The 72,089-nt window shown below is 39.0% G+C and overlaps 3 protein-coding genes across 3 annotated transcripts in view; 1 reads left to right on the forward strand and 2 right to left on the reverse strand.

The window, feature by feature from the left end:
* Nucleotides 1-9,488: 9,488 nt before the first annotated feature.
* LOC136850502 (TNF receptor-associated factor 6-like) lies at nucleotides 9,489-46,164 on the reverse strand. The gene is made up of 7 exons (XM_067124071.1): nucleotides 46,011-46,164; nucleotides 35,201-35,335; nucleotides 29,899-30,038; nucleotides 28,539-28,722; nucleotides 13,853-13,987; nucleotides 13,245-13,451; nucleotides 9,489-10,813 (listed from the first exon to the last, which is right to left on the reverse strand). Exons 2-7 carry the CDS (start codon nucleotides 35,240-35,242, stop codon nucleotides 9,827-9,829), a joined length of 1,695 nt encoding a protein of 564 aa, XP_066980172.1. The 5' UTR covers nucleotides 35,243-35,335; nucleotides 46,011-46,164; the 3' UTR covers nucleotides 9,489-9,826.
* Nucleotides 46,165-52,353: 6,189 nt separating this feature from the next.
* Nucleotides 52,354-66,686, forward strand: DCTN5-p25 (Dynactin 5, p25 subunit). The gene is made up of 4 exons (XM_067124073.1): nucleotides 52,354-52,514; nucleotides 57,466-57,653; nucleotides 61,370-61,481; nucleotides 64,738-66,686. The coding sequence occupies exons 1-4, from the start codon at nucleotides 52,467-52,469 to the stop codon at nucleotides 64,987-64,989; spliced, it is 600 nt and encodes a 199-aa protein (XP_066980174.1). The 5' UTR covers nucleotides 52,354-52,466; the 3' UTR covers nucleotides 64,990-66,686.
* Nucleotides 65,569-72,089, reverse strand: part of LOC136850503 (uncharacterized) — a 44,669-nt gene continuing 38,148 nt past the window's right edge. The window contains exons 10-12 of the mRNA XM_067124072.1: nucleotides 70,697-70,935; nucleotides 70,406-70,517; nucleotides 65,569-65,818 (exon numbers count right to left, since the gene is read on the reverse strand). Coding sequence (XP_066980173.1) covers nucleotides 65,629-65,818; nucleotides 70,406-70,517; nucleotides 70,697-70,935 — 541 coding nt within the window. The 3' untranslated portion in view covers nucleotides 65,569-65,628. The remainder of the gene's footprint in view (nucleotides 65,819-70,405; nucleotides 70,518-70,696; nucleotides 70,936-72,089) is intronic.

Genomic DNA, 72,089 nt, shown 5'->3' on the forward strand with positions numbered 1-72,089 from the left:
GCTAAGCAAGCTTCATTTACGAATTATCCGAGATACCATCGTTAATTTATATTATAATTTTGAGACGTCATACTGAGCAGTAATGAGAGTGAAGGAATTACCTCAATGCCTCTCAATATTGGAGGAACGCCTTCAGTATGGTCAAGTAAACAATGACCCTGTCATTCCTCTGACCTGCGAGCTGTCGCAAAGATAGGCCTAATCCTTTTGAGCATAGTACTCTAATGTTGCATTTTCTACTAACAAAAAAGCCATGAGTGTCGTCACATTTCTCATAGCTGCAAGAATGTACACAGTCACTTTACTTCATCTCAATTTACAACAACACCTTGCCCATTTTCTATTTCAGATGGACAGTAGAGTTTAGGCAGGGCCTATGGGCAATAAACATTCAATGGTTTTCATATCACCATAAAAAGTTTCCTCCCTGTTAGCATCGATGGAGAAACCAGCAGCATCTAAGGAACAGGTAAATGAAAAGCAACGCTGAAAGGTGCACTGTCACCGGTGTTCTGACCTAACTGAGACCTTAAGTAACAGTGATGTTGATATGGTACTATTCTTTCGTAGACAAATCACTGCTGTGTTGTATCGTATGATTTCTTGCATGTGGCAGTTAGTTAATCAACTTTCTTACATACACAAAGATTTGAGGTGCTGTTATATGCGACTACTGTATTGCTCATCAATGCCAGCAAAAACTGGGCTGAGGGATTACAGTCACAACTGATATTTCGACAATCACCTCCTCCATTTCGTACTCAGAAAAAGTACGTTACCACGATCAGTGACCACTTCATATCTAACTGGGCACTTTCTAAAAAGCCACCAGAAGGTACTTTAGGTGTTACACAATGCTGCACATCAGGAATCCAAACTCTCTCTGCACGATAAAAAATGTATCAATGAAAAATCCTCCACACAAATTAGCTTACATCAACAGAAGGTAACTTTCCGTTGTATGAGTTGAAACAGAATCATATTCTTTTTATGCTAAAAACAGACAGTACTGGGCAAAGCCTCCGTCTGCTTCTGGGGTCACCTATTCCATATGTCAACCCTTGACTCTTGAACTTTGGCTGCACTTCAGATATGTACCAACCAGAAAGGATGTGATGAGGGTGAACTTATAATATATACGTTATTTTTTCATTCGAACTAGCCTCACTAAGATGCCTTGAAGTATAGCACCCAAGCACACCTGGACAAGAACTTCCAGTTACTGTTCTGGAAGGCTATTGTTCACAGACTGGAGCAAACTCAAAGGTTTGAGTGACCGGGCACCATAAGGGTTTAGGTTAAGTTAGGTTAAACACAGCCATCACACGCTGAACAGATAACAGCACAAAAAGCACCAAATAAATGATGGTAGGGGATGTTGACTTCTCCTAACTACCCATGACACATGATGCAATAGAGTACACAAGTGAACAACACTTGAATAGCATATACAGTAGACTGTAGCTTACTCTCAAGGCCAAGAAACATAACCTTTGTAAAGACTAAAAGTGGCAAAGGTTACAAAACACTTGATACAACAGGTCTAAACTTTAAATGCAAACAATTACTCTCTTCTATTGGTCACTTTGGGATTTCTGAATAAGACAGCACGAACAGTCTGCATCACCTAAGACACAGATATAACTAAAATTACTCCTCCAACTTTGCAAGGGTTAGGAGTCCCTTCCTTTTTTTCTTTATTTGAAAATCATCCATAATTTAAGGACCCCAAAAGACTGGGACATTCAACCAGCCTATACAGGCCAGCTTAGGCTGGTGGACTACTACCAACTAGTGGTTTAGGTGCTGGTAACCGGAACTTAGAACAACTTGGGTGCAGTAACAATTGTTATCATTACCTAATACTGGAGATGGAACACAATAACGCCTATCCAAAGAAGCGTTTCCTCTCTTCAACACTAACGAAATACATCTGCATATTCTCTAAGCGCACAACCTAAAATGAATGGGGTGCTTTCTAGACCTTCTTAGCTTCAACTTCAATTAAAATTCTGAAAATAACAAGATAACCCACAAATCAGTAGAGGGACATAACTTACACTTCCTTCTTGGCAAACTTGGCGGCAAATTGGGCGTACCGTGGACGGTGAAACTTTACAATAGTTGCGCGGCCTGCTTCCAGCCAGTCGTCGACCTGGACAGGTTTCTCATGTATAAATAGGGTAGAACTAAGTTATAGATACACGGCGGGTATTTAGCGAGAAATGGCAGTTTCTTATAGTATTTTGGATGCTTATTAACAATTTAACGTTAATTTTTGGCGGTCAGCTGTAATTAACTTACAATTTACCTTTGAACTCTACCTTACGGTAATGGGGACCCCGATGGGAATCCGGGGTTTCCATATGCGATCTTCACGAGACAGACCACCGGTACGTCTGTTTCGAACGGTTCATATCCCGTCCGGCAAGTGCAATAACTTGTTAACGTATGGGTAACTCCCCCCACACCCCCGGGCCAGTACTAAACACGGCGAAGGGACATTCCATTTGGCCGACATCAAACAAATGCACTGCCAGTGTCAGAAGCTCTAAAAGTGTTGATAAAACCAGTTTCCAAGGTACTGCACTTGCCGGAGGGGATATGAACCGTTCGAAACAGACGTAGCCGTGCTCTGTCTTGCGAAGATCGCGTTAGGAAACCCCTTGTTGGATGGACTTCAGGGGACAATTACAGGTTAATTACAGCCGACCGCCAAAAAATAACGCTGAATTGTAAATGAGCAACCAAAATACTATAAGAAACTGCCATTTCTCACTAAATACCCGCGGTGTCTCTCTATTACCTAGAAATACCATAAACAGACCTCTCTTATACTGCCAGGGTCCTAACCAGATCTTACCTACCTAACCTAACTTCGGGCAACGGGCCCCGACCTGGCCCGACCCCCAAAAAGGCGGTAACCTGCCCAGGTCGACGACTGGCGGGAATCAGGCCGCGCAACTATTGTAAAGTTTTACCCCGGTGCAGTTACCGAACTGGAGGGGCTAGGTTCGTCCCAGCCCCCTGGGGCAGGTCAGGCTACCCAGGTAGGCTACGACAGCTCGGCCGAGAGGGATTTGGGATACCCCACTGGGCCTGCCGAAAAAGTCTGGCCCAGCTAAAGAACACAGGGGCCTAGGCTACTAGCCTAAAATGACGCTGAACAACTGGGCCAGGGGGGTTTATGGGGGTCCGAAAAACTAGGGTGGGAGGGGCGGTCTACAACAGGCTGCCCACGTGAGACTGGGTATTTTTAAGACAATTTTAGGACAAACCTAATAAATTGTTTTAAAATTACGCCTTTTTTATGCTTTAAAAACTGATTTAAATCAACGTAATTATTAAAACTAGAAGAATTATTACCGTTATTGTTACTTCTCGGCTAAACACGACAACAAGGAGACTTTAGTAGCAGTTGTAGTAGTAGTAGTAGTAGTAGTAGTAGTAACGGAGAGGTTATCCTATGGAACGGCTCCTTTGCATATACATATATATGTTGCAGAGAGAGAATGTTATAAATGGGAAAAAGCACGTTAAACGAAGAAGAAGAACGAATGTTATATTCGTAAGGAACTCACGAGAGAGAGAGAGAGAGAGAGAGAGAGAGAGAGAGAGAGAGAGAGAGAGAATAATCAACTGGGAAGGGGCAAAAAGGACTGTACATTCTAATAATGCACTGGAAAGGAATATCATTGAATCTACCTTTATAAAAGAAAGTTACAACCATAATATGAATATCAGTCAAGGGATGTGTAAACTTGATCTTTTAATATCAAAAGAAATTTGTAAATTGTTTAAACTTTAAGGTGGGCAGTAGAGATGTGTGAAAATAGGATTATCATATTTGTAAACACGGTACGAGGGTAGTGGTGTTAATGAGCTTCCAAACTCCGCCCCTGTGACACCTGTCAGGCGTGGATCTGAGGTGGCGTATGGTTTGTTTATCAGCATTGTCCCCTGAGAGTATAATATGTGATTTTTAGCCAAATGAGTTTTGAAGGCCAGTCCTACCTCGACACCGGCCTGAGTGGGGGTATGTAGTCTCTAACGGTTGTGTATGTTCGTCAGTACTGTTCTTGTAGTATATATATTTGTGACTTCCCATACTCTGCATCAGTCCTTCGTCAATGGCTTGGAAATAAAGTCGAAACCGGTCAGGACCTACACCCCGTTTCTTATTTTTCACCTGTGGTAATGTGTGATAAATGAATATGAATCACGTACAAAAGTGATAATAATCATATGTATATATATACACATATATATATGCACACACACACACACACACACACACACACACACACATATATATATATATATATATATATATATATATATATATATATATATATATATATATATATATATATATATATATATATAAACCCAATTATTTAATATGAACATCAGTAGACATTCAGTAACGAAGTCAATACCAACCTACTTTTCTGTTTCTACAAAATGAGCAATTCATTTACCTTCACCTTTAAGAAAATGAGATCTGCTTAATGTATTCTATTCTTAATGGCTGTGTTACCAACACTACATGCGGTAATAGTTAACTGGGGTTTTCTCGTCCATGTGCGTGTGTGTGTGTGTGTGTGTGTGATCATATCGTGAATATAATTAGCAATTCAGACGATGATGAATATAATTTGTTCTGACACACACACACTGTAGGCTACTGCGTTTATACTGTGAATATAAGTGAGTATCCTCTAAAATCCTTACGATCTTACCCTTTGTCCATAATGGCTACTCAGTATTATTATTATTATTATTATTATTATTATTATTATTATTATTATTATTATTATTATTATTATTATTATTATTATTATTATTATTATTATTATTATTATTATTATTATTATTATTATTATTATTATTATTCAGAAGGTGAACCCTACTCATATGGAACAAGCCCACAAAAGAGACCACCGACTTTAAATTCAAGCTTCCAAAGAACATGGTGTTCATTAAGCATACAGACCACAATATATTTTTATTCCGGAAGTATACACAATGTTTCATTCACGATCAGGAATGGGAATCGAGCAAGAATATAGAGAAGAGTTAGGGATTTGGGTAATATGATAGTTACCCATACGATATACGGTTTCGAAACAAATCCGTTTTCTTTGTCCAGAAGTTATAGAGAAAATATTATGTTTATTTTGCATGATCAATCATAAAATGGAATATAGCTTCAGTTCTTTAACACAATTATAATATTTTTTGCACTTAACACGTCTCACCTGTAAATATTTTCTTTTTATGTAAAATACCAACTGAAAAAAAAATTTGCAATACTTCGACTGGAAGGAAATCTATTACGAAAATCGACTATTGGGAAAAAATGACAATATATAAATTATTTTTTGTAATAGATCAAGTGGCATTTCTTATTCATTTTAACGATTCTTGCATTATGTTTTAATTTTTTGAAGTGATCTTTATGATGTTGCATAGTTGTGTTCGTACCTGGTATATAAGCTGGATAGATCAGGTTGGCGTCCAATTATGTAGCCTTTCGTCATATATATATATATTGTTACGAACTTTTTGTCGAGTATAGTATTCGTGTGAATACTACTCCCATTGAACATTAAAAGCTGCTGTCATGCTCACTGCTCAAGAAACGGTTGCGAACTTGCGAGAACACCTTTCCGATGTACCACCAATATCTAGGCTTGCCAACCCTCCCGGAATTTTAGAAAAATATTTAAAATATATTATGTATTAAGTAAAATGGAAATACCCTTTTTTTAAAAACTGTTAGCAGTGGGCTAAAGAGAAAGTGTAATACACACACACACACACACACACACACACATATATATATATATATATATATATATATATATATATATATATATATATATATATATATATATATATATATATATATATATATATATATATATATATATATATATATATATATACATACATACATACATATATGTGTGGGTGCACAACCTCCTGGATCTGTAGATCAGGTAGTTGGCAAGCCTACTGCTATCTGTCATTATATTACATAGTAATGCTGCATCATTTTGTACAAAGTGATAGTCCCCCACCATGGCAAGGAAGAACACAGAGCTTGATAAATGGATGACCAGAAGATAAGGGAGCAACTCTGCAAGAATATTCAACGAATTATAAATTAACAGAAATGATAGAATCGTGAAGACACTATTATTTATATTGACTGTTGAAGAGACTTCACTTACTAAAAGAGGAAAAATAAAGTAACACATTAATAAAAAAAAATGTATTAAAATGCAAGGGAATGACTCAGTTAGAAGCTTCCAGTTTGAAGGAAAAGCTATATTTTAAAACGTTGAGGGTTCATTGATATAAACGAGTCCTTTCTACGACCCTCAATCTCTGACTCACAGAGACTGGGCCATCAGCGGAAGTTTTCAGATTTTTCAAATTTATTTTTGGAAGACATCATAATAGAAATTAATTTTTTACTATTCGAGAGAATTTCTGGGAGTAGAGCTTCATGATTCGAAACTGCCGACCATCAAAATATTGTTGAGTAGAACGATGTCTCCGTGTTAAGTTAAACAGACGCCATTAAGATGAATTCTTAGTTTTTATCTGTCCATGTTCAGGTTCCAGCTTTAACAGCTTGATAATTTCATTTTAGACTCACAAGGGGCTAGTTCCCTAAAAAAAAAACCTCACGTGGTGCACTGTAGGCATTACTTGAGCTTCTCTGAATTGTCCCTTCGTCCCCTAGTTGCTACCCCTTTCATTCCTTTTACTGTACCTCCGCTCATTTTCTCTGTCTTCCTTCTTGCTTTCCACCCTCTCCCAACAAATGTTTTATAGTGCAGCTGCGAGGTTTTCCTCCTGTTACACCTTTCAGACCTTTTTACTCTCAATATCCCTTTCAGCGCTGAATGGTTTCAAAGGTCCCAGCAGTTGGCCTTTGGCCAAAATTTTCTATTCCATTCCATTCCATTGCTCACCGATACAGTCTACTTGTTCATAAATACTTGGAAAATAGATGAAAAGCGAGGCACTTATTGGGTATTTAGCTTCAATATTCGAAGAGATATTTAAACATCTGCATTTTCAGATCGGAGAATATCGGACAATTGATTAATATACGCTAATGTGCATTTCAGGGCCGTGTCTCATTGATTTTCTTGCAACGTGAGATCAGGTGATGATACTCCAATACTCCAAGGCAAGGCTATTTCAGTCTTCAGACTGACAGGTCTATGTGTAGGGGCAGATCTCTTTGCCGTTGGTGAATACACTTGTGTTGTCCTTTCAAGAGATCAGGGAAGGAGCTTGGAAGAGTGACTACAAGCGCTGGAGTTCTTAGATTTGTAGGTTAGAGCAACCTCCGCAAGTACACCCTGCAAAAGCAGAGACCAGGGAAGCCAAAATGACAGTGAGCACTTGGAGTGAAATCCAAGGTTTGCCTAATGGAGGCCACTATGTGATGGGGAGGAGCCCTGGTAGCTTACCCGAGGCCATTGTGCTCATGCATAAGCCCAATAACCTCTTGGAAATGCATATCCAACTCGGGTACTACAAGGTCCATACTTAACTGAGGGCCCTCAACTCCTGGAGTGGGGGAAAACAGGTCAGCCCAACTTACCCACTAGGTCTCTCAGCAGCCCCAATTTACCCACTAGATCTCTTAGCAGGGCAAGCCTCCAGGTTGGTCCCTCTGATTCTAGTTCAAGAGTGGAAAGGGCAACTGTGAAAAGTCCTCTTTGGCACCAGATTGTGACCTCTTGTTATTTTATTTTGATTTTCATTCTTGGGTTTTTTACTTTTTTTTTTTGCCTTAGTATTTCATCTGCTAGCCAAACATTCATATTTTTTGGTTATTTGAAACTTAGTATTTTTCTTTTGAAGGTACATAAATGGAAAAACATTGATAATGAAATGCAGCAGTGATAGGGAAAGGTTATTCCAAACAGCAAAAATCACATTTACTCAGCAAAACAAACCATAGTAGAGGCAGTCCCTGGTTACAGGCTATCCAGTTTCACAGCAGGTGTCTAACAGAGGCACCAATCTCCGGTTATCAGCGATTTTCGCTTATTATCATGCCATCAGAAAGGAATTCCTGCCAATAACTGGGGACTGCCTGTAAAGAGACTCCTCCTACCAGCGAAGTGAGGATTACCCTCAAAATATGGTCCCGTGTGGATGCCTAACAGCAATTCTAGAAATTTTCCATTCCTTTGCAGACTAATAAGGAATATTAAACTACTGTATTATCTCGACGGTCAAGTTTCTTGTAACCACTAAGTCACATATCTAGTCTCCCATATCACTTATGCAAAGGATTTGTTCATTGGTGAGAGGTGAAAATTTGGTCAAGGAAAACTTTAAGATGATGGATAGGTACTGTACTGGATATGTGGGAGGCGGCCAAAGGAAATGGTTAAGTAAAACAGCATTAGGTAATGCACCTGGGGACAAAGGAACTCTGCAAAGAACTTTGTCTGAAGTGCATCACACGAGGCAGCACTAACTCCCAACAAGGAAGCTGCAAGATAGAAGGGTTTGGGTCCGTAGAAGAATGCAGTTTGTTTATATAATGTCTGAAGTTCAAGTCATACAGTTATTTGCATTGTATCTTTTTCAGATGTAGTGACAATTATTGTGCTGCAAGTCACAAGAATTGGTAAGTTGAAACGAAGAGGGTTGTCGATTATGTAACTGATAACAAGGTCTTTAAAATTTTTAATAATACACTAACATTTTTCATAACTGATGTACTTAGAAGGTATACGTTAAAATGTTTATAAACCTTTGTCATCTCTATACATAAAGCCCTGTTGTAGTTTTCTTTGTCTAAGACATAAATGATATGTTCTGGTAAGTCACAAGTTTTTCAAGTACTGTGAAAGTTGATGATTCTTCTGCTGGATTCTTAAAATAAGGATGGAGCACTATGCAGTATATTGATGGGTTTAAAGAATATAACCCAAAATTGCTTAATTGCATCTGAGGTAATTCAAATTTAGAATCCATGGCGGTGTGTGTGTTACAAGACTGAAAACTATGTACAGTATGTTCTTTATTTCGAAAACTAGTTGAAGGCCTATTTTGTGAAAGTTTCTAGAACTACTCCTAAAAACATTAATTTGTAGCTGATAGTGTATTAAACAAAGAACCTAGTGGAACTGACACCTGAAAAGTAAATATTGCAATTATGGTGACAGCAAAGGGCACATTTTATTAAACTTTTTGTCTCATGCATTTGAATCTGATTTTAGTGTCTCGGCCTGAACGGTAACCCTGGTTAGTCTCTTATCCTACAAACTGTAATTTTGTACATTAGGTAATACCTGTAATGCTTTTTGTTATGCACTCATTCACTGACTTTTACTTACAGAAACCAAAAAGGTTTCGCACAAATTTATACTATGGCCTACAGAAAGCAGAGGAAATCAACGATATAATGGTGAAAGGTTGTAAGCAAAATTAAAACAAATTAGTAACTGTAAATATACATATAATTTTAAAGAATATGTAACATTAAAAAATGAGCTAAATGGTCCCTTTGAAGCCACTGTAATACTGTACACAACAATGTATAAACTTTAAACATTAAAGTATAAAGCAGAGTGCCATTACCATATATAAAAATAGGGTATAAATTGCTATATAATTGAAAGAAGCAATCACACAAAGAGGAATGTATTGAACTGCACTTTTCCTTTTAAATTCAGCCAAATATCAACAAACATAGATGCAAGGCAGCATACAAATCAATGCAGGTAGAGAAAGAAAAACTGAGTAGAAAAAAGATAATACTGTACATATTGCTCATACATCAACTTGATGATTTTGGTGCTTTTGGAGAAACAATTGCACGGATACACAGAACATCACTGTTGATGTAACTTCCCCCTTCAGATTTCAGTAACTTGGCCAAGGGTACAAATTCAGTGTAACCAAAACCTTTAGGATTTCTTGATACCATGGGTCGCTGAAATGCTTGCAGATCTGGCTTGCTTACCATGGATTCCGTAATGTGTTTTTTTGGTGCAGTGGGACCACAATCCAGAATTGAGAGAGTTATTTCCCCACTAAAAGGCCATTCTAAAAAGTCATCATTTTCTCCTTGCATTGAGTGTATGAACAAAGTAAAAAAGTATTCATTAGACTTCCACGTGATATTAGTACGTAAACAGAATTTATATCCAAATTGTGATGTGTAAAAAGGTGGACTGTGGAGCACCCTGCCTGGTTTATTTTGAAGCTCTACACACAAATGAGAGAAATGCTTGATTTTCCAGACATACTCTCCATTACAAAATTTACCACTCACATCTGCTAACTGAACTTCTACCATAGCATCAACTTCCTCAATTCTCTTACTCAGATTGCTTAACTTTATAGTTTCCTCTAACATCCTCTGATTTAAGTCTACTGTCTTTTCACTAACATCCCGTAAAATGATTTCCTGATGAGTAATAGTGTTTGGAATTTTAGACCCACTCTTTGTTTCACTCGCACTTAGATTGTTTAACTGGAGCTCCAGCTTATTGATTTCATTTCCCAATTCATCACTCTGTGGAGTTAATGATGATCTATCATTGAGACTAATAGTTCCTCCATAAGCACCAAAAGATTTCTCAAGATTTCTGTCATGCTGTGATGGGCTTGAATGATTTTCAGGTATGGGCGAAGTTGCTGACATCTGGCTTCGAAGACTTGGTTGCCGGCTAAAGTTTCCATAAGGAGACTGAATGAGTCCTACTGTTCGGCTTAAGTCAGAAACAAATGCATTCATCTTTTTGTTGGCTGATGAAAGAAGCTGTAAGAACAAGTTTTCAATTAGAATAAAATCTGAAAACACCATTAAAACAAAAAACATATCTGGAATAGTGATTTTGCCAGCTTACCGAGTGGTTAGGTTAGATTACACTTAACCCAAAGATTTTTGTTATGATGTGTTTTATATAATAATCTTACTATGACAGTTTTGTGTGAATCTTCTTTCAAGTAATTATTCTCTCTGGTAAAGTGTGCTGGATTTTGTGGTGGTCATTGCGAGATGCATTTTGTTGCACAGCAACTCAGATGTGGGAGGAGTCTCATGGAGTGTGTACAGGAAGGAATGTTCTGACTCAGCATGTTCTCCTCTCGGGAATGGTTTGTAAATGTATGTTTTTAATAACGGCTTTGCAAAATTCTGAAAAGTAGTTTTAGTTCAAAATAGTTTTTTATATAAAAAGAGAGTGGTTTCAATAGTTTTAATCCTGAATAAGTGTAGTAAATTTGAACTTAAAATTACTGCTTCAAACATCTCACCTGAGTAAATCTTCTCCCAGCCTTTACATGATCAGAAGAATAGGGGAAAAGAGAGAATGAGAACTGTGCTAGAACTGGGTATAAAATATTACATCAGAATGTAAACCATACTTATTTGGTCAGTGTTTTTGTACAGATATTTTGGACTGGGTGCAAGTTTTAGGGGTGTGTACAGTAATCAGTCTGAAATTATTTATAATACCCTACAGTATTTTAAGGATCTAGTGCATGTTCGAAATATTTGTAAAATAGAAAATTAGTATTTGGTGTAATTTTAAAGTTTTGTAATACTAGGTAATTATGGAAGCATATGTGATTTAAATTATATTTTTTTAAAAATTGAAGAAGAGTTTATGGACAGTTTAGTAGTAAAATGATAATGAATTAATAACTTTTTATAAAAATACTGAAGATTAAGATTTTGTTTATCGTTAAGTAAAAAAAATAATTTAATTTTTTTACTAAATTTCCAAATATTAATGATCTTTTTCTTTCCAGAGGTTTATTCATATTGGAGATTACAAGAAATTCTGCTTTTACACCTGAGATTACAGAAATGTCAGAATATAAAAGTTTGAAATGTATGCCTGATACAGAGTTATAATCAGAAGAGAGAATCAAATATTCAACACAGCACCTAGTTTGAGAATAAAAAATTCATTACACAAAAGAGAAGAAATGTTTTTGTTGATAAACTTGTCGGAAGGAGAGGTTCTTTTGATATATAGTGTTAATATTTGATTCAGAGTGCTGAGAAACCATTTTTTTTAACCACAGATATAATTGGTAAACAGGGGTTCATTTGACTTATCTGATGTCTAAATCTATAAAATCAAAATTATGCAAATATGGTCACAGAAAGCATCAGATGTCTAAATCTATAAGATCAAAATTATGCAAATAAGGTCATAGAAAGCATCAGATGTCAAAATCTATAAAATCAAAATTATGCAAATATGGTCACAGAAAGCATCAGATGTCAAAATCTATAAGATCAAAATTATGCAAATATGGTCATAGAAAGCATCAGTCATATTCTCTATGTGACTAACTTCCCAATGTGGGTGGGTTACCAGCTTGAGAGCTTTATTCAATTTTAACTCCTGATATGAATTTAGATCTAAGTACAATACTTTTTGCTATAGAGATGGCTAGTTGAAAGCAATAAAGATGTTTTTTAATCTATATATTTTTCAATTTACAAAAAGGGTTTCACCCCCACTTCTTATTTTAAAACTTGTCAGCAACCTTGTAAAGCATGGTTTAAATTGATTGAATTACTGCAAGGAAACTTTACCAATATTTCTCAAATACGTTTGCCTTTGGTCTGTATTTCTGAAGGTTTGAAGTGAGTCCACAGAAAATTCTCAGTACTGATAGAACTATCAAATGTAACTCTAACAAAAGGTTATAAACATAATGTCTGTGCTACCTTATGCAGCAGAAACAGGAAAGGAGAAAGAAAATAAAAAAAATTTTGAAAGGTGGGACTACAAAATAGATTCATAGTGAGATGATTATAATACAAGTGAGGTGATTATATTACAAATGAGGAACTGGCTGAGAAATGTCATGTCTCTTGATGAGGTGGGATGAGGAATGGTAGGTTAGAAAAGCAGTTCATATGGATGTAACAAGATTAAGACCTGTAGGAAGGCTCAGGAAATAATGGAAAAAAGAAGGATGAAGACCTAGATTTCTTGGGAGTTCAGGTAGATAAAACATTAGGCAGACAAGTGGAGAGACCTCATTTCATGTCTAACCTATGCAAGGACAAGCAGAGGCTTATGATTATAAAGAAACGGCAATGACTCCTAAGTTTTCAACTAAAACTGTTCTCCAGTGCAACCATTATACAGTAGCTACAATACGATTCAAGACATACACTAAACAACACTTGAAACAATCTGTTTCAATAGTATGCCATGGCTTACCTGGAGATGGTACTGGATTGCTTGTTCCATATGCTGATCAAGGTCAGATCTTGTCATTTTATGATGGCATCCATGTTCTGCAAATGTACAGGCAACTACGACTCTAGGACAGGATTCTGTGGTATGGGATGGCACTTCACCTCGGGGCATCATAGCTCCACACATCTCGCACGTCACAGTCACCCGCGAACAACTCAAGAGATGGAGCTAAGAACACAAATGATTCATGTATGACAAAGGGGTCCAGCTAACACAAGGCACGTTTCCCTCCACCAAGAGAACCTCGCCCACATGATGCTTCTCAGTACAGTATACTGTTTCTTGAAAATGAAAAAAGCTATGGATTGGTGGTGTAATAAAGCTACTCACTAATATAGTACAGTACTGCGGATATACACCACTGGTAGCAGTCACTGTGATGTGACATATATTAAATGAGCCTTTTCATACAAAGTAAATCAAACTGAATTAGCAGAAGTTACCAAATTGTAACACCTAAGCCACTGATGACTGTTACCTTTATTCTGAATTCCTCAGAACTAATACTTTATTGTAATATATGACTATATACAGTACACTGTATACTTCAAATAAACTACATTACGTACCTGCTCTTGATTAAAAGTGAAAGGCTGGTCACACAGTGCACACCTGGTAACCCGCAAGATGCACTGCGATGTGAGGTGCTGTTCAAGTTCCTTTTGCAGAACTGTTGCTGAACACTCATTAGGGCACATCACCGGCTGAAATCAGCAGCCAACAGTAAAAATAAAATAATGCCAATATTAGTTCAGTCAATAACCTATGGGTACTCTTTAATTTTAGTTCATTAAACTGGCACTTCAACTTAATGGACAGTTTGGGGTCTGGCCTCTGAGTCATTAATGAAAGTTGTTGTGTAATGAAGAACCAGTAGTACAGGTTCCATACCCTAGAGTTGTAGCAAATTTCTGAAAATCTGTTTGATTCTTTCATCCTTCCTTTGTTTCAGAGCATTATTTCATTCTAAGTTTCGAGGAGGGTCCTGTAAACTGTTAAATTGAGTAATGAATGTAATAATACAGGTAGGAATAACAAAGTATGAAAAAAAGAACCGTATGCACTGCATCTGAGCATTTGTTTGTGACTGCAGATTTTAAACTGAGCAAGTAGGTATTGTTTTTTATGGCATTTTTGGTATATCCCTATTAAGAATCCAATAACGTATACAGTATTACAACAATGTTGTTATATATTTGTTATGATATAAATTACAAAATCCTTCCACTGTCCAAAACAAGTTTTAAACTACTGGAGCTTGGACTATCTTTTATCGTTGGTTAAAACATTGTTCAAATATTAATAACATTTTATGAAGAGAATACTAACTCATCAAAACTTGGAGTAAAATAATGATACACAATACAGGAGAGAAAATGGAGTAAAGATAGACATTCAAATAATTGCTTGATTTTGCAAGTACTGTACACTGTAAATATTCTCAGTTAATCTGTCAATTACTCTGCATGTAAGCTGCAAATTCTGTAAGCCCTAATATGTATGTCTGTTTGCCTGTTTATTCTCTTTTTCTCTTGTACTTTCACTCAAAGTTTTGATAAAAGTAACAATAAGCTGTAGGTCCCGTTGCTAAGTAACCAACTGGTTCTTAGCCACGTTAAATAAGTCTTGTCCTTCGGGCCAGCCCTAGGAGAGCTGTTAATCAGCTCAGTGGTCTGGTAAAACTAAGGTATACTTAACTTAACAGCCTTCAATAAGATTACAATAATTGTGTATCAGTACCCGAGTAGTTTATGTGTTTTGGATGGCGTAAGGATTTCATAAATGTTCATGTGCCATACCAAATAAATAACAATATTGCTGTATTATATCTTTAATAAGCCTGTGCACACGAGCACATACAAAATTTGGATGACATGTAAACAAGATCTTTAATGTGGAGCTAGCAAAAGTAAGTACAGAATAATAGCTACTTGCTCTGTATAAAATAGGTAAACAAATGCACATGAACACTCATATGCAGTTCTTGTGGCGATTTTTTTTACGATTCACTATGCCTGCATATACTGCTGAATTCATTACTGTAATCAGTGTCTTACAAGACCCTCCTAAAAAAACTGTCATTATTAGTACCTAAACAAAACAGGAATTATCATAAAAGTCTGTTTTAAAAAGAAGTTACCTGTTCAGTGAAGCTCACAATATTTCAGCTTACCTCCTCCTTCCATTGTTGGCTTACCTCATTCCAATTATTGTAACCTTCAAAAGATATTTTAAACATTTGTATTCCACCCACTCATGAAGTAATAAATATTTTGTTTCACAGCATTCCTCTTTTCAAAGGAAGAGCTAGTTTTTGTAGCTGCTGTTCACCCTAAAAGGAGTTACAGTACTCTTATGGTCCCCCATAAGACATACCAACCAATATCAAGGAATTCTCTCTTAGTTGGTCTTGGCCAGAATAGTCCCTTTGATTTGACACGGTGATAGAGCATAAAAGGACTCAAGGCAAGAGGGCCCTTTCAGAGCCCTTTCCCTTGCCTACTGCACCTACCATGCTTTTCCCAGTCATCCTTCTTACACAGATGTGGCAACAGCACACAGTTCGGCCGAGATCCCCACTACTCGTGAGGTCTATAGAAAGAAAAGCTCCCACCACAAATTCCCATGCCTTCTTGTCTGAGAAAGCTGGTGGTTTGAGGAGACACAGCAGCTATCAAAAATAACTTTTTCCTTCATCAAAATCTGTTTCTTGATAGTATATCTGCTGTTCATCCACAGAGGATTGCACAAAAGAAACTGACATGTGACTAAATAGCCAAGCTCCTGACTGACAAATCCAAAGGACTCAGACAAAAAAATCCTAATTCATGAGATTTAAACATTGAAAATTTGTCAAAGTTGGCAGCAAGCACAAATAAATGACATCGCTTAATTCAAAACCCTTGAAGGATGCACTGGCTAACAGAATTTAACAACTACAGGTTGACCATTACTAATCCGGCAATCAGTAGTCCGGCACAAATTTCGACCAGAGTAATTTCTAATGTTTCCACACTAATTTTCAAATTTCCCGGGTCACTCTGCTAATTCGCTCGCCAGCCGCTTCGATTTGGTGGCGCTGTGTGCTGCATCGACAAACTGGAGGTGTTTGCAAACGCAGGCATGCTTTTGCTGTTCCATTTTTTACATTTATTATTGTCTTTTGGCCTACGCTATGGTATATCGTATAGGCTACATATACAGTAGCCTAGCCTACATTATACTGAACTCTATTCACATATTAACAGCATTACAAACATCAACATAACGAATGTGCATCTTTTTCATGGATCTTTTGAAAAGTTATGCTTTACTACATTGTATCCAATTGCGTATATTCTCATATTGCTTTTGTATTATAAATTGCGATCAATGTTTTGGTTTGGGAATCGATAACTCGGTGTTTATTTCGCCGCATTTAACTCAGTTCAGAGCGCTTTTCTTGGGACAAGGATATTTTTCGTTATACGAAGTGTTTTTAAGTCGAAATCTAACTTAAATACGTCTCGTTGTGAAATTAATTTAGCTATTTTTTTCGTTAATATATGACGTTCGCGGGAATCGCGGCTGGCCGTTTTGGGGCGTTTGTTTTGCGTAAAAAAAAAAAATCAAGATTCCGTTCACTTTTTTCTCTTGATTTCATCATAATACGAGCTTTACGTATTTATCTTTTATCGGCGTCAAAACAGCAGTAATTTGTATTCTTTCATGCCCAGTAGTTCTGATTAAAATACATTCTCTCCAATTTTATTTACGGTCGACTTTCATCCATGCTGCCGATGCACGATAATCTATAGTCATTAGCAGCTTGAACATTGTTTTCTCAGCTTCAGCTACAGCTTGCAGCTTAAAGTTACTGTAGCAGTATATTTCCCAGCCGATCTTTTCTCCAAAGCGAATAAGGGTATAGTGTAAAAAATATATCAGTCCTATTGTACAGTACTTAACGTCATTTGTAACATAACTACTGTAATTGTTTAACCGTACGATGGTTGAAATACAAGCAAAACAGTTGTTATCCGGTACGATTATTAGCAAAACAACAGTTTCCCGTTCGGTTGTTTATGACCGTACGCATTTACGCAAGAGTATAACGTTACTAACAATACTTTTATCATTCTCTTTTACCTTTTTAACTAGCAGATGGAATAAAGAGATGGAGGAAAAGAAGTTGGTCTATTGTAAGTTGGTCTCTCTCGCTGCCTGCGCCTGCACGAAATCTAAGAATATTTCCGAAATATTTTCGTATCGGTATTAACTGCTAACCCCATCGTAAACTTGAAATATCGTAAGTCGAATTATCGTAACTCGAGCACTACCTGTATTTGATAATTGTCTTTTCTTTATTAACCAACTTGTACTGATTTATGGGATATTTTAATTATAGGATGAGGTGCTTAGCTACTGGGTTTCGTGTATTCTAGTCTAACAAATGGCTAATCTGGCAAACTGGCTAATCCGGCACCCTCTAGGTCCCAATGACGCCAGATTAGTGATGGTCAACCTGTATGCCAAAGCACAGAAAAATTTTAAGAAACTAAAACTTTTTACAGGGGCTTAAGACTACACACTTAGCTTTTCTTGACAGATAACTGTAACATTTTGTCAATATGGCAGTATGAATGCAAATTTATTCTGGAGCACACTTAGGGGCTTGCGAGTGCTGAAACTGACCAAAGCGTAAAGGGGATCTTGGCTAACCTGCATGTTGTTACCACGTGGTGTGCATGAGTAGAGTGAGAGGGAAAGTCTTGGAAGAGTGCCCTCTTGCCTCGAGTCTTTTATACTCTATTACTATGTCCAATCAAAGGCCCTATTCTGGCTAAGAATAACAATACGGGAATTCTACGATACTGGTTTGTTTGTCTTCTGGAGCCAAGAGTACCTCCTTTGAGGATGAACAGTGGCTACTATAAAAAATATACAATAAAAATGCTGTGTGCATATAAAATGTAGGTCAGGCAGCATCAGCTGTGGAGGTGATAGGCTGACAAAAGCTCTCCAAAAACATTGATAACATATTTAAAAGTTTTTAACCAATTTACTTATGTACTGTATGATTGTAAACAGCATATTCTAATTTTTAATATATATTTTTGTGCAGAATATACTTACACTTTAATACAGCACAAAAACTTTCCACTAAACCTTGAAATGGATATTATTATGCTTCAGTCAACCAGGAACCGTAAGATTAAAGGAATATCAATCTTTTTATATCACCACTTTTGCATTCATTCTGTCAGTGAATTCTGTATATTAATGAATATATTACCTTCTAATGCATATATTAGCATTATGTTAACTAACGACTACAGTACTCTTTAGTTGTAAAAAGAAGACACAAAAAGCTTGTACTATGTACACGTAATCACTGAATTAGACCTAACGCTTATCTGAATATTACAGTAACTTCCTTTGTAAGGCCTAGGAATTAATGAATTACAGTAATCTTTACGTAAATGAGTTTGTTATTTACTATTAAACAAATACCTGGCAATAGTTTGATTACAGATTCATTCATATAAAAGGGGAACTGTCGCAAGAGTACACCTGCACTAGACTAGCTCAGCCAGGTTGCTTTGCAGCCAATTATGTTAGACATAAAAGACTGCATTTGGATAAGAAGTGCAGTTCCTTCACAAGGCAGACAAACACGTTAACTGTCCAACTGAGTGGGAGAAAGTTACAGAGTGGGACACTGATGGGTCGGTTACTCTGGAGACAAAGAAACAACCTCACAAGATTTGACAAGTACCAGTTGCATTCATTTCAGCATCCCCCATATATCTAGCATACTTACCCAATTGTTCCATTACGTATGAAATATTATTTATGCAGACTCAGACATATCCAATAAGCAAAGAAATCTGATAAGTTGAGGTACTAGTGCAGGGCAAAAACCAGTTCTGCACAACTTTTTAGAGCTAAATCAATATAATGGTCTTTACATACATACAGTATTTGGATAAAAAAAAATATATATATAAAAATAAAACAGTAATGCTAGGTGAAATCTTACTAAAGACAGGGTTAGGGAAAATCATACACTGCGTGTTGTGTAGTGTTATCAGGGCATCTGGTGCAAAGGGATTAGAAATATGTGTACAGACCATCCTCAAATAATTAAGAACACTTTCCAAAACTGGCAGTTCTGTGAATCAAGCTAACTACAATGCAAGTGAATGGTCAAGTGGGAAAACTCAGAACTACAGTTATACTCTTAAATTACTGCACACACAATAACTAAGGTTAAAGCTGTTTTCTTAAAGTCATGCTTATATAATAAATAAGAATGTTCTAAAGTTGCAAATATTACAAAATATATCAACAAAACCTTCTAAAATTTAACTGAGACGATAATGAGTTTGTCCTCTACGGGATTAAAGATGGGCCCCCTGAAGTGAGGTAGTATACCCCAGAAATCTCTCATCCCCAATATTCAGCAAGAAATTGCATTCTCATTTCAATATATCTGCACCCAAACTGAGGGACTTATTTCAAAACATTTTTCATTTGCATACACTGGAAGCTATTGCCTTACTACAGCTAAATACTACTTAACTAGTTTAGAAACCACCTCTCTGATTTAGAAGACATCATCAGGTAAGAAAATGCTGTATTAAATCAATCACATCAACCCACTAAAGAATGTAAGATTACTCAAAGTTCTTGATATGATCTGAATATGAAGCTGGTGGAGTGTTAGATACTGGAAGGGTTGTATACCTTTGTAAAGAGGAAAATATACTAATTAGGAAACATATACACACCTGGGAAGCTTGTTAGTATGATGAGATGAGGAGTTGTGAAAATTGAAATGAAAATGAAAGAGCCAGAATTAGCAGAGAGATTACCTGCCTAAACAACCACTGGCCATTTAAATTTTGTGATGTACTGTGGGAAACATCCAAGGTAGAATTAAAATCCAAGAAGTTACCCACATATAATATACAGCTGATTAAGCGGAGCATGAATTCCAAACATCTACAATCCTCTTAGACTAAAGATGAGTTCCTTTTAACAGCAAGTCTACACCAGAAACCACTCCGTATTTGGACAAAAGCTGATAAGGCCCTAAATAGGTGATGAACAAGCATTGGCAGAGGGGTCTAGCGAACAATTGTACTACCTTTTAAAACTTCTAACAGAGCACAGGAGTAGGAGTATGTCCTTTCTGTCAATCCCTGTCAAGTCAAAAGTAATAGAATTGCAAAAAGATCCTGAAGAATTGTCTGCATGAACAGCGGACGGGAATACACAATGAAACCACAGGGTGGAAAAAAAAAAAAAAGACCTCCTAGCTTACACCTTCTGGTATGAATGGAATTACAGTGAACGCCCCCGTATTCGCGGAGGATGCGTCCCACAACCCCCCGCGAATGCTTAAAACCCCCTCTAAAAACACTTAGAACTGCCCATTTTGATAGCTTAAACCAAGAAAAACCCTATAAAAATGCTTATACCTGAGTATATTAATAGTTTTATCACAAAAAGTGCATTTATTCATGAAAATTATACGAAAATACAGTAATTAGTGAATATTTCTCTGAAAAATACCGTGAATGGGCAAATTTTCCGCGAATGATGGCTAGATATGTTCCACAGAGAAACCTGCGAATGCGTGAGTCCGCGAACCATGAGAACGCGAATACGGGGGGTTTACTGTACATAAAGATTCATATATAAAGCAGGCGCAAATCCTACGAAACTGACTGTTTTGTCACCTCAGCTGCACAGAGTTACCTTCTTGAGAGACTATCAGAGTCAAATTCAACTTGAAACATTTACTTCAATGATGCTGACATAAAAAAAATGCTGTTGGAAAAATTGATGTAACATGAAGACAACTTATTTATGTAACCCTTATTGCTTGACTAGCTGGTATATAGGTCAACAATCATTATAAATCAAAAGGTGGAAATTCCGTACGGTTATCCCATCTCTTTAAAACTCTGTGAAAACCAAAAGCATAACACCTAGTGCCGCCCATTCTAAAACAAAACAAATAATATGGTGAATCAGGAAAAAGCAAAAGGGGAAAACTGCAATACAATAAACGTACTTGGAAAATAAATATTTGGTGCACAACATGTACAGGTATATTACGAATGTACACACGTTAAACTTTGCTACTTATCACTACACTTGATACTGTTGTACAGAAAATGCTAAAAAAGAACCATTACCATTTTCCCCCGTAGTAATGAATGCTCTCAGCTGTTAAGTAAGCAACTAATTTCAGCACCCTGTCATATCAAAAGAATAACCTGTCAGTGATTAATTAAGAAATATATTATTACTAAAACATATAACCACAGGCACCATCAAATCAAATACTCTTCAGTGTTCTGAAGGACACAAAACAGTGATGAATCAATGTCTTAGACAAAGTCAGGAACCTAAATTTTTCACCATAAATGCAGCTGGATTATGCACATGCAAGACTAGAAAAAATCTGCAATAAAATAATAACTAGTCTCAGCAACTCCTATGAAATTTTTACAATTAAAAAACTGAAGATGGGATGCATCAATCTTCTGAAAATATATTTTGTTCTTACATACTCATTACAGTAATCACAGACTACTTACTCCATGTAAAATGAACTAAGCTAAATCTACCTCAAAGATTCTGAAAGAAGAAAGACTAACTGCACATGCACTAGTAGGCTCCCATGTCCCATCATTTCTGTCTGACTTCATTACTGTTAAATTTACTACTGTGCTTCAAGGATTGACAGTGTACTCCCCAGTTGTTTTATAGTGCCATTCACTTTCATTTAATTATGCAATTCTTGCTTGGGAATTCAGTTTTTGCTGGGTATAATGAGCTGTCAAGAGCAACTGTTCACTTTGCCTAAGCCTCAGAAAATTAGCATGGCAGTTTGTCTGCTCAGAAGTGTTAGCCTTTCCCTTGTCCACTGTAATGATTGCAGCTCTTTTTTCCTTCGAGATGGCTTAGTATTAGTTTATTTCATAATTTTCTTATGATTTTATATAATTTCCCTTACCTGTGCTGGCTTTCAAGGGAATTATTTTGCGCTAATCATGCTTGTGTGGGCAGGGATGGTGAATCCTGCACCTGGTTTATGTTGTGTAGGGTAGGAACACCAAGTGTTCCCCTCATGTGAAGAGTGTTGAAACAAGTCCTTCAATCAGTGTGTTCAGGTTTCAACAGTCGTCTCTTCTTTGCTCTGAAGTCGTTGGGCGGCTGGATACCAATTGCAAACCTTGTTCACCTCCACTGGTTTCTCTGCTCGACTCCCACCTGGATGAACTGTGGAGTCTGTCCAGAGATCTGTCCACAAAAGGGACTTTCTTGCTTCAGCAGACCTGGAAGACTTGTATTTTCACATCCCAACCCACTTGCTCTACAGGAAGTTTCTTCACTGTATTTGGTGAGGCCATGTGTTCCAGTTCCTAGGCCTTCACCTTGCCCTACGAGCAATCACGTATGCCCTGTGAGTGTTCTTAAGTTGTACTTCCAGGAGATGAAATCTTTCTGGCCTTCCCCTTTTTGTATGTTCCTTCACACAAGCAGCTAGAATCATCCTTCACTAAAAGTCCTTCTTGGGGTTGGGGGCTTTGGCAGGTTATTTCACAAGCTTATTTGTTTGTTTCTCATGAGGACTTCTCGCAAGTCAAAATCGAGGTCCAAGGAGTCTGAGTGCTCTCTTCCTCATGTGAGGGGGCACTGACAGCACTAACTCCCCTGCACGGTCATTTTACTTTGAGAATCTATATTGACATACAGTATTGTGAATAACGTGTTATGTTGCTGAAATTTAGGTAGCGTGTCACTATCTGAAGCAAGGCTATTGCCTCTTCCATATATGTACTGTATATTATTTTATGATAATGACCAGATTGACGTTACATTATTTGCTCTCTTGAAATATCTATTGAGCAAGTCCTTAGTGTTTGTAGGGAATCTTTAAGCAGACAAGAACTTGTTTCAGTCCCAGGAGCATAAATCCTAAGCAAGTCACGCAGGTGTATGGCCAGTTTAATTGTTTTCACGTAATTTCCAAGGGCTGTTAACTAGTTTATCTGTTCTGTGGTTTCATTTAGTAATTTTTATTGATGATACCAATGTGTTCATTTTTAAGATTTTCAAAAGTGAGTTCTTTTAATTGTTTAGTTAATTTTTTGTATTGGAGGTTATCCAACTCATTGGCTTATTGTGCTTTCCATAAAAAATTCTATGCATATCATATTTGGTCAGTGCCAGATGCAGTCTTTTTGTAGAATTTTACATGAACTGTGTTTTTCAATTTTGCAATTTTCATCCCATGCACATACACTTGGCTCGCTTGTATCTCCACGTTTGGATTTTTACTTTGCAGCTTGGCTGTAATGACCTCGCCATTATATGATTCAGTTAACTACTGAGGAGGGACAGGAACATGTGCCACCTCCTTATCTTTTTCCTTCTACTGCAGAATGATGTATCCGGAATTTGCACGTGGTGCACGAACGGATGGGACTACACGGAAAGCCCCAACTCAAACACAGTATAAAATAATGACGTGTAAGCCATTACTTAAGTACCTTGAATCCAGACTTAATTCCTGACAGTCAGCATGCATGGCAGAAAATAATTTGATTGTGTTGTCTCCATGATTACCTCGACAATATACGTGCCAATAGGCTTCTTCAAACTGATTTTTGTACTGCCTTTTGCCCGGGTGTAGAACTTACATATTCAATCTTACTTTGTTTTCTTTTAAATAATAAACAACAAAATGTTATAACTTAACGTTGCAGTTGTGCTCTTTCCCTAATCACAACCTATAATTACTAATTGGAATCATTGTTCATACCATAGATAACACTTAAATGATTCTGAATAATTCACAATGACGGGTGTTGTTTTTTTATTCCAAGCTTTCTTTTCCTCAGTAATTAACTACGTAAATGACATTGCCAAAAAACTATGTACAGTAATACCTCGATCTTACATGATTTGAGTTATGTGAATTCACAGACGCAAACTTTTCATTGGAACCTAACTAACTGTCACATGCGATTTTTTCACAGACACATGACATTTGCGAATTCATGAGAGAGAGAGAGAGAGAGAGAGAGAGAGAGAGAGAGAGAGAGAGAGAGAGAGAGAGAGAGAGAGAGAGAGAGAGATTGTCATTACTTGAAATATCAAGTTACATTATTTATGAATTATTACGGACACAGAGAACAACATGAGAGAGAGAAGTTATTCTTACGTTAGATATCAAAAAATGGAAATTCACGATTTATGAAGGAGAGAGAGAGAGAGAGAGAGAGAGAGAGAGAGAGAGAGAGAGAGAGAGAGAGAGAGAGAGAGAGAGAGAGAGAGAGAGAGAAATCTTTTGACACATTGGGGGTAACGATTGACATATTTGACAGCTTTGCCCTGCCCCTCTCTTCAAAGGTTTCACGAAAGATCGGGAAATGATATTTGTTTAAAATAATCACATAATTTACTATAGAAATGTATAAACTTTGTAATTACAGTTATATTATTATTATTATTATTATTATTATTATTATTATTATTATTATTATTATTCAATATGAAGGTAACAGACCCTCTTTCAAGCATGTTTTGTTAAAGAGGATGGCAGCATCAGTGGAACTGATTTTTTATACAGTCTTCTCAATTCTTCTTGTTATTTTCTCCTCGTCAGGGCTGATATTTGCTAATAACTGGCTGATGTTCATAATCTGGATAAGGAATTGGCTTCTTGACATATTAATTTTATTGCATAAAAAAAATGGAGGTGAAAAGTGGCGTCTGATCGCTGTAGAGTATCTGGAAATTAGGATTTATCGTATTCTCATGTTGAGTCTTCGTCGTTGTTCTAAGGACGTAGCAGAATTCCAACATTTCCAACTGTATCATTGGTTCATTCCCAAGGAAGGGTGGGCTTGTTCTGGTTGGAATGGGGTTGTCAGACGGTATTTATAGTGTCCCGGGTGTCCCATGTTGTGAGGGCTAAATTTTCATTGGCTGATTCAGGGGATTAAGCCCCTGAGCAAAACCACCTCTCAGAGGTCGATGCTTGCACTGGTCTCCGTGTGCGGACGTTGGAGACTGGGAGGGTAGTATAGGGAAGGTCACTGTCGGTAGATGGGGGCATCACCTGATTGGTTCGTTCGTCCAGCTCTGGGCTGCTGGTGGGCGGCGTTTTACGTGCCACTGTCGGGGGAGGGATGTCTCCTGTGTGGTGTTGAGGCTAGGTCTCTTCTTTCCGATGTGTAGGGCCTCCAGGAGCCGTAGGTGGTGGTGGTCTGTCGCCTTATCAATAATTCCGATATTAGGAATTATGTCCTTTCAGGTTATTCTAATATTCTGAGTATTCTTGGTGACAAGCCTTCCAAGGCCACAGTAGCCTCAACTTTACCACTGAACATTGCCGTGATAGTCGCCTCCACTTCCTTGATGTCCTCGTCAAGCAACAAGGGGAGCGCTTCGTAACACAAGTTTATACAACACCCACGAACCTGGGCATGTGCCTGAATGGTGAGAGCAAGTGTCCACTGAGATACAAGCACACTGCAATCAGCGCCTTCACCAGGAGAGCTCTCTCACACTGCTCCTCTTGGAAGGACACACACACTGAATTAGAACATGTTGCCCAGGTTTTAATTAACAATGGGTATTCCAACCGGGACATCACAAAATGCATATGAAGGCGTATTGACAAATGGTACCAGTAGCAGCCTCACCCCGCTGCCCTTGAAGAAGTTACTCTCTTTCACAAGGGTACGAGCAAGCTCTTCACAGTATCATAGAAGGAAACGTCACCCATACAGACCCTACAAAAAGGTTAAACTAATAATTTATTACAAAAGCAAGAAGACCAGCAGCCTGATCATGAAAAACAACCCGGTCCCCGCAGTGCAGGACCCCCTGAAGAAAACCAACGTGGTCTTCCAAAACAAATGCCCTGTTTGGGAATGCCCCAGCACCTACATTGGGATGACCACGATGAGATTTTCCAAGAAGATCTCCAGCCACGCTCGGGAAGGTGCCATCCATAATCATGCCAAGAATATTCACAATATTAGAATAACCCGAAAGGATATAATTCCTAATGTTGGAATTACTGATAAGGCGACAGACACCACCGCCACCGCCACCTCCACCTCCTGGAGGCCCTACACATCGGAAAGGAGAGACCTAGCCTCAACACCACGCAGGAGACTTCCCTCCTCCCGACGGTGGCAAGTAGGGCGCTGCCTGCCAGCACCCCAGAGCCAGACAAACAAACCAATCGGGTGATGTCCCCATCTACCGACAGTGACTTTCCCTATACTACCCTGCCAGTCTCCAACGTCGGCACGCGGTGACCAGTGCAAGCATCGACCTCTGACAGATGGTTCTGCTCAGGGCTTAATCCCCTGAGTCAGCCAATGAAAATTTAGCCCTCACAACTTGGGACACCCGGGACACTATAAATACCGTCTGACAACCCTATTCCAACCAGAACAAGCCCACCCTTCCTTGGGAATGAACCAATGATACAGTTGGAAATGTTGGAATTCCACAATGCCCTTAGAACAACGATAAAGATTGTACACGACAATATAACAAATCCTGATTTCCAGAAACTCTACGGCGATCAAACGCCACTTTTCACTTTCATTTCTTTTATGCAATAATATTAACTGTATATTTCAACAGCTGGAACACCAAATGCCCCTCTAAAAACACTTATAACTGCCTATTTTTATGTTACTTTTGTGACTAAAAATGTTTTTTATTAAAATACAGTAATCAGCGAATATTTTTTTATGAAAACATCGGCAAATTACCGAATTTTCCGTGATTTATTGAAAAATGCGTCACAGAAAAATCTGCGAATAACCTGAATCCGTGATTGCTGAACCACGAATAATTAGCCATATTCTTTTTGTAAAGTACATTAAGTTGCTCCATTCTCTCTTTTGCAATGTTTTCCTAATTTCCCTCATATAGGCATTCAATTCCATGGAATTATTATTAACAAACTGATAGATTTGTTGCATACAGGCAGTCCCCGGTTAATGGCGGGCTCGGTTAACAGCGATCCGGTTTTATGGGGCTTGTCTAGTGATGAAAATCAGCAATTTTCAGTGCTGAAAATCGCCGATTTCCGCTTATCGGCGACGATAATTGAGTACTGGCGCCGATACATACCTAACAGAGGCGCCAATAACCAAAAATCAGCGCCTTTAGGCGCTGATAACCCCCGAAAATCGCCGAAAAAGCCGATTTTCGGTTAGCGGTGATTTTCGGTTATCATCACACCCTCAGAAACAGAACCCCGCCGATAACCGGGGACTGCCTGTAATAATAATTCAATGCAAACTGCAACTGTGATGAGAAGGTAACCTTTTTATTTAAGAAAGAGAAATATGAAAACACCAACATTTTTACCTTTAAAGAGCAGGGGACAATTGCTAGTTTCAGCACAGGGCAAGAAGTAAACCCTTAAGGATCCAGAGTAATAGGGGAAACCCTGAAGAGGTCTTTGGAAAATCTGGATCTGTGCAAAGCTTCAGTCATAGCCTATGGCTTACTTGCTTATAATCATAAGACTACTGTTTTTTGTTTAGTATCTCAGTTTTCACTAATAATGACTAAATTAATGTAAAAATAATAGAGCGGTTTAACAAAAATTACATAACAAATTTACCGTAATGTGTTTATTAATTTTGGGCTTCATACCAATAGTTATTCCTATCTTAATTTCTTTCGTTCTAATTGTCTTTGTTCCTAAACTAAAAAAATAATGATTCTCGTTTGATTATTTTTCACTGAAGTTATTAAGGACGATAGAATTAATGGAAAATCTATGCAGTAATTTCAATTCATTACATTTTAGCTATTTTAGTTGAGAATAGAGTACCAAAGTTATACTGAATGGTATATCAAGGTTTGGTCTCAAACATTAGCTTTTCCTTACCTTAATCTCTTTCCCTTAATTATTTTTCATTTACTACAGTTTGGCCTCATGCATTAGATTTCCCTTACCTTAATATCCTTCTAGGTATTTTTGGCATCCCACAAAAAAAAACTCATGACCTGTACGAAATCCTTGATCTTTGAACCCCAGATCTTTGATATTTCACTTCACAGAATTGTCCTATTCTATCACATACAAGTATATTCACAAAAGTTTTATACACCTCCTAAAGTACAAAATCAAGAATTAATGAACAGTCTGATACATTGATTTCTTTTATATTGAAGAAACTTCGCATATGTGAGACAGTAATCTCTTACCTGACAGGAACATGCCTGTGTGTGATGTTCTATGTACATGAGATCTACCACTGTTGAACAACCAAGTGCATGGTTTGGACACTTTACTTTAAGCTGTAGTATTTCTCTTTCAGCACAAGAATCAGCAAACAAGTCACTCTCCAACAGTGGTGTATTGTCAACAGGACACCGACTGCTGCTCTCACTGTACAACGAAAGAAAGTCTTTTAACAGTTTAATTTCAGTCATACAAATACTGCATCTGAAGCAGAAAATTACTGAAAATGAGGAAATAATCAATATTTCATATTCCAAAATCTTAAAGAGCAAGCAAACTAATGCTCACTACTTTTAAACACTAAAACAATTTTTGTGATACACACTCTTTAACATAGCCTATTCATGCACTGCACACAGAGTCCACATATCAATCCACTGTAGAAAAATTGAAAAAGATGAGGTGGCTCAGTTCTCAGTAGTTTAGTGAATTTTTCCTAGTAGAGTATAATCTATCTACAATAGTCTTGGAGTCAGAAGGAGGGTAACTTGGTTTGTCTAAAAAAAAAAAAGCTTATTGGAGGCACACCAAAATGCTCACTGTCAAGACAAAAAGGACCTGACAAGATAAAGGACCGCACAAACAAGAATGAGTACAAGAAACTAAAGCTCCAACTGAACAGTTTCTCAAGAGCTGGACATGAGTCCTGCTAGAAAATGCTTTATGCTTTATCTGCAAGCCAGGGAATTCACTAGATGAGGTCTGTTTGTGACCCACCATTACGAATATGAGACCTTTTCAATCAGCCATCTGGCGATCGCTCGCACTTAAAATGTCCAAGTCAGTGACTGGCAAATGGGACCATTTACTCCTGTATTTAACCCATTCTAATATTTGTAATCCACATGACGTACTTAGCCCTTTTTATAAATAAAACTTTGTACTATCTAAAGTTTCCATAGGATCACCTGAAGTGAGATGAAGTTTAACATCTGATATACTGTATAATGAAATTTTCATGAGTGAATTTTTCTTATTTGGGCCAACGACACAACATTTTTTATATCCTCCACAATGGAAAAAAGTACCTGAAGTTTACTTCTGATTTCATTTGTTTCCAGTAAAATACTTACCTTTGAAAACAAATGGTTTGACTTCTCAGCTAAGGGAAACTGAAGTGAAAAGTCAGAAGTAATTCTAAAAACCTTGCTCACACTTTTGTTATTCATACATGAACTCCTGAATTAATGATGATAAAATATCTTTACTATCCAAGTCAAAAAAGTTAAAGACTGCCTTATTTAAAAACATAGTTTCCTGCATTTCTTGTTTAGTAATCTAGAATAAATAACATTTACAAAGAATAATAAAAGCAACTGGTACCTTAGGCAATTGAAGATGCAGTCTTTACAAAATCGGTGCCCACAGGTTGTCTGCATTGGAGATCTGAGGCCTAAGAGACATATGGCACACTCATACTTGCTATCTAAGGGGGGCACGAAGTCGTAATCAAACCCCTCTTGCTTTAGGAGAAACAAAAAAGACCAAGATAATGACAAATGTAAGAAATACTCAGAACCTTAAAAAAACTCAATCTTTGTCATATTGCTCGATGTATTCTTAGTCTGTAATCAGTAAAAGTTCAGTTAAATACAAAAGACAGGTTTTATCCCTGATTCTCAAAAACACACTGTAAATTCAATTATAAGTTATGAGTATAATATCCAATAAACAACCACTTCACAATGTAACATGATAACACCGACAGAACTCCAGAGTTATCTTCATGGGTGTATTATCGCTGAGAAGAGTAACCTCTTCCCAGATGCAAATTTGTCTGAGCAGTGCACAGGAAGCATAAATCTCTTACATAACAGTCAACATGCATCTTGAGCAACTTTTTTGTATAGAAGAATTGTTAACCTACCTGCCTGATGAATCATGGTTTCTTGTTTTAGAAAAGAACTTTTGAATATTTATTTTGTAACTATCATTTGCCATACCTATTTATCCAGAAATAGGAAGTACGGAAACATTAGAAAAAGTGTTGATTTTTGGAGTTCGGGTTTTAACTGTAACAGAAGATTTGAGATCATCCTAACACAGTTTAGGATTGGCCATACCCGCCTCATTCATAGCTATATTTTAGAGGGAACCAGTGCCCCAGTTTGTGCTCACCATGGTGGTCAGCTGTCCGTTGAGCACATGCTGGTGCACTGTCCTAAATTTATTCGCCTTAGGGCAATGCACTTACTAACGGGGAAAAATTTTATTTTAATTGAAATAGATTTTATTGATGACGTTATTTTAATGAGATATGGTATATTTAATAAAGACTTTAGATAACGGTTTACGACGGTTACCTGAAAGAATCTGCTTACGACGCATGTTCCGGGTTATTTTAATGAAGATGGCCCCAAAATGAATAACATAATTTCAGTTTTTATGATTTAATAAAGACTTTAGTCATATTTATTTTCTTATATTTTTGACGATTTTCGACGATGTCGGCTTTACGACGATTTTCGGGTTCTGACGCCGCGAAGAACGGAACCCCCGTCAGAAACCGGGACCGCCTATATATTTTAAATATAAAAGTTTAATACATATTTATTTTTTGTTGGTCCTATCTAATATCATTCTTCATTTCTTACATTCATATTTTAATACTGAATTTTACTAGTATATCATCATTCGCCCATTCATTGTCAATCATATCGTTAATTTGTATATTTCACCTTCATTACGCTGCTGAATAATCCTGATGGGTTCGGGCGCTTGGTCTTCAAGACTTAAATTTCATGATCAATCAATCAATCATGTAAAAACATAAAGACTGTGGTCTAGTCTCAAGGAAAACTGCAGTCTAGGACTGAGCGAGAGACGAGAAGAACTGAGGCCTTAAGGGCTTTTGGTTCTCTAGCATATGTGTGAAGGCTCTGTTCCCCCGGGGACACGTTGCGGAAGCTCCCGGATCCCTGAGCAGGCTCCTTCTACTAGAACAAGGAGAGAGAAGCAGTTAAGACTAAGCTTAAGATAAGGGAATTCTTCTGAAAGCTTAAATTTGGACAGCCACTACTGCATGTCCGACCGAAGACCGGAATCTAAGGAAAAAGAAGACGAAGTCCAGCTGTGAATCCCTGAGCTAGTATGATCTCAAAACCTTCAGTCATCCTGGAAAGCATGGACATAATCAGGAAAAAACTGGTGTAAATGTCCAGAAACAGAAGACAAATGCCAGATAGAGAGATAGAGAGAAAAAAGGGAATCGCTGGCCATTCAGACTCACCGGAGTGAACTTGCAAATCATTGTGCAGGCTCCCGGACAACTGAGCGAACTAGTAGCCCAACCTGTTGATCCTTGACAGTCGTGCAGACACGAGGACACCCATGCGGAAATGACTTCTTACTGGACTTGAAAACAGTTTGTGTGGACTTGACGATACTGTACCTCGTACAGACCGTAGACGTATGCGACAATGTACGTGGCGGAACTAACATCTGGCACGTTTAAAGGCTTGAATAAACACATAAGAGACACAAAAGTCTGGCCACAGGAAAACAGAGGCCTGTCCAACACCAGGTATAACAAAATCCTGCAGACCGACACAGTAGTCTCTAGATAGTGCCGGACACTCTAGAACAGAAGTCAGGAGAAAGGGAATCCATGCCAGGAAGATGGTGCCTGGAGCTCAGAAGTTGATTCCAGGCATTCGGGCACAGGCACTAATAGGAAGCGCTGGTCCAAAGGACGAAAAGCGAAACCCTCCTATGAAGTCTGATGAACTTGAAAAAATGACTCGGTGGAAGACAGAATCCCTGTACTCATCCACTAATGTTCCAAGATTGAGACTGACATCTCAAAAGTTGACTCTGGAACAAGACTGTAAGGTAGGCTGGGTACGACTATGTACTAAAGTTCTCTCTTCTAGAGACCCAAAGAAGATAGCGTAAAACAGAAAACACTAAAAGCTATCTCGACTGTCCTTGTCCAAACTGTACAGAACTAAGAGACACTCCAAAGTTATGCCTCTCGAAAAAACGCTTGTGTCCTTTATCTTCTAGCCAGTGCTCCTGTTGCCAGACAAGAAAGACCTTACTTCGAAATCTTGATGTGATCTTCGACAAGCAGGCCTAAGTTCCATCAAAGCACCAGAGGGAGGAAAGACAAAAGGCACTAGACTTGCTCCCTCAACAAAGAAAAACAAACTTCCAACTCCTGAGAGACTCCTAGAAGGACAAAGAAAATGCCACAGAAGGGAGCTTCCTACAACAAGCTCAAAACTTCTGGACACAACAGTCCCTGTCCACAAAAGACGGGACTCCGAGACACTAATTGAAGCAAAAAGGAAGTAGTGTCAGCTTGTCTTAAGCTATCAAGCAAAGGTGGAAAACAGACTGAAGAGAGACAAAACGCTTGTGAGAGGGTTGTATAGTCTGGTACTGAAGAGGTGGCGCCAGATGCCTGACAGCTGGCGCCAAACTGCAGGTGGATGCGCTGGCACAGGTGGAAACTCAGACACTGGACACCTACACACTGGGCGCTCGAATCCCACTGAACGCTTGGATAGTCATCAGCTGAAACGAGCCTTTTCAGTGGCTGAGAATCACTAGAAAACATGCCATCAGCGCTTCTACTAAGAAAGCACATCCTTATGGACGCCTTTCCAATGGCTGTCTGTCAACAACTGCGGACAGCAGGCTCGACCCAGGAGGCAACTACCCCGGGGGCAAACCCCTTCAGACTCCCATGGACTTCAGTATGTCTTCTGCCCAGTGAGGGGGGGCAGGACAGGGACTGGGCTTAGGAGATCCAAGGGGCCGGATAGCCACCTCCTACACCACACATCCAGTAAGATGCCTTTCCAGCAACTGTCTGTCGATACCTGGGACCGGACAACAGGCTCGACTGAGGGGGCGACTACCCATGAGTAATCCCCCTGACCTCCCTTGGACCTCTGGTATGTCTTCTCCCCGGTGAGGGGGGAGCGGGACAGGGACCTTTGTCTAGGAGCAACAGGGGATGAGTAGCCACCTCTCCACTGCACAATACTTCACTATTACAAGGCTAACTTCTGTTAACTCAGACACAAGACTGGCAATGGCATGGGAAGGAAGGCAAGGAAGGAAGTGGACACAAAATAAGAGGGCTAGTAGCATGAGAGAGTTGGCACCAGACAATGGGGAACTGGGGTCGGGTGCTGGGTGCTTCCAGGATGTAGCTGGTGCCAGGGTAGCCGGGAGCCAGGCGAGGTTGCAACTCAGGAGACAAAACTCAGAAGCTGGTGAGCGCTACTGGCCGATCAGAGCCGATTCTCAGCTGTCAATACTCCAAAGCCCAGCACCACCAAAATAAGCACAAAATCTCTCATTACTATATTCTGCCCTTACACTTTTTCAGTTCTCTGCAAAGGAAAGTGTAATAAGAAGATATTCGATTAATTCTTTACCAACAAATGCTTGAAATACCCAGAGCACTATCATACAGACATCTCGACTCCTAACAAACATTATTTGAGGCTTGCAGATACGCATTTCATTGCCGAAAATCAGTTTGGTAGAGAGCGCAAGCCTTACATCTTATTACACTAATTGGAAAAAGAAAGTTAACCTTTACTAACTCCACTTAGAAGTACCCCATACCATCATACAAACACATCTCAATTATTATCAAACATTATCTGAGACTTGTCAATATGTGTTTCAATACCAAAAAAATTGCTTCGCTTGAGAACACAAAATTTAAGTTTTATTACGCTAATCGGTAAACGGGGTAGTGAACACAATGTCTAAGTTGTTTACGCTACTCGGAATAGGAAAGTTAATCTTTACAAACACAGTTCGAAGTACACTGAGTACCATCATACAGACATATCTCAAATCCTTTCAAACATTAACTGAGACTTTCAGATCTGTACAATATACACTACCGAAAAATGCCGGCCCAGTAGTGAACACAATATTTACGTTATTACACTATTCGGAAAAGGAAAGTTAACCTTTATTGACAATAGTTGAAGTACACAGAGTATCATCATACAGATATGTTTCAGATCCTAACAAACATCAACTGAGACTTGCAGATAAGCATTTCATTACCATAAAAATTGGTTCGGCAACAAATGTAATGTTTACGTTTTATTACGTTAACTGGTAAAGGTGGTAGCGCGGTAAACTACGCTACCGGTAGTTAACCAATTTGGCTGCGAATTCACTACTGTTGCGAAATATAATAAATTTGAATCAGATCTTAAAAACAAACAATAAAATACTGATCCTGAAAGCCTGTGTAGGCTTGAAGGTTACTCAAAATCAGCGATAATACATCACCGAAGTCCGGTCTCCAACCAACAAATTTAAGAACGAAGCTGAAATTGACACTCGGTGTTGACTCGAGCACCAGCAGAAACAGAATGAGGTTGTCTGCCAGTAGTTTCTGGTATTCCCGTTAGTGGGTGGGACCAGTCACCTGCACTATACTTTGAAGCGAACTTTTAATTTAAGCTGCCGTACAAGGAAACTATAGGTTATGTAATTACTTGGCAAGTGACATACAAAACTAGTCTTTTCCATGGAAAAAGTAAGATTATGGTTTCTCTACTGACTGAACAATTCTGTAATATTCCTGCAGGAAAAGATATAAATATAATGATGCTGGCGTACACATATTTAAAAAATTACTTACCCTAGATATCAGGGTTATCGAACTCCCGTCCGAGCCTTCCATTGCTTAAAAGCAGTTGATCTGTTAAGCTTCAGATATCATGCCAATCAAGAATAATTTTGCGGATAAACCTTAAATCTTAAGGACACTCTCCTCCTGAAAAAAAAAATATAATGATAAAATCTTTAAAACAATTCTCATGTTTCCGACACTCTCCTCCTGAAAAAAAAAAATATAACGATAAAATCTTTAAAACAATTCTCATGTTTCCCAAGTATAAACTGGTACCATGTACATGCCTATCTTAGAAGTCTAAAACTACCCCATAACAACAAATACATAGCCTTGTTTACATCTGAATAACCACTGATGGTAAACAAGAGTATCTTGTCTCACCAACCAATGCCATCACTGATTCCAGAAAATTGCAAGGAAGATGCAGACCTATTTATCAGTGGAGAGGAGGAATGAGAAATAATTATCAAAATAATTTTCTCACATATGTACTTTTTATTCAAAACAGATGACACTGTTTTGCAAACGATGAATCATTGATGAGATGATGAGCATCTAACTAATGTTATTGTCAAGTCTGTATCACAGAATAACTACTTGAATGAACTTACATGCCATGTGGGCCTTTCATGTATAATTCACAATGGATGCATTTTTCTGTCCACTCTATATGGAATAAATCTGTCTCTATAACAGTAACTCCTTGACATACCTAAGTCTCAACTTACATAAATTCAGAGACATGTAAAGCTTCGGATAATACAAATAAATAAATAAATCTGCCAAACGTTAAACATTTCTGAGATAAAAGCAAACTGAGGTGAATCATTTACATGGCAAAGCAGTACATCCAACACCAACTCCTCTATTTGCCACCAGAGGGTTTATTTTAGCAGCAACTACAACTACTCATGACTTGGTTTGTAGGAGCGGGAGATTTGTTTAAACAAGCGTAAGGTTGTCACAGTGTTACGAGAACTATTACTATCATCAATCTTTTCTTTTTTTTTTTTTTGGTATCTAGTAAGTTACTGTTCTGCAAATATCTTGCAAACAGAAGTCAGTCAGTCCAGGTGCTAGATTCAAGTATATTCAGGAAGAGGCTGCAGAGATGGAATAGGAACTCAAGAGTACTGAGGCGGTGAACAGTGAAGGCTTATGGGCTTTTTTAATTCATTTGATGAGGACCTGAAACAGTTTGACAAAACGGACCCAAATGAACAAGAGTGAAAGATGGGCAAATCTGCTATGGTGGCATCTCTGTCAAACCAGGTTGTGAAGAGTCATTCTGATCCCCCTGACCTTCCCACGAATTACCCACAGAACCTAGGAAATCTCAGGGAAATTCTGGCTAGGGGAATATGCCTTGGGTGTCCCCCAAAGGTCTTGTCCCCTTACCAATGTGTATGGGCCACAACAGAACTAATCAAATACCTCCAGGAAATAGACGATGTCCCCATTCCTACTTCAAATCTTCCCGAGCCATCTCAACAGAGGAATGTGAAGGATGCAGGAGAAGCAATGAAGAATCCCTTCTGGAGAATCCCATCATTATAACCATCTGGGAGATTGCTGTATTCTCTGAATGATTAGTGCCTAACAGTCATAAAATATGGTGCAAGAAGTACATGAAAGGATGAAGCACCCAAAAGCATGTCCTCTTGAGATGTTGAACTGAGAACATGCAACCAAAGCTGCCCTGATATATAAGCAATCGTAATCTCATAACGAAGGGCAAACAATTCGCCCCCCAGGACTACTGCATAATCAATCATCATTCTCTCTAAGGGGCTGATACCAAATTAAGGTCCTGCCCTCGATTAAATCTCAGATTAAGATTGGTCGGATCTTCCCTAGATAGTGACTCCCAAGGGTTTTAACCCGGTATGTATCCACCTTTGTGGCTGTTTAGTGCAAGCCCATTGGGAATTACTATAAAAATATACACAATAGACAATGGGAATTACTGTAAAAATATAAACAAAAGACAATGGGAATTACTGTAAAAATATAAACAAAAGACAAAATATCATAAAGATAATGACCCCTAAGAAACGACAGTCCCAGATAACGACCCCGAAAACCCTAGGGGGTCCACTATCTAGGAAAGATCTGATTAGTCAGACTTGAGAGAACAGAATCAATTTGGAGATTATCACATTCCCTTCTTTTTAAAAGGAGAATACAAAAGCAAGCTGACAAAAACTCTTCCATAATAACTGAAAACAATCTACTCCAGCAGCTACTGGTTCGAGTCCTATTCTCATCCCTAAGGAGGAGAAGTTGGAGGACGGAGAAGGAGGAGGAAGAGAGGCCAGTCACTCTGGGAATCCTTCTCACTTCCAGAACCAACACCTTAGGCAGATGCTAATCGTCCTCTTGAAGGAGCTGGGTAAGACAACACAACTTGTTGAGCAGCCACCACAGGGCCAAGGAAAAAAGGTTCCAAGGGCCTGTGGGCAAGACCACAGGAAGACAAGAGTGTGGTCTATGAGACCACATCTTGCTTCCAGAACGACAGAAACTTCCGGAATGCAAGGGATGGACCAAGCCATCGGCTTCGTGAGCTCTCCCGCAGAAGGTACTGGTATCGTAGTCGTCAGCTGCCAAGTACCTCCTTTGATTGCTTCACGAAGTCAGGAGGAAGATGTGTCCTTAGACACTTCTTCCTTAGGAGAGAGAGTACTAGTGAAAATGCTGACGATATCCAGGTTAGGAATGTTAAGCCTTTTGGAAAGTACCACAGCTTCCTAATAAGACAAAGTAACGAATGATCTGGATCATCGACACAAAGTCCGAGGAGGAGAGGAACAAGAAGGACTCGAACCCGACAGGAGATGCCAATGGATTCGGAGCCCACCTACGACATCTGAGAAGGAGTCGAGGTATGATCCCCATCCCTGTTCTTCCATTTTCTACGCCAAGGCCGGAGTAAGATGAGAGATGGTCCTAAGAGGGCATATCTCTATCCGACGATTCTTGTAAGGCGCATGCAGAGCACGGACAGGAACCCTAAACGAGAGTCACAAGCCACCCAGGGAACAGTTCCCTGGGACAGCACGACTGAAGAAGCTTCTCGTCCATAGCTAACTCTCGACTGAGGAGATGAAGGCTACTTCCGATAGAAGACTAGGTCACAAGGGCCTAAGTTCTTCACAATTGAAAGGGAGAGAAGCAACCCTCGGCAGAGAAGATGAGGAAGTCCAGACTTGAAGAGCGACTCTGACCCGAGAAGAAGTTCCGTCAACGACACCATCAGCAAAGACGGATCCAGTCCCTGGGACAGTGTTGCAGAGGATTTCAAGGGATATCCAGCTATATCCGTTGCCCCTTGGCGAGAGAGCCTACGCTTGCAAGGAAAGCTGGAAGGTCTCCCAGTCCTGAACACACAGGGATGTACTGCCTCAAGAACTGCTTCTTGTGTAGCTGCTACAGGAGACTGGGTCAAGCAGAACTCTTCTCGATGCCTCGGCTATCAGGTCGGATGAAGGCGAAGTCTTCAAGCAGAACTCTTCTCGATGCCTTGGCTATCAGGTTGGATGAAGGCGAAGTCTTCAAGTATTTGTCTGTAACTCGGGGTGAGCAATGCTTGTGAACCTCTAGCGAAACAGACAAATACGGAGGGGAAAAAACATAGATATCGAGTTTTCCCCAAAAAGACAGCATGCCTTACTGTAGCGGCCCCTGGTCTGGTATGAAGGAGCAAGAAAAACTACTGACTTGTTGTGCAAGGAGGCAACAGAAGGATGGTGGGGATTTCTCAGTCGAGCAGTCTCTGCATGAATCTTCGTGAAGAAAAGAGTGAGCAGCACGTTCCGTCCCGATCACTCAAACCTGAGGCCAGGCTTGCCTACCACTACATCCCCACCGGGAATGCATCCGGTTAATTGAGCTGTTGAGTGTGCAATAGAACACTCGAGTACCTGCAAATGTCGATAGATGAAACAGGAGGAAAAAACGATTACCTCTTGTTTGTCGACAAATGCCACTACTGTGGTTTTGTTGTTCAATGAAACCAGTGTGTTGCAAAACTCATCCTGAATTCTCAGATGGCCAAAAGGCTGCCCTGAGCACAGGAAGGTGATGAGAAGGTACTAATCGTCTCGGTCACACCTTCAAGACAGGTCTTACCGGTGTGTGCCTATTCCTCAATCAGTGAATCCATAAGTAGACACAAGATGTGAGGGGAATATGCAAGCATATTCGAAGGTTCCTTCAATCAAGCATTAGCCTAACTCCTTCTTTATACTTCGAAGAGGAAAGAAGGACGGAGGAATGGAAGCAGACTTCCATTCTCCACCAAGCTTCTGCAAGATGACAGGGTGCTGAGACAATTAGCTCTAGCCGGCTGGCGCTTCCCGAGTTGGGAGCACGGGAAAGGAGGCGGGATGGAAGTTCGATGAAAAGAATTGCTGAGACCTAAGGGAAATGGATACTTCTGAAAAATGTCGCTGCCAGTTCCAGAGACTCAATAAGTATCATTTCATCCAGGCATCAGCAGTAGAAGAACTTCTTTCCGGTCAATACTTCTTTTCTCTCTTCCTTTCTTCCCTCCTCCCATATATGAAAGAGGGTGGAAAGTGACACAGTTATGTGCACTTTCCTAGAAGGGAAGAAGAGGACTATGTGTTCTGCAATCTTCTTCTGAGGGGGGGCTGGCTTGAACTCAAGGTCGAGTTGAGATGACTAAGACCCAAGGCCTTGGCTGTTGTCCAAAGGTCAAGGCAGTGCCCTGGTACGAACCTTGATTACCGAGGTATCTAGCAAATCTCTGAAAGAGAAAGGCAGAACCAAGTAAAGGTTCGTTCTTAAGGGTCGAGCCAACTCGGGACTTACGAAACTGGAGATCCGAATTCGGACAAAGTCTTTCTTCTCACCACCAGAGTTGCCCAAAAAACTGCAGTCGGCAAGACCCTTCGAGGCAAGAAGAATTCATATTCTGTTGAGGCAGGGGAGAAGCTTGGTGTCTCGACCTGAATTAGCTCCTTCAAAGAAAAGAATTCATCAGGTCGAGAACGCTCTCAGAAGCCAGGACCTTGGCGGTCCCCAACACTCTCGGCCCCTCGGGAACTGCAAGGGTTGTGAGTGATGAAGATTATTCACTGGGGAAGCCACGGTCCTGTCCCAGGAATCCTCGCACAAATTCGTCGGCGCAAAGTTCTCTGAAAACACGAGGGCGATCGCAACTTGAAGAGGAAGGCCCTTGCTGTTTCCGAAGCGTGAAACTCCTGTACCTCTCCCCTTGGAGGAAGACCTTGACAGATCCCTTGAAACCCTCCTCAGCTACCTGGTTTTACTACGAGAGAATCGGGGGACCGACACCCAAAGCATGCCAGGCAGCTGAACTCCAAAGAAGTTCGTCGGAGCTCTCTCCGTCCGTCTCGCGCCTCTCGGAACAACCAAGAGAAGAAGAGAACAGGTGAGGAGAAAGAGTACCCCTACCTGTCCTGCCAGTAAGATAAGCAGGAGAGGCAGACTGTGAGCGATAATCAACTGAAGGAGATTACTGCGACACGGGGGAAGAAGAGTGCTTGTGCCGTGGCAAAGCTCTTTCCTGGGAAGAGCAAAAAATTCACTTGAACATAGCCGAGAACCCGAATCGGAAAAACCCAAGTAGGGCCGAGCTGAGCCGCACCGAACCGAGCCAATCACGCGAATGCGACCCAGCTGGTTGGTATGCGGTGGACTGGGAGGCAGGCGAGGCGAGCCGAGTCGAGCCGAGCCAGTCTCGTAAGCATGACCAGGGGCCAAGCCGAGCCGAGCCGATCGCACGAACACAATAGGAACTGGGCAGGGCGGAACTCATCTGCCGTGGACTATTGCTAGTTTCCCGAACTCTAAACTCCTTCGAGGCCGAGGCCCCTCGAGAAGAAGGTTCAAAGGGGAATTCTGTGTCTATTATCTTGCATGCTTGAACCCTAAAGTTCAAGACACAAGAATGAAGCCCGGCTGAGCAACCGAAGCAGCTGGCTGGCAGTATTGAGACACCTGGTGTCTCGACACCCAGGCACCTGGGTGTCTTGGCACTTTCTCTCGTCCTGTGCCTCTCTCGTGATTCATAGAATTCGAGCTACCCACGAGACTCCCAAAAATCGGGAGTGGCTGCTTTCAGTTTCCTAAGAGATCGAAAGAGCCAAGCACAGAACCAGTGTTAGATGCAGACTTCCAAGACTGGCAACAAGGGCGTGGCCTTGAGAGTCCGTGCTCTCGCGACCCCCGAAATGCAAGACCCCACAGGAGAATGCAAATCAGTTCCCGCCCGAGGGCAGAAAAGCCAACGAGAGAAACTCGTCTCCCGGAAGAGAGTCAGTCCCTTAGAAGTCCCGCAGGACTCCCGAAGGGAATCTCTTCCCTGCTTCTTCTGGTGTTTGAACCGACAGGATCGAGACACCAGGCTGGGAACCCGACCGAGCACTGGCAAGCACTCGGGAGCGCTTGTGGTGTTGGCAGGAAGAGCTGAGACACTTGGGTGTCTCGGCCCTTTCTCTTGCACTGCTCCTGAACTGGGCCGAGGAAAATCTCTCCAGACCAGATCAGGATACTCGATATTCCATAGAATCTCGAGCACTCGGAGCTGCTCGCGAACGAGCGTCCGAAGCAGCCCCTGTCTTAGAGGCAGAACCTCTAGGACTGGGAACGGGATCGCAAACCAAGGTCTGCGTGCCTGCGGCCTCCGAAACACAAAAACCAGGGCTATGCGAATCGGTTTCCCAACCCGAAGGTCGGGAAGAACCAACGAGAGACCCACTGCCTCCTCGGAAGGAGGCAGTCCCTAGACGCCCAAGGGCATCAAGGGGAAGAAGCAGCCTTCCTCTCCTTCAGCCAACGGAGGTCTGTCCGATTCTCGGGACCCCCTTGGACTTCGGGAGAGGAAGGGAAGACGCAGCAGAAGACGAAATCAAAGATAAGATGAAGAAGACGGCGACTACTTCCACAGGGCGACTTCCTTCACCTCCACTCCGACATCTTCTACAGGATGGTGGACACAAAACATTGTAACCTCTAAAGCAGTCAAGCAGGAACACGACAGAAGCGGCCCAGGACACCACCACCAGGAGAAGCAGTAGGCATGATCAAGAGAGTCGATGCAGGAGCTACGGCAGCAGTTCGGAAGGCAGGAGCTACCGCAATGGCCAGGAACATCACTTCAAAAGGGCGACTTCCTTCATCTTCACGCTGACATCTTCTACAGGATGGTGGACATCGTAACCTCTGGGGCAGCTGGCAGGAACACAATGGAAGTGGCCCCCGGGCATGACTGCCAGGAGAAGCGGCAGGCATGACCAGGAGAGCCAATGCAGGAGCTAGGGCAGATGTTCGGGAGACAGGAGCTACTGCAACAGCCAGGAACATCACTTCCACAAGGCGACTTCCTTCACCTTCACGCCGACATCTTCTACAGGAATGGCAGACATCGTAACCTCCACGGCAGCTGGCAGAAACACAACACAATGGAAGCAGCCCCGGGCACGACCACTAGGGAAAGTAGCGGGTACGATCAGGACAGCCGATGCAGGAGCTACGTTAGCGGTTCGGAAGGCAGGAGCTACTGCAACGGACAGAAATGCCACATGAAAGTCACCAGCAGCAACACGAACGATCAAGGCGGCTGCGGCAGGAGACCAGGAAGAGCAGCCCAGAGACTGCTGTCAAGTTAACAAGAGCATAACACAGGGAACAGCAGGAGCAGATGGACCACAGATACGCCAGAGGCAGTGCAACAGCATACATGAAGACCAGCAATGACAGCAATCGATCCACATCGGCGGGAACAGAGTCAGAACGATCCCAACGTGGAAATATGTCATCTAACCAGGTACTGTGGTCGATCCCGAAGCAACACTAAATGAGCGTCAGGACTGCTTCATTCGTGATATCCTCTGAGATATCCAGCCAACTATTGCTGTGTCTGTGATGCTCACTGTCAACCTGAAAGAAAAACAAAGATGATTAGTAGAGGGAGACTCCTCTCGCTACAAGGGAACTGCCCTACACAGCGAGAGGAGGTATTCTAGAGGAGGTCACTCGATTGCTCACCGCCCCTGTGGTCTTCGCCCGACAAGCGAGCGAAGAGGGCGAACGAGAGAGATCTACTAAAGGGGAGAAGGAAGAAACTATGGGAAGAGAAAAAGGACGGAGAGGAGGCCACCAAGGGCGCCATGGAAGCGTAACTTACCAACGACGCCCACAACCTTCCACCCGCCCCGTAGTTCTCCAAGCGCAGGCTGCGAAGCAACACTCAGCATAAGTAGGAAGGAAGTAGTGATGCCCCTTATGCATGGAGGGCAGAAGCCCAGGAAGGGAAGCAAACTCTTATGTCCCGATCAATGTAGGGAAGCGAAGATATTACGTCCCAATCTAATATCTCCGAATGTACAGGGGCGCCTTCAGTATCTACATAAGGGCTGCTGGAAGAGAAGCATTACCACTCGGTTACGGTTCTCAAATTACACCCTTGGCCGTCAAACCCAAAAGACAGTGCAGGGAACGACGGCTTATGCAAGGTTATCACAAATCGTGGGTTTGTATTAATAAATATCAAACACACGTATATATAAACAAAATACAGAAAGATCCCACCGGGATAATAAGAGCTTAGGCTAATGACAGTCAGGCAGAGAGAACCAAAAACACGTCTGCAACGCATAACGGCCGAAAGCAAACTGGAATGTTTACATCCGGGCAGGCGGGTATTCCCGCCTACCTGGCGGCAGTTGCTGCCTAACCACCTTGCTCAAGAGTTTAACGGCCGTTTCCAGCCTATGCTGAAAGTAATTCCTAATGTAAAGGACCGACGGTTTGTATATCGTGTCGGAACAAATGGTTAGCAAATGATAGGGCACTAAAAGAACCTAAAAATACCAACCTAACCTAACCTACGGGTATTTACTGGTTACAATTTTGCCATACTAGCTATGGAGGGGGGGTGGGGGCCGTATTGACTCACCTTACAAGTCGTAATTTGATTAATTTTTTTCTCTGTTATTAAGCATTTGTGCAGGTTATGTAATGAGAGGAAATTTTTTTATTTCGATATATTTTACCCAAGAAAATATATAATTTATAATGTGGGAGGTGACTAGTCTTCTGGAAATTAACCAAAATTATGACCTGTGCTTCCTGATGCACATCGCCATATTCAATGCCTCATCTGACGTCAGGTCGGTTAGGGCTAAAAACAGCACCCTATGTTAGGTTAGGGAAGGGTAGGTAAGGTTGTATCTCAGTTAATGTGCTCTTCTACGACATAGAAGTGATTGTCAAAATCTGTCGTTGCCATACACCTGTCACCGGAAAGGGCACGTAGTAGCAGCACAATGAACTACATCTCCATCTTGGTTACACGTGCTTCAGTGTTACATACGAAACCATATGCAGTAGATCTAAGTAGTAGCTCCGCGGCGGCGATTTCCTTCTGACTTGACTTTTTGGAAATTCTGTTTATTAGCTCCGTGCCTATTTTTACCTTTTCAACTGGTTTTTTTCTACACTTTTAGGGGTTCTGATACTGGCGATGCATCTGTTTGTCGTCGGCCAAATGGAATGTCCCTTCGCCGTGTTTAGTAGTGGCCCGGGGGGGGTTGGGCACCCATACGTTAACAAGTTATTGCACTTGCCGGATGGGATATGAACCATACGAAACAGACATACCAGTGCTCTGTCTTGTGAAGATCACGTTTGGAAACCCCTTATTGGATGGACTTCAGGGGTTAATTATAGGTTAATTACACTCGAGCACCAAAAATTAAAGGTATATTCATAATTAGCAACCAAAAAACTGTAGAAAAAGTTAAGTTAGAAGTCAGTCGCCGCCACGGAGCTACTATATAGTTCTACTGACTTTTTCTACAGTTTTTCGGTTGCTAATTATAGATTTATCTTCAATTTTTGTCGCACAAATGTAATTAACCTGTAATTAACCCCTGAAGTCCATCCAACAGGGGGTTTCCATACGCGATCTTCACAAGACAGGGCGCGGGTATATACGTCTGTTTGGAACAGTTCACATCCCGTCCGGCAAGTGCAGTAACTTGTTAACGTATGGGTAACCTCCCCCCCGGGCCAGTACTAAACACGGCGAAGGGACATTCCATTCGGCCGACAACAAACACATGCACCGCCAGTATCAGAAGCCCTAAAAGTGTAGAAAAAAACCAGTTTCCAAGGTAAAAACAGGCACGGAGCTAATACTCAGAATCACCCCATATGCAAACACACACCTATTTGACTATTCTATATTTATGCGTCAACGGCTAACAATCTGGTTAACCCTTTCGGTAACTCCACGCAGAAAGAGTAAGGAGGTAAGGTGCTCCACACAGGCCGAGTGCTTAGCCTCGGCTACGGAGTAGCCTTCGAGCCCGTCCAGTTTACAGATTTACTATTGTGATATTGACCTTCCCCAAAAAATTTACGTAATAACCAATAAATTGGTGTGATTGGTCATCTCTGTTGCCCACAACGGTACTAACTCGCCAGAGCATGGGTCCCGTTTCATCTAATATACTAACCCGAACAGGAAGTCTCTGTTACATGCACTTGTACCCTACAACTACTCCTTAAAACTATGATTTTGGCCACAGGGTTACTTCTTTCATGGCGTATCCCACAGGTGGAATTCACCAATTAAATTCACTACATCCTGTAGCCATGACTCGAATTCTCCCTTTTTTTTTCGCCTGGGGAAAGTACCTTTCACATACAGCATTCAGCAGCTCAAGCTCATAAAAACGACTCAGAGGTCGTAGCCATACTTATATAAAACCAGTTTTGAGCTTCGCTAGTCACGTAAAAGTGTTCACAAAGCTTTTCTTACCCAAAGCACTCAGAAGAGGGCTGTCACTTTTACGGGGCGAAGGAAGAATCGAGAGCTTTGGCCCTGTGTTGACACTAGAATATTAATTTGTTATTGCTCTCTTGTCAAAGTTGTCGAAGGCAAGTGTTTAGGTGCGACCCCACAAAACTGTGGCGACACCCACCCTACATTTTTTTAATAATAATTATTAAGGTCTTCCTCAATCAGCTTTTTTTTTCTTTTTAGGTATTTCAGCCATACATCTCCACATTATCATCCATCATTATTTTTAAAAGGTTTTCTTTCAGTCTTTACCTATGGCCATGGATGTATTTTGATAAATGCTGTTATTATAATCTTTTTAAAATTCTTTTGATTCTATAGCATCTCTCTAGCCGAATTATGTAGGAGCCATTTGTTAAATTGGCCTTCTCCGCAAGTTTACTTGGAGTTTGTCCTTGTCAAATTCTTCAGGCGTTTATATACAGCGTCACTAGCTGTAATCTGGCCGAATAGTTAATCAGATATAAGAAGCTGCAGATTTCCAGGATAGTTTCCTGGTGATAACAAAATCTCGATTTCATTCTTATTGATCTGTGTGTTTAATAATCTTCCTCAAAACCTTGTATCCATGACCTTCAAAACTTGCAACATTGCTTTCGGAGTTCTTTTGTCGTCATCTGAATTCTTGCCCAAAATAAAAAAATGTCAGCTGCCCTGTTCTGGTAATTTGGGTAGTATTTAAAACTTTGGTGTAGCTGACATTGTCCTTCCTCTACTGATGGTGTAATTCATGTGACCAAATTTGCATTTGTAAAAGCCAAGGTTGACAGAGAGCGAGAATGTTATTTCTTTTTATTCAGATGATAGTACAATTTTAAGTCGTGATTGCTCTAGGATGGTATGTTTATTTCACTGTTTTGGTTGTGATTTAAAGTCTACCCATATTCTGATATCTGAATCTGGTTTTTGCGTTGCCCATCATTGGCAAGACCCATGGTACAGACTCCTTCACTCTTTCAGTGATGTCCTTATCAAAGATTTCCTGTATCTTTTGCTCTACTGGCCCCCAAGCCTGCCAAATATTTCATCAAGGCAGTTTTGCTTGAGGTGTTACATTGCTGTCAAAATCAAGTTTAGGTTTGTCATTCTCCCTAATCCTCCGGTTGACGCTGACATACCATTGGCTGTTATTGCAATATGTCTTTGATAGTGAGAAAGCCCAGTTCTGTACTACTCCATTTGCATATGTTTCCACCTCATTCTGCTTTTGTAGGTAGGAGTTTAAATGAATTCTCAATGTTGTAATGAAACCTCACGTTATAGTAGGGTTGCAATATTGCTATGTGCCTTTATGCGATCTTTGTCTCTATGAGTGCAATGTTCAATCATCATATATTGAGCTAGTCAAAGGTGTCACCATCAGTAAGGTTGAAGTTTGCACCTGCAACCATCAGCGTTTTGATAGGGATGCTCTTGATCACCACTTTTCTTCTGCAATAGAATCTCATGTCATTGAATATTTAAGCATCTCTGTCTAAGCTGCTTGTATATTTTAAGGTCACTTGATTTACAGAATTACAAACAACTGAACAACTGTCTTCTTTCAGTGGTCTGGATCGTTATCCCTTCTCATGTGGGCCATCACAATGATTGTGCTTTCTTCCAAATGTAGAACATTGTTTTTCCGTTCGTGTAGCTTGTCAGATACATTATATCATCATTTCAGTGTTTGTCTACGTGACATGGCCTTGCTATATCTCATATTTAGTAGCAACCTTTTGCACATTGGTTACCTTTCAGCCTTCACTTAGCATGCTTGAGCTTCTGTACAGTTATAGGTGCACATGATTTGAAAAGCCTTTTTCATTGTTAAGTCTAACTCTTTCAGATATGCTCGCATGTTGGGGGTCCTTGTTAAAATTCTAATGCTCAAAGTAGCTTTGGAATTCTTGTGTCCTTAAGCGGGTTATGTATTTGTTTCTGGTTTCCCTTGCCCCTGTGCCAGCACTGAAAACTTGTGACGTTCAATTTTTTTTTTTCTTTTCGCTAAAATATTCATCGAGTATTAACTTGGTCCTCTGCACATCGGCTCCATTCAGTCCACTGGAATCTTCAGCCACAACAGTTTCAAGATTTCCTTCAGTTTCTTTCCTCTGTCGAATCTGAGGCAGGCCTGTTGCTTTGCAGCATCCATGGTGGAGTGCAACCTCCCAAGCTCATTGGAATGGATCTGGCTTTTCTACCTAATGACTTTGCGATGACGGTGCAATGGTCTTAAATATAACAATAACAAAATAATTGGTAATAGCTATATATAAGCAATAAAGTTCTGTTGAATTTGCTTACAGCAATACAGTTGTTAATGTTAATAAACAATACTATCCTTAGGAACTGGAAATGGTACATAGATCACTATGTTCATAGATACACTGGGAATTGTTCCTAGTCTGTTTAACCTTCACAACTTTCCTTTCGATACAGTGATTCTTTACTTGTACGCAGATCCTGCAGAGTGACTGTGGCAAAGTAAGACCTGATACAGAAACCTCTAAAGTAACAGTTACAGTTTCTTTCAGTAGAGTTTTATGCACAAGAACAAATGTTCTAGTCTGAATCAATAATAAGTAATGTGGTGTAAAGTAATAAATGTTATCTGTGAGATTTTCGCTTCTGGCAAGCTTGTATAAGTTTAATAATGAGCAGGACAGTGTCCTCATGATGGGAACTGAGTTCTGAAACATTGGTGTAAATATATGAGAAAAACGATTGCCAATCGCCTTCTTGTACTGTTCATTAATTAATGCTGTTCTCAGACTTACACTCCATAATTTCTTTGTTTCTTTTCCTACCAAGCTTTGGCAATTGTGTTTTAGTTGTATTATATCATTGCTTAATAGGGAGATGTAAGGAAAGTTTGCTTGTCTAGTGAAACGAATGAGTTAGGCAAAAGAATATGAATATGGTTATTCAATATTTCACAAAGTAGAATTTCTGCATATGTTCTTTAAAGGTAATGAATTTATAGGTAATATATTTTACAGTCAGTTGAGCTATTTCGTGAATAAAAACGTTCTGCCCGAGACTGTAGGCAATAGGACCACCTAGGAAAATGACATATCAGAATATACTTCTCACTATGAAAAATTGAATTCAATTTTCAAATCCTGTAGAATCATTTTCATCGGAACACTCTGTAAATACAAAGAGAAAATATGGGAATTAAAATGTAAATGCTTAAAAATGCTGAACATATTAAGTAAACTGAATAAGATACAGAACAGAAATTAAAAGAATTAAGTGAAAAAATACCATTTCTAAAAATTTGTAGATGCAACTATATATATATATATATATATATATATATATATATATATATATATATATATATATATATATATATATATATATATATATATATATATATATAATAGAAATCATCAACACACAATCACGTGTGGAACAGAAATTTATTTCTGTTCCACACGTGATTGTGTGTTGATGATTTCTATCTTATTCACTCAGAAGGGATAATTCGAATGAAATGTTGTCTATTGGGTCATTGCTGAGTCGGGAAGTTGGGGAAAACTCGCTGGTATGCAAGCAGTTAGCTTGCCCAGGTAATTCCTTGGGTGCAGTTGCTCTCAGGTTCCAACTTCTTTTAGACTTGTATGGCCCAGTGGGTAACGCCCTTGCTTTCCACCTGAGAGACCTGGGTTCGATCCTGACGTGAGTCAGAAATTTATTTCTGTTCCACACGTGATTGTGTGTTGATGATTTCTATCTTATTCACTCAGAAGGGATAATTCGAATGAAATGTTGTCTATTGGGTCATTGCTGAGTCAGGAAGTTGGGGAAAACTCGCTGGTATGCAAGCAGTTAGCTTGCCCAGGTAATTCCTTGGGTGCAGTTGCTCTCAGGTTCCAACTTCTTTTTAGACTTGTATGGCCCAGTGGGTAACGCCCTTGCTTTCCACCTGAGAGACCTGGGTTCGATCCTGACGTGAGTCAGAAATTTATATATATATTATATATATATATATATATATGTGTGTGTGTGTGTGTGTGTGTGTGTGTGTGTGTGTGTGTGTGTGTGTGTGTAGGAACAGCCTATAAATGATGACTGGTTTTGTTTTTGTTTTATTTTGTTTTCTAAGACCTCTCCGTAGGGGAGTAGTGCTGTCAGTGCACCTCATGCAGTGCACTGTAGGCATTACTTAAGTTCTTTGAAGCGTGCCTTTGGCCCCAAGTTGCAACTCCTTTCGTTCATTTTACAGTACCTCCTTTCATATTCTCTTTCTTCCATCTTATTTCCACCCTCTCCTAACAATTGATTCATAGTGCTTCTGCTTTGAGGTTTTCCTCCTGTTACACCTTTCAGACCTTTTACTGTCAATTTCCGTTTCAGCGCTGAATGACCTCATTGGTCCCAGTACTTGGCCTCTGACCTAAATTCTACATTCAATTCAATTCTAAGACCTCTTCAGGAGGACTTATACAGAATGGCATAAATTTACAAAGTAGATATTAGGGTGGCAATACCGACGCAATCACAGACAGAGGAAACAAGATCCACGTCTGACGCGAAAAGGAGGACCCTCATTTGTTACTGAGGGATGTAGTTCATTAGCAGTGTTTGTCCGGGCAGGTGGGCCACACCTCAAAATCCATACATTTTCCGCATGCATGATCCGTTAGGCTTTGTCAGACAGCTCGTGGATTGAACAGCTGGGTATTACTTTCTCTAAGAAGAATACCTTAACAGAACTGTTTTACTTTAGTGTCATAGAATGTAAATTTCAATTCAACGGGAAATATTACTTTCGTAATATCCTGTCTCCAGGATATTTCATTGTTGGGCTGATTTTGGGGAGGAGTTTTTTGCAACAAAATGGTATGCATATTTACGTTGGAACATGATTTACAACACTATGAGAGAGAGAGAGAGAGAGAGAGAGAGAGAGAGAGAGAGAGAGAGAGAGAGAGAGAGAGAGAGAGAGAGCAATTAAACCTAAATTATATTTATTCCACAAACCACAAACACTATATATATATATATATATATATATATATATATATATATATATATATATATATATATATACATATATATATATATATATACATATATATATATATATATATATATATATATATATATATATATATATATATATATATATATATATATATATATATATATATATATATATATATATGTGTGTGTGTGTGTGTGTGTGTGTGTGTGTGTGTGTGTGTGTGTGTGTATGTATGTATGTATGTTTATATATACATACCAATACCAATATTACACTAATAATTCCCGTCAAAAAAGTAGATTTTATGAAAACTCAATAAATCATTGTTACAATTATTTTACCAGTTTATCATAAGAGTTGTTTATCGTTTCTTATATTATATCACGATATTTATTACAAATATTACAATATTCTAAAATTCATTTACCACTTCTTCAGACCCTTATATTCATATTAAATCAAGGCCCTTGTACACATCAGTCCTAACTATTTGGGTCACCGCCCCCCTTCCCCTTTAGAAAATTCCTGGCTACGCCGTTGCAAAGGCCTACGATCCCCTGCAGATTTCAAACTGTGAATGACAAATTTTTGACAATATATATATATATATATATATATATATATATATATATATATATATATATATATATATATATATATATATATATATATATATATATATATATATATATATATATATATATATATATATATATATATACATATACACGTGTGTGTTGTGACTCATTACTTTTACTGGTGTATACGAATATGCAACTAATATGATTATGATTTATTACGTCGTAAATATGCATGTAGTTGAGTGCAGGTACTTACACGGTCATTCAAAACCCCGTAATTAATATTTTATCTCCACTACATTTCAGAAACTACATATGCATACCATACGACAAACCTGTCACTTGTAACTAACCTATCTATATGTTGCATGAACCATTTTTTTTATTGTTGTGCGGATCAACGTTGTAACAGGGTTACTACATATCATTATTAGAGGCAAGTTATAATTCAAAGGAAATGTCATCTTTCATATTATACCATGTCATCTTCCTTTCCCCTTTTAATCTGGGTGAATTAACATGAATAATTTGATTAAACCAATTTGAAACAAGGGTTACTGCTGAGAGAGAAAGTCAATTACACGACGAGTGCCACCAAGCACATTGGCGTTGAGAGATCAGAATACTAAATACTAAACATCTCCTATGAAAATATATATATTATAAATGATCAGTAGTGTTTTCTTTCTCTGTAGTATTGTGTCTTTCATGTCTATTCGTGTCTTTTCTTGCCTGCCATTGGGTTTGTCTCTGCCTTGGGCGGCTGTAGAGAACGCACCCGCACGCTCAGCAGAGGTAAACAAAAGGGTCGCCACTTCTCCTCAGCCCCGCCTTCGTGCCTCTCACGTACTTTTCGCTATGGAACTCCAGGATTCGTACTACCCGAAAGCCCAGTATATTGAGACTGTAAGTTGTAGGTTTGTGCTGCAGGAAATTGATTGATGATACGGGAATGGATAAATTAGGGTCAGTGGTAGTGTAGCGGAGAGGAGGAGGAGGAGTCGGTTTGACAGTTCGCTTGCTAACATATTTATCAGGTATTTTGAAAGGTCGTCGTTACATTTACACTTGTAACTGTTTCCTCGAAGACCGAGAAGATGTAGATGTGGTTTTTGGCTAATTTGAGGAAGTGGTTTAGCCTTGTTTAGGCTAACTCATTACAGACTACGCGTACCCTACTTGAGGTTCTCTGCGGCGTCCCAGCGGTCCGCAGCTGCAACCCCTTTCATTTCTCTGACTCTACTTTCGTTGGTATTTTCTTTCTTTCGTCTTACTTTCCACCCAAAATTAACAATTCTTTCATCTTCCAATTGTAAGGTTTTCCTCTGACCCGGACGCTTCCACCCCATATAGGCTAACCTGACCTATGGGATTGTAAATACAGAGCCAAATGCAGGGCTACATTTTAACCTAATTTAGGATGCCACATCCTATGTGACTTAAGGAGATGAAACCCTGGTAAACCTGACTTGTGGGTGATTGTAAATCACAAAAGAACAGTATTTACCTTCTTAACTGTCCTTCACACTCTTGTATCACCAAATGGAATAGGAAACAACTGCCTGGCCCCAACTTACCCTAGCCCTAAGGCAACATTAGTATCATCTTGATAATCTGGTTTCTTCATGTGGTCCCCCATGTTGTAACTTGTAATGGGGACCTAACAACTAAAAAAAGTCTGCTGGAATTAAATGACAAATCGATGAAGATCATGTTAAAATTTGTCAGAAAAAATGAGATTTCACTCGTAATATCACTGATTCCGAAATGGCTTAGGCTAATGCCATTTTCAGTGGTGACTGGACAATTTGCCGTAAACAAATTCGCCATAGGACTATTTGCTGTATGGATATTGCGCTGCAAGGACAATTTGCCATAAAGCATAAGAAGAGAAGAATAAAAAAATAAAAATAAAAATAATGACGGTCATAAACTTTACAGTATTTGAAAAATTAAGCTAAAAACTAAAAAGCTAGTTCATTGCAGTTACACGCAAATAGTGTTTTTGATTTAAATCGTAACCTCTTTTTGCATCGATTACCTTCTTTTTAGAAAGAGATTCTTCATTTCTCAGGAGATTAATAAATTTCCATAAATTCTGATGAGTAATCGTAATAGATGCTTGCAGCACATTATGGAAACTTACTCCATTGTTGGTGTTAGCCAGCTGATTTAGGGTTCTTTCATACTTATATTCCAAAGACCGATAGGAAGAGTAGGAGGAACTCTGTGTCTGTGAAGTCCCTTGCCTCTCTCCCCACCAAGGTAATGCATTTCAAAATATGCCATAAGTTCTTGTGGTAAGTCATCGTCATCCACAAGCTCTATAAATGCATCGATGGTGTCTGGAGGTGGGGTGAATGTAGGCTAAGTGCCATAAGGCACTTTACTTTTGTGTTATTCACAATCAGTTTGATATCGCACCCTCAGCCCAGTATCTGTCACCTTTCTGTAAACATTATAACAGGAATGAAAAATGGCCTGTTACATTTTCAAATGGAAAATTGTCAGAAAAACTCAGAAAACTAGCTTGTTCAAAATCAGTCATTAGATTTACAGGTCTTAGGGACTCAAGCAAATCTTTAACCTTTTGAAAAAAACTATTGTAAGTGTCCAGAGTCTTATTCGGAAGGAGACTGTAAATTCTTGGGATGCATGCATGTCCTATGTTGACATGTAGAGTATATAACTGATAATAGATTTCAGGACAAACCTTAAATGGTCCATTGCATGCCCAATTCTTATTTATTTCTAGATTGTGCAACTCTGCAGTTGTCCCAGAAATCAACATTCTGTTGTCGTCTCCCACAAACTATCGTAAAGTAAAAATCTTTCTCCGTTCTGTAGACACATAAATTCTTCGGGAATTACATAACTGATTCTTGGTCTAGGTATAGGAGGGACCATTTCTTCCTTTTGTCTCCATCATCTAATGCCTCTTGATAAATTGAAGTTGATGGCATAAGAGACCGTCCATCGTCCTCTAATTCCCCACAAGTGGCACCAATCGAAGATCTTGAAGCTAACTGGGATTCAAGTGCATTTTCTTTCATATTTGCTATTGTGCTTGCATTTTTGGTTGGCTAGGATTCAATGGATTTGTGTACTCACTTACAATTTTACAAATAGAATCACTTGACTATTTAGTATTGTATGAGCTCTTGCTTTACAGTTTGTATCAACACACTTCCAATAGACCTTGCCTCCATATTTTCTTTCTTGCTTGTAGATAAAGTTAGAGTCATCTATGAGCTTTTCACAACCTCTAATGCTTTTAATAGTGTAAGGCATTGTAAGGTTTTAAGTTTCAACTTTTAAAGAAAAATAATGTAAATAATGTAAACAGTTGAGATAACCTCCCAAAATAAGCTTTTTGCTTTTGAATTTTTTAGATAAGCATGTTATTTTTAAATAATTGTTAAGCGACCTTTTTGCTTTTAAATTCTCATTAGGGCAAATTGTCATTGTGAAAAATATCCGTACGGCAAATAGTCCATGGCAAAATGCCTTATGGCAAATTGCCCTTGATCCATTTTCAGTACCTTTACACCCCCACATATAATATTCGAACATGAATAGCTGCTACAGAAGGATTGACTGGGGTGTCTCCAGTCTCCATCTTGAACGGAGTTAGGCACAGGTAGCTGTTCAACGTTGACAGATCTATGACAGGTCTCCAACATCCTGATGCCTTCTCTACCAGGAAGAGATGACTGTAAAAACCTGGTATTGCAGTACATTCCCTGAACACCTGAATTCGCCCTTAATCCCACCAGCCTGAACAACTCTCAGTTATCAATCCCACAATTGGGAATTTTAACAGCCAGTGTTACTAACGCTGCATGCAAAATCTTGCCACTTGAGCTACCATAACAAACGGTTGGCAACACTGACACAGGTGTGAGCCGCACTCCCACTTTCATCAGTTGCTTTTTGTCCTTGCTGCTGGAAGGTTGTTTCCCTCTGCAGTGCAAGGTTTTAATCCTATTGCCAGACTTCTTTGTATTTTGGACTCTGGTGAAGACCTAGATTTTATTTACCGGTTTTTTCTCCTGGTTTTTTCTGGTTATCTTCGATGTGGAACGTCTTTTTTGAATTGGACTCGCTGGTTCCCGGTCTCGATTGGTCATCATGGACCCTTTCACCTTCTTCCTCATAGATTATACTCTTCCTTTTGAGCATAGTCTTCTGGGGTGCTTGCTACTTCACTTTACTGGAAAGGTAAGCATCGCCTAATTTTGAAATGACTCTTGGAAAATATGGAAAAGAGGAATTCATTAAGAACCAGGACTTTACCCATAAGGAATCAGTCTTATATCAATACAGCTTGTTAACCTTGATGTCTCCAGCTTTACCCATGCCCCAGTTGAAAATTTGCTGTTCACAAGAAGCCCTCCATCCAAAGCAACTACTCATGTTTATTTAAATCAATAGATTTTATGTTGAAAAAATGAAACATTTAATATAAACGAATCAGTTTATCGTGACATCCTTCCTCCAAACCCCGCACTTCTTATGGTAACGTTCAGACAACACTTGTGACTTGCCGCAACTGGGGTTGCTGGATACATGCTACACCAAAGGGTAGTGTTCATCTATAGTGAACTGTTGGAATCTGTTGAAGTGATTACCACGCAGGATAGGCTTACGTAGACTGATGGTATTGTATTAGAGAGATAGGTGTTTAAAAAAATTTAATGCCCTCAACTATGCCAGTTAGCCTGACTTGACTGGTTCTTAATGAATTCCCAGACGGCAACTTCTGTAAAATCACACAGTATGGACTGAGCTGCATAGTGGTCATATTATCACATGTCACATCCTCCCCCCCCCTGCAGCATAGGATGCTGAGTAAAAATTTGAGGAACGACCTGATGGTGGATGTCTTTTCTTGTCTGTCTCTCTCCCCTTTTGTGAGATGAATTTTCAGCTAGGTTCTGTACCCCTAGGGATGTTGGATGAACCATTGTGGCTACAACTTTCATCCCAAAAAATCACAGTGTTGTTAAATCTTTAACCTCCACTTATTGAAAGGTTTTTCACAGACTAAGCAAAGTGGGCCATCTTTTGGGGTTGACGCCTCAATGGCATTCTTGTCCTCCTATGTCACTATTTCCACCGTAACAGATTTCTTCAGTGTCATGCTAGTGAAGAAAGGATCTGCAGATTTGTTTTAAAGTTCTGACTAGTGGTTTTTTAGATTATTAAGATTGAAGTTGTGAATGCTTGGGAACCTTCAAATCTGCTCCAGGAAAGTAAAAAGTCTACTACTAGGTACAGTAGGGATGTTTAAAGAAACTGAAAACCTTAAAGGAAGCTTCATTGATGGATTTCTCATTGCAGACCATGGATTTCCTATTGTAGAAAATATAGTAGTGGTTCCTTATGTCATCCAGGTGGGTAAGGTAAATACACAGTCTTTAGGATAAGTACTCCATGTACAAAGATGGTCCTTGCTAGGATAAACTCCCATTACAGTGGATTCATGCAGTGGTGGACTTTAGGAATTTCCTTCCTCCATTGACTCCTTTGATTAGCAATTGCAAAATATAAAGGCTCAGTGAGCAAATAGTGGGAGGAGTTTCCCCAGTGGGTAGTTTTATTAGCCACCTCCAGATACAGTTGAAGCTGATGCATGATTTGCTTGAGTGGGTCAGACATGTAGGTGTATTTGTTAGTCATTAAGCATAAGATGTATAATTACATGAAAAGAATTAAGTTTTGAGTAAATTTATGTTCTACCTCGTGCAGGCAACTGGAAGTTGTTGGTCTTTTGTCAGTCAGTGTTTTGTGTTAATGAAACAAAGTTTTTTATGATTACATTTAAGGAACTAAGTTTAAATTTTTTCTCCATCAGGCAACTGGAAATCGTGTATGCCGTGAAAGTGTGTTGTGTGGCTCACAGAATATAGTGTTAAGTGGGAAAGTGATTGTATCGAGTGGTGTTATTATCAGAGGAGATCTGGCAAACGTCAGAGTTGGTCGTCACTGTGTCATATCTTCAAAGGCTGTTATTAGACCTCCATTTAAGAAGTTTAGTAAAGGGTAAGTTATTAGAGAATTGTCTATATAAACATAATGTTGAGTGCTACTTGTAGTCAGTATTGGGTATTTGTTATTGATTCTGCTGCGGCAAAGAAAGATTGATGAAAACTGCCTTAGGGTTACTGTACTAGCTAAGGAAGTTAGTGATGATAAACAACTTCTGAGACACAGAGAGAAAGGTCATCACCTTATGTGTTACATTTCATTTGCTGGTTTCACAGTAAAACAGGTGTATGATAGTCAGGCTATTATTAGTTTAGCCCAAATCCCATCACTTAATATGAGCCACTATTTGTGTGGTGAGCCCTTCAAAATAGGAGCACTACCTCTGTCAGCCACATATCCTAAAACCTCAGAGCAACAAATGAATGCCAGTCATTCCTGTATCGTCAACCTGAACACACTTTTCATTCCTGTTCCCAGTTTTGGATGAATTTTTCTTAATGTTCATTATTCTTTCTTTCTTACCTTCGGGCTTCTTTGTTTTTCAGTCATTTTTTCTTGGAGAATATTTAGGGTAAATAGTGTTTCCTTGGAAATGAACAGCTGCATTTAATTTTTTGTATAGCTAAGTTGTTTATCGATGTTTGCTTTACCCCTTTTGGTCAGGTAGTGTCTTTATTGCAAATTAAGTTTCTCTTTTCATATAAGTAACTTACTAAATAATTACATAGCTACAGTTTCTAACTTGTGTGGCAGCCTTTTATTTAAGAGAGTTGTGTTAGCTATGTGATGGTTTAGTGAAGATGACAAGTCCTGCCCACTAACGGGAGTCCTGGGAATGACGTAGCAGATAACCTTATTGTGTTTCTGCCTTTTGAGTTAACATTGGGTGTTTGTTGCAGCTTTTTCATTGGATTTTTGGTTGTTCTTTATTGGAAATTGGTGAAGTATTGTAATTTTTTTGTGTAGACTTCAAGCTCTTATTAGCTTTCAGTCAACATTCTAGCTTTTCGCTTTAGATTATGTCTGATTCAAGTGCATATAGTTTTAGTTGTTGTAGCAAAGGTTGTAAAACTAGACTTACTAAATCGTCTTCTGATTCGCACACTGTTTGCAGTGAATGTAGGGGGCAGGATCTTCTAAGGAGAATACTTGTGATGAGTGTAAGGATTGAGATGAGAAAAAATGGAAGGTTGTTGAACCTCATCTTAATAAGCTTGAAAGGGATATGAAGAGAAAGGCGGCCTCCAGGGCTGAGAGTAGAGCTTCTGTTAGCCTAGACTCTACTCCTAAACCTAGGTCAGATCTTAGTCCTGCTATTCCTTCTTCCCAATTCCCACTTTTTCTCCTGTTCCCAGCCCTCATACTATCAGTCCAGCTACTCCTGTGCCTGGCTCCCATGGTTCCGACCCTGATGCCGTTGCCAGTCTTGAATCCAGGTTCACTACAGGACCGATATTTTCGGTGATGAAATGTATGTGTGTGCAAGTCTCAAATGATCTTTGTTAGGAGTTGAGATTTGCCTGTATGATGGTACTCTGTTTACTTCAAAGAATTAATTAAACATCTTATTACACTTTCCTTTGCAGAAAACTGAAAAAATGTAAGGGCAGAATGTGGTAAGGAGAGAAATTGTGCCTATTTTGGTTGCGCTGGGCTTTTGGAAGAATTGACGTTCTTGACAGTCGAGAGAATTGGCTCCAAACGCCAGGAGCGCTCACCAGCTCCCGATTTCCTAGCTTACAAGCTACTAGTTTGTTTGACACCCAGTTACCTGGTGCCATCTACAACCTTGGGGCACCCAGCGCCCGACACCATCTGGCGCCTACTCTCCCCCGCATCCAATTTTGTCTCTCCTGCTACTAGCCCTCTAATTTTTTCTACTTACTCCCATGCGTGGCTCCCTCGCTTCCTTTCCATGCCATTGCCAGTCTTGTGTCTGGGTTAACAGAAGTTAACCTTGTAATAGCGAAGTGTTGTGCAGTGGAGGAGGTGTCTACTTGTCCCCCGATGCTCCTAGACAGAAAGTCCCTGTCAAACTCCCCTAAACCTGGGAGGAGGCATACTGGAAGTCCAAGGGAGGCCAGAGGTTACACACGGGTAGTCGTCCCCAGTTGAGCCTGTTGCTGGTCCCAGGTATTGACAGACAGCCACTGGAAAGGCACCTTACTGGATGTGTAGTGGCTATCTGGCCTATCGGACGTCCTAAACCCAGTCCCTGTCAGACCCCTAAACCTGGGAGGAGGCATACTGTTGGTCCATGGGAGTCCGAAGGGGTTTTACTCCCGGGTATTTACTCCTCAGTTGATCCTGCTGTCCGCAGGTCTCGACGGATAGCCAAAGAACGAGGACCCATCCAAGTCCTGGATCAGTTTCTTTCTCCATTAAGAATTTTACGGACATCCTTGACTTCCAGGAGCACCAGGCATCTCCCAGCTCTCCTGGTGCCAATCACAGCCAGGCACCAGTGTTTTGCTCTGAACGCCCAGCTCTCCTGGCGCCAGCTTATACTCTGAGCGCCCAGAAGCACTCACTAGCTCTGAGGAAGAATAGAGAGCTCTCTGTCCAGCTGGAATGTTCAGGTATACCTGAAAGGGACCGGAAGTTCAAGAGCTCGTCCCACCCTCTGATTAGATCGTCTTGTCCTGTATCCAAATGGAATTTTTTTCTGAGACGCTCAGATCCAGGAGAGCATTTTCCTCATTAAGTGAAAGCTAAAGATGTTAGAACAGCTGCCACCTCATTAGCTTTCAGGCCCTACTTGTCCCTTACATCCATTCTGCAATTTGTCCTTCTAGAAGTGTAATCGATCTTCGCTTCTCACTGTTTTCAGGAAGTGAAGCAGTGTTCAAATTTGGCAGTACTTTGCATTTATTAGTAACTGGCATGGTATCATGGAAGGAAGCAAAGGATTTTCTCTTATTATCTCCTCACCTTGTAGTAAGGTGCCATGTTTTAGGGAGCTGAGGGGATACAAGGTACCTGGAGCACCCACCACTCTCAGTGGATGGGTTGTGGTTTTTATTTCAGTGTAGGTGAGTGTTATTTGTTGTTTTTACTGCGGTACTGCGCCCAGGGCAAGGGCACTTGTTTTTATTTTGTAATGCTTTGGCAACCCTCAGAGTACTCCTCGGCTGCAAAGCTCCCTCTGAAGTAGAGGCAACCCTTGGCTTTATCAATGGGATTCAGCTATGTAATTACTTGGTAAGTTACTTATTTAAAAATGACATTTCTATAATAAAATAAAGTTTTATGTATACTTACCAAGTAATTACATGATTGGAGCCCTCCCTCCTCCCCTCTGATGGACATAAGCATAAACAGAATGAGGTTATCTGCTAAATCGTTTCGGGTATTGCACTAAACAATTGAAGCTTTACCGCTAATTTTGAACTTAAGCTGTCATACTAGTTGGAAACTATGTCATTTCTCATAAATTTCATCTGTTGATTGCGTTCAGGTTTTTAATGAATTAAGCATGTTGTGCTTGTAAATTGTTTTGTTAAAATTGAGTTACAATGCTTTTATTTTGGGGGTTTGAAATGGATTACTGTAATCACATTTACATTATTACTTAATGAGGAAAGATTTTTCAGTACTGTACTTGAACTGATCAGTTTTAAACAGCCTTCTGGAATTAATTAAGTTCAAGTACTTGGGTACACTATTTATTTGATAAGTTTCTTATGAGAATTTTGCAAGTTGGAATCCATGTAATTTAGATAGGAGACAAAAAAATATCTTATAATACCTAGAATTTGTTTGATTTTCAGAGTTGCTTTCTTCCCACTTCACATTGGAGATCACGTTTACATTGGAGAGGGATCAATTGTCAATGCTGCAGTTATTGGCTCTTATGTTTACATAGGAAAAAACTGCGTTATTGTAAGTACAATAGTGTTTATGGCACTTTGTAGCAGCGTCCGAGAATCATTTCTTGTATGCATTTTCAGTCTAATGTTAATCCCTAGAATGAAAGGCTTAGGTTTTTAAAAAGCTTTATAGGATTATAGAATTTAGACCAAAGGCCAAGTATTTTAGAAATGTCATTTTGCAGAAATACAATTTGTCCTTCCATCCTTTACACTAGCATTTGTTTTTGTAGTAATCGGGGACTATAACCCATACAGTATGCAGATCTCTCAAGTTGCTCATAACTTGGAAGACCTATTCCTAAATGTTTGATTATATCATGGTGGCAATTAACTAGGTAATAAGATTGCCCACCCAACGATATCCTTTCTAATCTTTGCAAATGTGGACTTCTTTATCTAGATTATAGGAAATTTATTGAGCTGATAGAGAAACTGGATAAAGAGTTCCAAAAATTTGAAGTAACGAAGATTTAGTAACTTAGAGAGAAAGTCATATCAAATCCTTTCATGCATTCTGAATATGCAACTTAACCAGTTTTGATAGACAAATGGCCCAGTTTATAATGGAGTGTTCAGAATCTGTTCTATGGCTTTTGAATCTTCATCTTAATCATTACAAGTTGGAACCATTGAAAAACATTCCTTGCAATGTGATCGTGTAACTGTGGAAAGTACAGTTAAGACTCAAACAGGTGATTGTATAACTAAAAGCCTATTTAGTTAAGAAGACATTAAGATTTTTGTAAATAACCACTCTTCTTTCTGAAATAGAGCACCTAATATGGATCCCAGAAAAATTAATCTGTCAGGTAGGTCACATGCATGAGGTTTGAGAGTAGGAAAGTAACTTGCCATATTTTTCAGTATCCAAAAGGCATATGATGCAACATGGTGACATATTACTGTATATTAAAAATATTGTATATCAACGGTACAAGAGGCCATCTATCTGTATTCATAGAAAGCACAATCACAGACCACACTTCCAAGTACAAATAGATGAAACATATTCAAAGAAGGTTGTGGATAAGTACACTATTCCTACTACCAGTTACTAAGTGGAATTTAAAAAAGTTTAAACACATGATTTTTCAGCATATTACACAGCCTCAAACCTAAGACATGCCCAACATATTTTTAAAATTGCCATAGAAAAAAAAAAAGACACCTGAACTTCATTAAAATAGCAGGATTGTCAATTTTTTTGTAGAATAACCAAACCTTTAATTTTCTAAGAGATGAGATAGAAGTTAATTATGATACCAGATTGAAAATTGGAAAGATTCTTATGCTAAATCTTGAACTAGAAATTACACAGCATACATAAATGCTTTGGACAGCATATACTGTATAAATGCCAAAAGGAAAATTTATTAAACAATATAATTCTACCACATACAACTTGGGGGGAACTGACAGATCAACCCTGATGTTATTGTATAGAGCAACTGTTCTATTGATTTTAGACTGGAAGCCAACTACAGTAGTACCTCATTTATCTGTTTTTACCCCATCCAGAATTCTACATTATCTGAAGGGCCCCCAGCACCATAATACTGTGTACATATATATTTATATATAAAATATATATGTTCATAAAAATGAAAAGCTGCACACGGATGGTTGGCAATGCTGCTCAGGCAGAAAGAAGCATTGGTAACGCTGCTTGCAGTCATAAGCATACTGAGAGAGGGTTAGAAAGAGTTTCAGGTCATCAGTAAAATAACAATGGTAGAAGGTGCATGGGTAGGCAAGCACTCGTTTTTTGTAAACTTTTCTGTTTTGCTCTGGAATGGCTGGTAGATGTGTCATGATAATTTCTCTAATTGGTGACATTCAAAAAGTATCAGTGCACTTTGTAGCAAAGTGCGCTTCGCTCCTTTGTTGAGTCGTGATTCATTTATTGCTTTTCTTTTCTGAATGGTTGTGGAGTGATTGTGTGTTGCAATGCTTTCCCCTCAACACATGGCTTTGTTGTAATGCCTGCACTGTTGCAGGTGCTGTTTCTTGTGTGTGTGGTGGTGTGCATTTTGTGATTGGTAGCCATCATTGCAAACCAGTGGTAGTTAGACATGCAAAGCAGTCGCGCCGTGCGTGGGTTGATGGATAGTCTTCCAGTGATGTGGTGTCGTGGTGAAGGCTTGGTTTATCTCCTATATCATTTCTGATTGGTTTCCTAATCACTTTTGTAAGGACATTGGAGTTGCTAGACATCAGGTGAAGACTTTGCTCTTCATCAACAATGCACCTGCACATCCTACTGCAAGCTAGTTGGTTGGTAACAAAACCGATTGACAAAGGTGTTATAGTTACAATGAATAAGTCATTCTGGAGGAAGTTCATGAAGGAGGTGATTGTAGCATCACACATGCTTGGAAAGATGTTACCCTACAAATGGAGTACACTTGGAACGACTTTCTTGCCCAGATCGCCAAGGGATGCAATAAAGTGTCTGAGGATAATGTATGAGAGTGGTTGAATGACGATGGAGGTGAGCAAATGTTAAGAAAAATTGTTCAAAATTAGTAGTTGTCAATTATTTTGTGCCAAGACTCAGCCATGGTGACACTTTCTCATGACAACTACAAGGGAAATTCCATTCAAGTAATAGGTTAATTACTTGTGGAGTTTGAGAAAGAAGTGATGCAACTATATTATAAAATTTAAGAGTGAAGAAAGGCAGATGCATCAGAACATGAGAAATGTTGGAAGAATAGTGAATAAGAATATCTTATTAGTAATAAATTTTGTGCAGTATCTGTACTTTTGTACACAGCAGAGCATTTTCAAATAGAATGAGATGGCATGATTGATTTAGTTTAGGTTGTTAACAAAGAGAGAGGAGCAGTCAGTCAAGTAGTAAAAGCAGTAAACGTTGAAGTAGCATGATGATGAAAAGTGGGAAGGACCAAATAATTATGAAGAAAGATTAAGACCTGGACCACATGCAGTTTCAGGCAGAATGTTGACAAGATAAAAGATGATCATGATTTGATTTAGAAATCCTGGCTAGTTAGCCACAAGTATAAGGCACCTGAGAATCCCAGAATTGGGATGCATGGTAATCAGTGATTTGTATCTGTGAAATATAAATTTCTTGTGAAAATACATTTTAAATTCTTGGGTTGTAAGAATAAAATATAATTTTGAGTTTTGAAATATACTGCACTGTATATGATTATACAGAAAGGCCCTTGGCAGCACACACTGTCAGAAGCAATGATCATGAGGATTATATTTATTAAAAGTTTTCTGCTTCATTACAGGGTCGCCGTTGTGTGCTTAAAGACTGCTGTATGATAGCTGATAACACGGTACTTCCACCAGAAACAGTGGTTCCTCCTTTTGCAAAATATTCAGACTCACCCGCTAGACACACTGGGGATTTACCAGAATCTACCCAGGATCTGATGACAGATTTTACAAAATCATGCTACCACCACTTTATTAGGGTCAAGGATATGCCTCCCCAAATGAGGGATGCACATATTCCTAGAGAGCAGTTGATTGACATCTGAAACAAATATCCTAGAATTCAAAATTTCATTTTCAGATTGCCTGTACAGTAGTATATTATAATGATATACCAAAGGTAAATATTTATTGTAAGAAAGTAGGTTTTGGAGCATTCCAGCTGTTATTAATGAGATCTATAACATCTAGAGTATTTAGTTTGTGAAATTATTTTACATCTTTGTGGGAAACTTACTAATTGCAGTGCAATAAATTTGTTTTTGGTGGAATACACTAGCTTAAAATAAGAAAATTTGTAATACTTTAGTGATTAGATGCTAAATTTGTCAAATATTGGCTTTTTCAGCACTTGTATTACCATTATCAGTTATATGATAGTGGTGAGGATTATAATAGTGAACTAAAATTCTGAGTTCTCATAGGGATTTCTTGTTAAGGGAAGGGAAAGTTTGCATATATATATATATATAATAATCATAAGTGTAATTTTCTTTTTATAGGCTGTAGCACCAGTTTCAAACTTAAAAAATAAAGGTTATTATTTAAAGCAGCTAGTCATATCCAAATACACTGGTTAGTTAGGAATGCATCAATAAAGGAGTACTTTACAGAAAACACAAAAATGAGATTAATAGCATTTTATTACATACTGCGCTTATCTAGTTAAAATGCATAAAAATTTGTCAGCAGCTTATCAGATTTTCTATATACAAGTTTCTCTCGTCACCTGTTAGTCGATGAACCAGTGACTGTATAACAGGAACTGCAACAAATCCAGATGCTGTCAAAAGTTTTTGATGGACTCGAACGTATCTTTTCAATGCATATTTTGGAGAGTATGTTTCATATGGCTTCACGTCTAAAACAGCAATCCTGTAAATAAGATGGGATTACATATACAGTTTTATAACAACATGTAATACTGAATATTAAGGGATTGCATATACAGGCAGTCCCCAGTTATCAGCGGGGGCTCCATTCCCAACAGCATGACGATAACCGAAAGTCGACAGATATCATGCTCACTGGCGCCGATCAGCGGTTATCGGCGCAGATAAGTTGGGATCAACGCTGATCTTTGGTTACCGGCGCCGATAAGTGGATATTGGCACAGAAAATCCAGTTGTCCCATCGCTACACAAGTGCCATAAAACCGGATCGCCGATAACCGGGGACTGTGTGTACAGATTTATAACATCATATAATACTGGATATCAAGGATGATAGTTTCTGAACATACAGCCATTAATAGTCTTTTTACCTCAAAAGTATCATAATTTCATTCAGTATTTTTTTTAATTAATCCTAGCATACAAAACTTGCATCATACATTACTTTGTTATGCTTGTAAACAGAAGAGTAGATCATTCAAAGTACACATGATTTAGATGAGGGTACAACCGAGAGTAAGCTACCAATAGGAGTCACTAGTATGCTTTTAACAAGTGTGTAACTACTTAGTCTTTAATTAGGAACCTTGGGGAATCTTGAAAACATTGCTCATAACATCTTGCAGGCTTTGACAAGGTCTGGCATACGACTGTTGGGAAAACTTTCTGTAAATGACTGCTCCTCTTTGTAAACTGTTTCAAGTTTCTCATCAAACTGGCATATGTATAACCTATGTTCATCATAATGTGTATGGCTCTTTTCTATAATTAATGATGTTTCTTAGAAATCAGTTCTCTCCACTACCTTCTTAAATCCTTTCATCAATAAATTTTATCCTGAACTGCCCTTTCTCAGTTGTGTTGTTAATGTGAATAATATAGTGCCTAACTGAGTCAGACAAAACTTGGTTTGTTAATAGATTCCAAAACAAATTTCCTTTCACTCATATTCATACTTCCACCATCACAGTAATGCATGGAAATCCTAGAAATACCTTTGATCAATGAATATTTTGGTCTTGAAAGCAACAGGTTTCATAACTTGGAAGGGTCAGATGGGCCTTGCTAAGTCTGCCTCAACAAAGTTGGGAAAGTCCTTTGAATGTCCAAATGCACAGTTCCTAACAAAACTGAAGTAACAAATTTCCATGGGTTTTTTAATCTAAATATGTAAACTGCTGGCTCAAGAATTTGACTGTACATTTACTTTTCAAGGGCCCAAACCTCTGTATGATGACTGCAGAAATAGCTTCCCATGGCATCCCCATCCAGAAATTGATGCTGCAGGAGGACAACTTCCTAAGAAAGTAAAGAAACTTGTGAGGCTCTGTGGTGGAGGTCTAACGATTTGGGTAACAAAATAGAAAATGATTTTCATGTAATTGTTTGGCCAAAAGTGCAGGCAAAAAGGAATGAAATGCAGTAAAAGAGAAAGGACCACAACATTAAAAAATCAACCCTACTCATTTCTGATGGAAGAGCCCAAAAACTCAGTAGCTTCCTTCATTCTCAGGTAGGCTATCATCTAGGATGGAACTGAATATTCATTAATATTCCCAGCTTCATAGTGAGGTTGAGTATCAAATCTTTTGGACCACAAGATCCCTTCAAGAACTTTGGTCAGAACTAGCCAGCCTTCCAAGTAAAGGAGAAATCGTCATTCAGCAAAGTGCCGAAACCTGGCCACAGGTGGTGAATACCTGTAGAGCCTTGCTCAGGTCAAAGAACAGGGCTTGGAGCTGAAAAACTAGGGGACTGAAAACAAACCAGATGATTTCATGTAAAATTTTTGCCAAAGCTTATAGCTTGTTGAAGCTGGATACATAAATTACTTAACCCTTAAACGCCTATTGGACGTATTAAAAATTGTCTTTTGCCATACTGACTACAAAAAATTTCAACCTTCGGTCCATGGTCGAAAACGCAATTGTAAGCTGAAACTCTACATTCTAGTAATATTCAATCATGTACCTTCATTTTGCAATAAATTGAAGTCTCTAGCACAATATTTCGATTTATGGTGAATTTTTAGTGAGGCCGAAAATTTCAGCCTTTCAGATTTTTGTTTTGCACTGATCTTATTATTTTTAAAGTTTTATAATGAAAATTCTGTAGTTTCAATACAAAGTCATGGTTTAGCTTTTCAGTTTTAAATATAAATAGATAACTGCCAAAATTTCAAGACACTGAAATGGTAAAAACGCAATTGTAAGCTAAAACTCTTACATTCTAGTAATATTCAATCATTTACCTTCATTTTGCAACCAATTGGATAGCACAATATTTTGATTTATGGTGAATTTTTGAAAAAAGTGCCCTTTGTTGTAATGTTTGCACTGTTTTATATTCTACATAAAGTTTTCTTTGAGTTTCATGTAGAATGGAAATATTTCTCCATACAACATAACTTGGTTGTGTTTTTATCAGTTTTTAAATATTTTCATATAAATGATAACTGCCAAATTTCAACACAATACCAATTATGACTCTAGTAATATTCAATCATGTACCTTCATTTTGCAAAAAGAAGTCTCTAGCACAATATTTTGATTTATTGAAGTTTACGTCTTACCATGGTAGCTCTGGCCGAACATCTCAGAAATTCTTTCGTCATGTTGGATGTTTGCATCGTAAACTTTATATATGAAAATGTGCGATTTCATGTAGAATACAACAGAAGATAGCTCATGGTTGTAGCTTTTATCAGTTTTGAAATATTTTCACATAAAAAACAGGTTTTGAAATGGTATAAGCTAAAACTCTTACATTCTAGTAATATTCAAAACCTTCATTTTGCAATAAATTGGAAGTCTCTAGCACAATATTTCGATTTATGGTGAATTTTGAAAAAATTTTCTCGCCTGGCGTGGTAACTCGCCGAACATCTCGAAATTCTTTCCACTATTTGCACCCTGACAAAATATATAAAAATGTGTGCAATTTCAGGTAGAATACAACAGAATGGTTATAGCTTTTATCAGTTTTGAAATTATCCTGTCCTTTAATAGAAACCTGAAATTGTAAGCTAAAACACTTACAGTCTAGTAATATTCAATCAATTAATTTTTTCAACAAAGAAGTCTGCACAATAGTTCGATTTATGGTGAATTTTGTGTTTTACAATAATTCATGCATCATTTTGTGATAATATTTTCTCTGTGTTGCTTTGATGTTTTACAATTTGTTATATACCAAATTAATCCAATTTAGTGGTTAAAAAAATTAACTCATTAGTTTTTAAGCTTACAGACGATTTGTATAATATGTTTTTTTCACTCATATATTCCAATATTTATATGTGATAATGATATTTTTTTCATTTCTGATGGTTGCATACTAAACTTCAGACAATGACAAAAAAAGAGCCAAATGAACTCTTAATCTTTGTCTGTGATTTTTTGAAAAAACTTTTTCCGCTTTAACTCACCGAACCCGCCAGCATACGTTTTTGTAAATAGAGGCAGTGTTCAAGGGTTAATTTTCATATATCTTGAAAGTACAGTACTCTAGTACTGGCCACCTAGTGAAGCCTGTCAGATCTTTGTTTTACCTTTAATTTTTTAAAAGTATAATTTCTGTAGTTTCTAAAGGTTTATTAGTAGGAAGTGCCCTAAGGATAGGGAAAGGGCCTTATCTTTGAGTCCATTAGGAACTCCATCACATGTTATAGTGAGGACTCAAAAAGAAGAGAATTTTTATAGTTTGGTTACCATGGAACAGTGGTAACTCCTTGAGGACCAAAATAGGTTTTCAAAAACAGGTTTTGTTATCAAAACCTATTTTTGTTTTTCCACTTTCCCCTGACAAAAAGGCATGGGATTTAGGTGAAAAGTTCAAGACCTGAAAGAGAGTAATGAATGAATAGGTCTGGCACAGAGTGCGGTTTACCAATAATAGCTGAGTGTGATGCATTAAACCTAGGCAGTTGCTGCAGACAAGAGAAAGATCCCTCTTGTCTTGTCCTGTACTCTATCAGTGTCAACGTGCACTATACTGGCTGCGACCAACTAGAAGGTTTTTGAAATTGGTTGTTTTATGGAGCCCTCTGGGGAGGAACACAGTGGGGGAAGGTTTTTCCTATGTCAAACCTGTTTTTTAACACCAAAAGTTGCAAGGGTACAGGATGCTCTATTGTTACAGGTCTGGTGGGGAACATGGGGAATCTTGCTACTGCCTGGGTGCAGGATGGATATACAGTATACCTGTACTTGGTTTTTCAGTTTTCTGTTGTTTCTTTCTGCATGATTTTTCATCTAATGTTCCTACTAATCTGGTGGTTATTATTGTTCTACTCTAATAAAACAGATTGTAGCTTCTCTGTATGGGTCTGAACAAAATTTAACTTATTTATCTTCACTCACCACTTTGCTCATCAAGAGTAGCAATTTGATTTAACCTACTGCCTCTGACAAAGCAAAATAGCATAATTTATACGTTTATCAGTTACTTTTCAATATTAACAGCAACCACTGGTCAAACAAACTCACCTGAAGTATTGTAGTAGTAATCTGAAACTTGACATGGATTGTAACATAAAACTCGAAAGTAAAGATAACTAAATTTCCCATACCTTCTATAGCTTTCAGGTATACCTAAATCTGACACTCTTGTAAATCCTTCTGCAGACACATTTTTGCAAATCTTCACCGGTTTACCTTCCTCATCCATGGCAATAAGATGATCTGGAAAAATATAAAAAAAAACCTGTACAACTTCAGTAGTCATAATAAACAAACAACATTTTTCATGAATCTTGAATGCAAAGGCTGTAATAAGTTTATACCCTTTTACTAAAATTGAACGAGGGCAAAATTCTTTGAAAAGCCTCATTTTTCTTTGTGAAAAATGAGGATGTACGAACCTATGTAGAGATCATCATCTGTAAGTACCCCTGACACAACACACTCAGGGTCTTGCAAAATCAGGTGAAGTCTACTCTTAAGATCAGAACCTTCAGGATTATCCTCCAATGAGTTGTTGGCATCCTTCAAAAATTCATCTGGGACACGAAGCGATAACTCTCCATCCAATGATAGAAGCTGATTTAACTGAAGTAGCTGTCTGCCTGTGATGTGACTTTTAGGGAACTTAACCACATATCTGTAACAAATTGAAAAATATAAAGTGTGTAATTTTCATGTTCCCTGAATACAAACTTCCTACTTTACTTTTGCTACGATGCTCGAAACTACGCAATGTCACCTGAGAATAGAGTTCTTGAGTGGTGAGTAACCCTTACTAAGTGTCAGCTCCTACTTAATGTCACAATTGTCCTCAGCTGCAATGCAGAAGCCACCAGGAGGGGTTGGAAGGAGAGTATTCCCAGTAAAATCCCTTTTATATTTTGGAAACATGAAAAATATTTTTTATTTGGTCCATAATTACAATACGCAAGGAGTTTCACATATCAAATATTTATGTTGTGACACTGAGCAGCAGTGTTTGGAATTAAAAAAAATCCCCTTCAATAGCTTTCATTGATGACACAAAGGTATTTATTTGACAGTACCCACAGACCAATACTATAGAAGTTCTTGCATAACTATCTAAAAAACGTAAGAACTACGTAAGACTAATTGAAATTACCTATGAACGAAGTATGTGCAAGTAAATAGTGGGGTGTTCCAAAAGCAATATTGTTTCCCCTTTACTGTTTGCTCTTCTCAGAGAATTTATATTGAAAAAAATGGATGGAGGTGGAAGGGAAAGTTTATATTAGGGTAATGAGAGAAACTTGTCAGACTTAAAATATGTAAATATGATCTACATAGCTTGCTTAATAAATGTACCATATACCTACGCTACCTCAATTATCCGCATTAAAATATTCAAGGCCCTTGTAGATAACAGGACTTTACAGATACTGCCCCCCCGCCGTATATGGATGTAAAACAACAATTTCATAATCCTTTTTTTCCTATTTTGTCACTATAGTACTGCATACAGCATACTTATAAAACAACAAACAATGCACTGTACAGCACTGTGCACAAACACTGAAATACACTGTATCAAAATAAAAATGCATGGAAAACAAAAATATATACTATAGAAGGGTACTGTAAACATAACGGTACCATACTGTAAAATAAACAGGTAAAATTCACTGCAAAAATAAACAAGTAAAAAATGCACCGAAGTTTCTCCGGCACAATTGAGTTTTCTGTACAGCGCATAATCAAGGTCACCGAAAACAGATCTATATTTAGGTGGTCTCGGTATAATGCTGTATGAACCGCCACCTATGAAACTCT

This window comes from Macrobrachium rosenbergii, chromosome 22 (assembly GCF_040412425.1).
Source record: "Macrobrachium rosenbergii isolate ZJJX-2024 chromosome 22, ASM4041242v1, whole genome shotgun sequence".
Lineage (NCBI taxonomy): Eukaryota > Metazoa > Arthropoda > Malacostraca > Decapoda > Palaemonidae > Macrobrachium > Macrobrachium rosenbergii.

Bases quoted from the DNA above. Each gene is read 5' to 3' on its own strand.
- DCTN5-p25 (XM_067124073.1), top strand. From the start codon at position 52,467: ATGGAACTCCAGGATTCGTACTACCCGAAAGCCCAGTATATTGAGACT. The intron at 52,515-57,465 runs GTAAGTTGTAGG...TTTCTCCATCAG, and splicing joins AAGCCCAGTATATTGAGACT to GCAACTGGAAATCGTGTATG. The intron at 61,482-64,737 runs GTAAGTACAATA...GCTTCATTACAG, and splicing joins TAGGAAAAAACTGCGTTATT to GGTCGCCGTTGTGTGCTTAA.
- LOC136850502 (XM_067124071.1), bottom strand. From the start codon at position 35,242: ATGGAAGGCTCGGACGGGAGTTCGATAACCCTGATATCTAGG. The intron at 28,723-29,898 runs GTACCAGTTGCT...TTCGTTGTACAG, and splicing joins TGCATCTTCAATTGCCTAAG to TGAGAGCAGCAGTCGGTGTC. The intron at 13,988-28,538 runs GTAAGAGATTAC...TGCTGATTTCAG, and splicing joins CACAGGCATGTTCCTGTCAG to CCGGTGATGTGCCCTAATGA.